This window comes from Diadema setosum, chromosome 4, assembly GCF_964275005.1.
Source record: "Diadema setosum chromosome 4, eeDiaSeto1, whole genome shotgun sequence".
In the NCBI taxonomy this organism is placed as follows: domain Eukaryota; kingdom Metazoa; phylum Echinodermata; class Echinoidea; order Diadematoida; family Diadematidae; genus Diadema; species Diadema setosum.
In genome coordinates this window covers 22,490,699-22,562,787 of record NC_092688.1, presented here as the reverse complement: position 1 = coordinate 22,562,787, position 72,089 = coordinate 22,490,699, and the positions used below count along the sequence as shown (strand labels likewise).

At 38.9% G+C, this 72,089-nt stretch overlaps 2 protein-coding genes across 2 annotated transcripts; one reads left to right on the top strand and one right to left on the bottom strand.

The window, feature by feature from the left end:
* The first annotated feature begins 24,564 nt into the window (after positions 1-24,564).
* LOC140227019 (acyl-coenzyme A thioesterase 1-like) lies at positions 24,565-38,935 on the top strand. The gene is made up of 9 exons (XM_072307452.1): positions 24,565-24,613; positions 27,212-27,677; positions 27,872-28,144; positions 28,423-28,610; positions 29,701-29,909; positions 31,909-32,011; positions 32,998-33,078; positions 34,992-35,127; positions 36,565-38,935. Exons 2-9 carry the CDS (start codon positions 27,296-27,298, stop codon positions 36,711-36,713), a joined length of 1,521 nt encoding a protein of 506 aa, XP_072163553.1. The 5' UTR covers positions 24,565-24,613; positions 27,212-27,295; the 3' UTR covers positions 36,714-38,935.
* Positions 38,936-50,815: 11,880 nt separating this feature from the next.
* On the bottom strand, positions 50,816-70,200 carry LOC140227018 (uncharacterized). Its single transcript, XM_072307451.1, has 4 exons — positions 69,982-70,200; positions 67,995-68,804; positions 62,915-63,181; positions 50,816-52,590 (listed from the first exon to the last, which is right to left on the bottom strand). Exons 2-4 carry the CDS (start codon positions 68,736-68,738, stop codon positions 52,255-52,257), a joined length of 1,347 nt encoding a protein of 448 aa, XP_072163552.1. The 5' UTR covers positions 68,739-68,804; positions 69,982-70,200; the 3' UTR covers positions 50,816-52,254.
* Positions 70,201-72,089: the final 1,889 nt, after the last annotated feature.

Genomic DNA, 72,089 nt, shown 5'->3' with positions numbered 1-72,089 from the left:
CAGGCCAGATAACATAATAACTGCAGTGTGCAGCAAGACCTAAACTGCACATGTGAATGTTCCAATGCAGTCTGTCGAACTGCATGACAGTTAATCATGTCACTTACAAAATACTTTACCAGCTCAATAAAACGATCGAAGTGAGATATAGTGAGATTGTGGTAGCAAATCTTGATAGATTTGGATTATGTGTAACTTTTAAAAGCAGTGTGTCTTTTATTTCATCCAGAGTTAATCCAGTCGTGTCCAGATAGCAATGAAAGAAAGGAAGAACACACGGACATCATGTTGTCCAGTGAATGCAAAGTCTAAAAGCAACCAAAACAAGGTTTTTACATGAAATTTCAATAGTTCACAAAAATATATAAATCATCAGCCAGTATCCCTAACCTTCAATTTCAAACTCAATTAAAGCTAATGCTCTTTAAGTTCATTGTACTTTTTTTTTTACACTCTGAGAAAAATATTATTTTTAGACCACCGAATTTCGACGGTAAGGTGTTTGAAGGAGAAGATGGCCTACGGTACTGGATAATCACTCACCAGCGTGTCTTTCCTTCAGGAGAATTCACGACTCCAGTAAGTGAGGAAGATTATGATTATGATGATGATGATGGTGATGGTGTTGATGGTGACAATGATGTTTGTGATACTGATACTGGTAATGAGGATGATATACAGTTGACTCCCGTTACAACGAAGTCCTCGGGACCAGCAGTTTTCATTTGTTATATCAAAATTTCGTTATAGCCGAACAAATAAACAATAAAAATACATAACGTGGATAACGTTGTTTGCGGCCTGAATTTTTACTTCGTTTTAACCGGAATTTTGTTTTAACCATGTCCGTTATAACAGGAGTGCACTGTTTAATGTACAGTGTTTGATAAAAATAACAAAAAACAAAAAACAAAAAACAAACAATCAAGCAAACAAACAAACTGGCATGACAAGAATATTTTTTTCCAGTATTTATCAGTATATATCTGCAATAGATTTGCAATTTAGTATATCATACACCTGTCTGGATGACAAGAGTGTTGGTAGGGCTTTGCAGCCAGTATATGAACCGTATGGGAATAGATCCTGTCTTTGTTCCAATTCAGATAAAAGCAAACAGCTGAAACTTTGTGATCATGATATGAACTGAAATCCTAACAAAAGACTGTGAACAGTTAGACTATATGTTCTGTTTTTCATGTATTCATACATTTTGCATGGATATAGATCAGAACTGATTATAATCAATTTCAGTCAGGGTGCATTATATGCTTACCTTTTGTTTGGGGGGAGGGGCAACAATCAGTGTTTTGAAACATAATGATTATAATTGCAAAACACTGATGTGTCCCAGCTCTCATTGATAGAAACACAGTTTCAAAATACCGATTCCAAATGAACAAAAATGTGCATTTATAATCAGCAATTCTCTCTAATCACATTTATACTGGGAAAGCATATAAATGCAAAATTACATACATAGTGTTTCAACAACGCACAGTGCATGTTTTCCAATTCTCTCCTTCTCGAGCTTATAAGAAAAAAAAATGAGCATAAACAGTACCCCCCCCCCCCAATGGCATTTTGGATCAGCGTTGTGGCTCAGTGTTTCAAAAATCGCTGACTCTGCCCTTGCAAACTGAGCATTAATCTTGTGTGTTATGGCAGTTGGAGTGTCGACCATTTTAAGTTCTCTTCCCTAGATTACACCTATCTTGTATGTTGGTTCGCATTAATGTCTGTACAGGTGGAAGATATCAACATTCCAATGCTGTTCCTCATCCCAGGAGATGACAGGTTTGTGTCATCACTGAAGCGCACTAACAGGGTGAGTAGTCTCACTTCAAGACACATTAAATCTGTGTCTGAGACTTTCTTTGCTTCCATTTAATCCAGTGACATCTAGAGATTTCATTCAATAATTCAAATTTTTTCTCACTAAAGAAAGCAACACATTTTACACTTTCACCAGATATTGAATTGAGGATTAGTACGATACAGGCGTATGGTGTTAATGTGGCAAGAAACACAAACCCACATCCCACTCAAACAGACACACACAGACATAGCTGTAAGTGTAGCCATAGGAAACACTTTCTAGTCTAGATACTATAAAATGCAAACATTTTTTTTAAACACTTAATAGTAGCCTTGTAACTTTATACTTTACTGTAAGCTGAAGTACTGTAACTAGGAAGAGCATTAATGTGGTAGACTTTCAGTTCTTGACAAAGAATGCCTTCACTGAAAAATGGCTCTATTCAGTGCAAAACTTATGCCGGAAATGAAACTACATGTATTTCGAAAATGAGGCGACAGCTGTTGTGGACTAATAATATAAATGATATGATATGATATTATATATACACTCAGAAAAAAAGTAAGTAAACGCTTTTTCAAGTTTAGATTTCTCATAGAATATTTGGCTGAAAGCTAATGTATTATATACAATATTGAAGGTAATTTAGTTGGCTATCAACCTGGCAGGTCAACAAAAAGGGAACCTTTACGCATGAGTGAACACCATTGTTTTTCTCTTCCAGAGCACAAAAGTTAAAAATTGCAGAACTGAACAAGTTGTCATTCATGCGTATGTTCTCTTCCATAGAACAATAAGAACAAGCAACAAATTTCACACAAAACGAAACATGAATTAAGTTGCAAAAATAAACCTTTGATCTCTATGATATCTTTAAAGCCCAAAAGATCAAGGAAGGCTAAGATTAATGAAGGAAAATAAAGCATGTTATGTCAAATCTAAATTCAAGTGAAGAAGTAAAAATTAACAATAATGGTAGAAATGTGAGCTTTTTTTTCATATTAGGAAATTGTAAATAATGTTTGGTTCTTGAAATTTTCACTGGACTCTCAAATCGCTAGATTAAAAGAAATAAATAAAGATATTCTGCTCATCAATTCTAATCATCTTTATGCTTATTATTCCCTATGTCATTTGAAGTTTAACTAGACAGAAAATTCTTATTTTCCCCTTTAGTTTCCTACTTTGTTTTTCTTAGATGTTATAAAGAGATAAAGAGAACAAAAACTTATTTTACCTATTTCATTCATGTCTCTCATTGTGTTAAATTTGGTCTTTTGTTGTCAAGGTTATCGTGAAGGGCATTTGCAAATGAAAGAGAACATGTCAATTTTTGCAATTTTTGATTTTGTGCCTTGGAGGACAAAAACGAATGTGCTCACTTATGCGTAAAGTTTTCTTATTATTTAACCTATTAGCTTAATAGTCAATTAAATTACCTCTAACATGGTATATAATACATTGATTTTCATAAAAATCTTCTATGAAAAATATGACCTCGAAAAAGTGTTTACTTTCTTCTTTTTTTTTTGCTGAGTGTATGTATAATGATGCTAATTATATGATTAGATAATAGCTTATCATGTGACAATGACATGTTGATTACACTATTTCCCTCATCATGCAATGCCTGAAGGCATTTTCTTGAAATTTAGTGCATACATGTACTACCAAATAAAGATTCTGCAAAAAGGGTTTCAGGTCATGAGGTCAAAGGTCAGGTGAATGTTAAAATTTGTCTTTTTTTCTATATCTCACAAATGGTTCAAGGTATCTTCCTGGAAATTAGTATACATGTATATGCATGTCATGTATTGACTGGCAGTGATTACTTTGGGAACTTAGGGGTTATGGGTCAAAGGTCAAGGTTAACTTGTCAAAATTGTCACTATTTCCTTCATATCTATGCAATGCCGGCAGGAGTTTTCTTTAAACTTAATTGTATGTATTACACAATAGAGATCCTCGTGGAAGTTTCTAGCCAATAGGTCAAAGGTCAAGTGAAAGCGCTAAATGTCACTTCTTCGTCCATATCTCGAAAGTGACTTGAGGTATCATCATGAAACGTAATGATTTATTTATGCCTGTTCTACCTGACAGTGATTCTCTTGGGAATTTAAGGTTCACAGGGTCAAAGGTCAAGGGTCAAAGGACAGATTAAAATGCTAATATTGTACTATTTAATACTGAAATTACACTTTTTCTCAAAGCCTTGAAAATTACTCAAACTTATAAAAGGGTCAAAAGTTAAGTAAAAATCCTCAAATACAGATATATATGTACCTGCACTATAGCCATTCATCCAATTAAAGCTAGTTTAAGGAAATTGAACAATTAACACATTTATGAAAAACCTGTCATTTTAATATTTTGCCAATTATGTGAAACTGTCATTACAACTTCTAAAGACATTAGACCTATTAGGAGAAACCATGCATTATGGTGGAAGCATACCAGTCGCCATAGCGGCATTTCTAGTTACTGTCTGTTACTCAAACTTCCACATGGGTTAAGTAATTTAGCTCTTTAGGGATATTTAAGATGAAAAGTGTGTTCAAACTCAGTGCAGCAATATGTTTGTCCTACATTTTTGAGCCCTAGATGGAAACAGTGCCTATGCAGCAATACCTCACTATAATTTTTGTGTTCGTGTACACTTCTTCTTCCAGCTTCAAGACTAGAGGTATTTGTTAAAGGTTTTCAGAAATCAATTATTTATATATGGATAGTGTCTTGGATATAGGACCCTAATATATTTTCTTTCTCTCTGTTGATAGATGCTCACACGACTCCAGAATGTCGGAAAACATCATTTGTTTGAAGCTGTCTTCTTGAGAGGCACTGGCCACTTTGTGGATGTTCCATACCTACCACTCTGCAGATTTACCAACGTCAGGCCTGGTGCGAAAAAAGGTACCAATATAACACAATAAAAGGAATGGAATTATATTGGTTGAGATGAAGATTCAGGTTTTCAATTCTTTTTTTTTTTGTGAGATAATTAGAAACTACTTATATGAAATATCAAAGAGCATAGAACTCTAAGAGGAATTAAGAGCTGATGAAAATTGGTTTTGAAATGGATGAGATGTATCAACAATCAAAGATGTCCGTATGAAAGGTTTGACCCAGCTTTCATTATTACCTCTTTGTTTCACTTTGTTTTGGGGATAACTCAGCCTTTTCAAACCCAGTTTTCATCAAATAATCTTTTAATTCCTCTTGAAATTGTGTGCTGTTTAATATTTCATAAGTGGTTTCTAATTATCTTGCAAAAACGTAAAATTTGAAACGAGAAAAAAAAATGATGAAGATGTATAAGTATGAAAGATGTTAGGAAATGAAGCCAGAGAGAAAAGAAATGATTGAGAATGTGGAATCAACAATTACACAATGATTCTCTTTTCATAGTAGAATGCAACAAGGTGTCGTTTTGCAAGATAAAAAATGTAGTGTTTTGTTTTGTTTTGTTTTGTTTTTCTGTGATGTGGTATTCATGCAGATTTAGATGTGTTTATCCACATGAAATTCTTTCCACTTGGATTTTATTGTGGTTTTTAAATGTCCATTTTGCCTCAGATCTCTTTGCGACCTGTGGAGGTGATCCAAAGCTTCATAGTCGTGGCCAAGAAACGGCTTGGAGGAAGACTATCAACTGGTTCCGCTACCAGCTAGGGGTGACTGAGGTCTATCGCACAGACTGGCTAGACTCTGAACAAGGCCAATGAAAAACTTTATATATCATTGACATCTTGCCCAGTGATGTGCCTCGGCGATAGCTTATGCAGACTGTTACCGGGTACTTATAACTTGCATCCACACAACAGCTATGTGATATTAACTTCTTATCCTACTTATATCCTACTTGTGGGAAACAGGAACATTATTATTTCAATCAACTTGGAGGTTGGTTCAGGGAAATAATCATAATGTTTTAGTGCGTTATTTGATTATCGCTCAGCTAAGAATACTGTGCAAACCATTTTTCTAGCGTACTCTCTATAGGCAGGACCAGCAGGTATGATTTCTGCACCAAACACATGCCCTGAAATATTACTCAGCAGTACTCAGACTTAAAGCTAGTATCTCACCAACGGAGGCGTCTCCGCGACGTCTCCAACTTATCAGTCGCAGCAGTCGTGGAGACGTCTCCAACATAAAAATGTCTTGCGGTCTCACCAAGGAGACGTCTCTGAGACGATTTATGGCAGGTGTCAAAAAATTTCAAATATGAGGAGGCCGTTGCAGGATCACCTGACTTGATCTAGGTAGGATGTCAGCACGCAGATGGGTCACGTGGTTTCTAAAGTAGGTCAAACAGCGTCAAGTAGAGTCGCAGAGACGACTCCGTGACCTCTCACCAGTTTTCTGGTCTCCAGCAGGTCTCGGCGACGTCTCTGAGACGTCTCTGAAACATTGCGGAGACATCGCGGAGACCTCTCAGCAGTCGCGGATATGATTAGTCTCCGCGACGTCTCCGCAACTGATGGAGACGTTGGAGACTTCGCGAAAAATCGAACATATTTAAATTTCTTGCGACTAATCAGAGACGTTGTAATTTTGAGGAGACGTCTCTGCAACGCAAAATCTGGAGTCGCGAACTAGTCTCGAACTAGTTTCAAGCCTGGTGAGATACCCCCTTAAGTAAATGTTGCTAGATATGAATGTGCATACAGGAAACACTTCCAAGAACTCGGGTTATGATGTGACATATGGGAATTTGTTTGTATGCAGGAGTGGATCTAGGAATTCCCTAAAGGGGAGGTGCCTTTGCAAAATTAAAGGGGGCGCACACACGCCCCACTTTTCTTTTTATCTCTTTTGTTTTAAGGAGAAATGAAAAGGGGGCGCATGCTCGGTGCGCCCCTCTCTGGATACACCACTGGTATGCATAAGTGTCACGCATGGTTTATTCATTTTTTAAAGCAATCTATTATACATTGTAATTGATTCATGTGAATTTGACATTTTGCTTCTTGTGCCAATCGCATCTCCAACAAACTGAAATTGTTATGAGTAATATGATACTGCAGTACGCAGTATCAACTCTTTGACATGTGCAATGTGGTATCTTGGGATGCGTGCCAGACAAGGCAGATAATGTATTCTGCATAATGTACTGAGTAAAGTATGCTATTAGAATTCAATGACGATAATCATGAGAAGAATTGCCACTAAGCCTTGGGAAAACACCTTGAGCTGAGAAGTTTTTGATCAAGATTTTTTGGGCTGAATTGCTAAATTTTAGAATGTTTTGTCAGTTGTGCTTATTAATGTGCAAAAGGTGATAGTTTATCATTAGGGAGTATAATTTCCATCAGCAGCAGAAAGGATCTATTCTTAGCCAGAGCACCTTAGACTGTTAGTAAAAAGACACTTTTATAGTGATGTATGTTTAACCCTATTCTAACTGGGGGGGGGGGGGGGTTTCAAATTGACCCCCCCCCCTCGACATTTCGCGCGGTGATTCCGCAACGCGCAAAGACTTTGCCGCATCGTCTCATGACTTTTTTCACTGAAGTCTCCCGCATATTTTGAGACCAAATTTGCGACGTCCGGATACGCCGTTCTGAAGTTACGTAATGTTTTGCATATGCATGTCAACCCGAAAACAGGTTGACAAAAAATTTATGCTATCGTGTGCAAATCCAATGCAGATTGTGTTTTTTAGTTAAATTAACCATTAAACCATTGAAATTAATCAATTTTGATGTAGATAAGCTTGAAAAAGTGCCTGCAACAAATTTTGGAAAAAAAAGAATGGAAAACAAAAGAAACTAATTTTGATTGTGCTATTTTTTTACAAGAAAATTGTTTGATGTTTCTTGAGGAACTCTGATACAAAAATTTAGCAATCCTTGAGTCTTTTTAATGGAGTTATAGGTGAAAATATGATTTCATGCGTACATTTGCATAATAAATTTTTTAAAAATAGAAAGGCAATATTTTTCTATTGTGTGACCATGTAATCTTGTAGTTGACATCCGGCTCTATCTTCAGGCAAAATTTTGCGGCGATCGCGTGATCGGCGGCCGAAATCTGAAGGGGGGGGGGGGTCAATAACCCTCCCCCCCCCCGTAAAAACTTGGTCTCAAATAGCCCAGTTAAAATAGGGTTAACTCTTATTCTTAATTAAAACGTTTTAAAAGGGAATTCCATTTCTGATGTTAATGTTGCCCTGTGTGAAAACAGAAAAATCAGAGAAATAGATCAGTGAAATTTTGGGAAATAACCAGACACCCCTCAAAAAAGTTATAAACTGATGAAGCGTATAGAGTAAAACAAATAGGCAACTCTGTGTGACGTAGGTGTTGAGCAATTTTCGATTTGTTTTGTACATAAAATGTTCACTTAATGTCATTTTATCAAATATTTTGTCACAGACAGAACATATCCGCTGAGGAGGACATGTATTACTCTTATCATATACCAAAAACACATTTGAAGAATATAAAATTCTTTCTAGTAAGAAAAATGGTAATTTGTGACTTTTGTTGAAAACAATGTGAGGTTGCGAGCGTGAATGTTGAAATGTTTCATACCACTTCAGCATGTGCCAGTGAAATAAATTCTCACTCAACCAATGCACTTACATTGTACACGTATTTGAATCTAAACTCCATGTACTGTACCGTCATTTTTCGCTGAGACGACGCTACACTGTGAGGGAACATTCAACTTTCATCAACATTGAAGAAGTTTATGAGGGACACTTTCGTGTGTGGAATTTCAAAGTTGTATAATTTGTTTTTATTTACAGTTTCAGATTTTGAAGAAAACAGAAAACATTGATTACAATTATTTACAAATAAACAATTCTAGTGGTAATGACTTCATTTCCTCACAGTTCATAAATTTATTATCGAATGGCAAATGTAATTTTTTATCGTATAGCAACATTCACTAACGTTGACCTGAATGTATATAGATTCAAAAAAAGTTGATGGATACTAGTACAAGATAATATTATACTCTTATATGAATTGTATGAGGGTTAAATTATCACAAATTATTAAAAAAAAATTTTTCATTCATAGGGATATGTTGGATGAAGCTCCAATCTACGACCACATTGATTTTGATTGAGAAAGTGAAATAAATACAAATGGCACATTAGCTTTTCAGTAAAACTGAACAAAAAGTGAACAGTTTTCAAACATTTTTTCACAATGAAAATTAATGAACTATGTGTTTTCAACTATGACACCAAGTATACCTCACAATATCTCTAATTAACCTGCGTGGTAAACACAAATCCTCAAGATAAATTGTGTGTGTTTGAAATCAAACAAATGAAAAATGTACATCCTTAGCATCACATTAATAAACGACTACATGCAGTATACATGGTATACATGTATATCAATCAGTCATTGTATGGATGACAGACTACTTAATATCTTAAAGGGGCATTCCGGACGATTTTCATAATTTCACATCATGTAGTACATAAATCGACAGCTCCATGTATAGATTTGTGGAATTTATTGTGGTCCTTGAGCAGAGAAACCAATAAATTGAAAATCTTAAATAAATTACACTGAACAGTATCGATGACATCAGAGCCTCATATATTTCAGAAATGTAGCAGTGTAATTCCATTACAATACCGCTTGCTCAACAATTTCACCTGTGAAAAATCTATGCATGCCTTCTTCTTTTGTTCTGCTTCCTTGAGCCCCAACTCCTGCATTCTTATGGTGAGGCTGCTATGTCATCATCCTTGTTCATTGCAATTTGTTATCGATTTTGAAAATATTCTCATTCCTCATCCCAATCACTAAAAATTCTGAAACTCTGTATTCAGTTTAAACTAATTTATAGTTGTTCAGATGTAAAAGTCTGAAAATCATCCGGAGGTTCCCTTTAACGTCACGGCAGAACAATGAGATATATTCCAAAATTATGAAGATAATTCAACAAAATTGTTAGTTTTTTAATGAAAAGTACACATTTCTGTGACTTGTTACTGATACATGTAGTATCATTTTCTTACTTTCAGAAAGAGGTAATGTCAGCTGCTCCCCCATTATTATAGAAAAATTGCATTTTGCAAAATTCTTTCATACATGTATTTTCTTTACACCGTTGTTCTGCAGTGACGTCACGAATTGTAGTTCTCTCATCCAGCGATGATGTAAATAAAACTTTATTAAAATTCTCAACTGATTATCTGTTTTTCCTTTTTACTGATGTGCTCTATTAGTACACATGCAGGCTTCATTTACCAAATCTTTGTGTATATTTGGGGGAAATTCCCCTTGAATATAGTGGTACAATATTTGTAATCTTCGGTCTATTGGAACTCTAAGGGATATGGGATACGATAATAGTGATGATGATGGTGATGATGATACTACTACTACTACTACTAATAATAATAATAATAACAATAATACAAATTAATAATAATAATGATAATAAGAAGAAGATAAAAGAAACAAAAATAGGCATCGGTGCCCCCTTAAGAACTACATGACATTGTACTCACTTCGGGGCTGCGCCCCTATAGGGAATAATTCTTTTGGAGTCACCTCTGCCCATAGTTTTAACCTGAAACTCTCAAGGCAAAGCATATATTGGCATGTTTGACACTACATGAAGTAAAATGACGTCACTCCTATGACGACATTAATTTGCAAATACAATCATGTAGTATACTATTTAGAGTAGAAATACCGTAAGGCCTATGATTGGCATTGTAGCTTCAGGGTGATGATACAGCCGTGTGTTGACCGAAAGATTGTGGTCGTCAGAGATACGTATGTTCCATGGAGACTGCTCTGCGTCACGGAATCCCCTCCTGTCTACGGAGGAGAGCTGATAAAGTTTAAAAAAATAATAATAATAAAAACAAATAAATAAATGATAAAAAAGACTCCTCCGAACAGGCGGATTTTTTTTTTTTCGCCGTATGTTGCTTGGTAGGGGCTGAGCAGTGCCCATGACATGGTGCATGGCCAAATGGGTACTGTGCATGTGCAGCTGTTTAGTGTAGTGGTCCTTTGAGTGCAGGACTCGCGATCCGGTGTGAGAATCAGATGGCGGAGAATTGTCCCTCTTCTCAGAGGCTTCGCTAACATCCCGAGGCGGACGGTAATCGGCGTTCAACTTTGTCTCGTCCATATTGTCAATATTGCTTGGGTTGTTAATGACACGGTACTTGTCCTCACTCTCGTAAGTTCGGAGGAGTAGCTGGTGAGAATCTCTAGGTTTGTTGATCTCGCACGGTTCCTCTCCAGCCAACTTGGCGATGCCAGCTGGAGGGCAGGCCATCGCCGCTTGAGTTGCCATAACCAGTGATTCGACAAGCGTCTTCCTTTCTGGGATGAGGGCCGCCTGCCAAGGACATCCGCCATGTCAGTAGCCATGAGAATCACCTAAATGAATGAAAAAAAGAAATGAACAGAAAAAATAATGAATCTCAAATACCATGAATGTTCTTCAATACTCAATACTGCATAATGAAATGAAAATCTGGGGTCTAGGAACACTACCCCCTGGAAAACCACCCCCGGATATTTACCCCCAGGGATAACTACCCCCCCCCCCGTAACTACCACCCAATAACTAACCTCCCCCCAACCCCAATAACTTCCCATGGAGGATTACCCCCGGATAACTACTACCTACTACCCCCCCCCCCATAACTATCACGAGGAAAATTACCCCCAGGACGATGCCCCCGGTAAATTACCCCCTGGATAACTACCACCCCGGGTGAATTGCCCCTCCACCTCCCCCCCCCCGTAACTCTTACTTTTAATAAAAAAAAATATCATTATTACAGAAAACGAAGTTCTTTGTATCATTTGTATCGTTTGTATTTAGGACGATTTATGAACAAGCTTAATTTCTCCCTTCTGTATTTGATTCTATGTACATCAAAAATAAAACTGTCCCTTCATATCCTACTCGGCAATCCAGTGAATGTCATTTGCCTTTAACCAAAACTATTTTCGCTAAATCTGTACTATTTTCTTTTTCTGTCCCGAAATTTGGATTTCTTTTGATAGTAGTATAAAAGAAATTTTTAAGTTTTTAATCAAAGAAATTTTAAAGAAATTTTACGTTTCAGAATGAGTTATACATTTTGTAAGCTTAAATCTCTAGTCCCATTTTTTTTAAACCACAATCTTCTATTGTTTAACACAACTCCACTTTACACTTCTTTATTTTATGCCTTTAATGTGTCTGTATGTGTGTACTTTGTCGAGAGCTGTCTTACTTTACTTTCTTTGCCTCGTTTTATCAATTTTGTAACAAATAGTTCTTTTTTTTTTATTAGGGGGTCTGCAGACTACAAGCTCTGCTTTTTAGCAGTCCCCTCATTTCCAACCAGTTTTTCTGTACTTGTCTTGAAATTATCAGGAAATTGTATTATGTATTATGGTTCATTGGTTGCCGTTGTTTTTTTTTTTTCCATTACCTCCGCCAAGGAGGTTAAATGATCATCTGCGTTGGTTTGTCTGTTTGCAAATAACTCAAAAAGACGAGTACAGATTAAAATAAAACTTGCATGAATAGTCGATATTGACACAAGGAACACCTCATTCAGTTCTGGTTGTGATCCGGGAATTTTTATGGATTTCTAAAGGATTTTTATCTTTTGGCATATAATGCCAACGAACTTGGGGTTCAAGCAGTGCATACTAAATGTTTACTATATAAATTAATGTTCTGCTCAGGCAAGGCGCTGTGCATTGACGTAGACAATGCTTTTATTTTGGGAAATTTTGCATGAACTGACATGAGTTGCTGGCTTGGCGGAGGTCTGTGCTCTCCGAGTGCTTTTCTAGTTGCATTGTTGTATCATTAGTATTATGCGTATTTAAATGTTGTACTCAATGTGTTGGAAATGAAATAAATGAAACTTAACTGAAACTGAACGAGGGCTATAATTCCCCCAGTGCAACTACCACGAGATAACAACCCTCTTAGCACTTACGGCAATTATCCTCAAGGCCAATTCCTCCTTGGACGATATTCCCCATAGGGCAATATTCCCCATTTATAGGGCAATCCCCCTCCCACAGACAACTACTCAGGTTAAGTTCTGCTAGGAAAAAAGTCACAGAGTAACCGTATTATCGCACATAATCATATCTACTTACATATTTTATAAATTATTGAATAGAAACTGTATCTATTTCGACAATGCCTATCACTGCCACCAGTTGTGTTTAGGCGTTTCTTCGATGCGATTTTACTGTTATACCGTAAATGCTCATTTCAGAATTGCCCTGCTGCATCATTGGGCATTAACAAATAGTATAATCAGAGATATGGGAAGAGATTCCCACCTCTTTGGTATAATTACCACAGAGCATTACCTCCCTTGAAAATTACCCCTTGTTAACTGTAGGAAAATTGTTATTTTTGAACATTGTTTGTTATTTGAATTGAAGAAAAAACTGGGGGGCAGTTTTCGGATGAAATGGATCGTATGGTTTTGGTTGAGACCTAACTTCAGGTTTCTAACATCTTTTTGGAGAGATAATTAAAAACCTCTTACGAAATATGAAAGAGCATGTAATTCCAAGAAGGATTCAACGTTTTTGTGATAAAAAATGGTCTTGAAATGGCCGAGATAAAACAGAGCAACCCTAATAAAAGGTGGGACCCATCTTTTATTAGCATCGCTTTGTCTTCTTTGTTTTTGGATATACACACTCGGCCATTCCAAAACCTCTTTTTATCATATAAACTTTGAATTCCTTTTAGAATGGTATGTTCTGTATGCATACGCTCTGGTTTCTTGGTATCTTGCAAAAAGCTAGAAGCCCAATCCTCATCTCCACCAATACTATACAATTCATTATCCCTTTGTGTATCAACAAAATTTAATTTGAAAACTAGCGCAATTATACTTGTATGGATAAAGCTGTAATTATACTCTTAGGACAGATCAGGGCACCGTCTGATAAAAGTTGCCAGCTATGACAACTTGTTGAGTCTCTGATAATTTCAATAAAATCCTTATTTCTGATTGGCCGAGAAGCTCTGGTCACCGACTTGTTACCATGGACTTACATGGATCGAACTACAACGATTGGTAATTTGTCTGGGACTGACAACTTTCATGAAACGGTGCCCGGATCCTATCAGAAATTATGGCTTTATAACGAGCGCCCCTTTCTTATAAGTGAATATGAATTGCAGTGAAATCAACTCTCATTTTCTTATGTTTATCTTCTTATGTGTTATAACGGAAATAAATGACACGCAAAAAGAGTGAATGATGACAGTGCAAGCAGGGAGATGCCTTCGAATGTACATGAGCTAAAAGGGATTGTACAGTACTGGTTGAGGGGGGATTCATGTTTTGAACATTCCTAAGTGAGATAATGAGAAACCTCTTATGCAATATGAAAGAGCATGTAATTTAAGAAGGATTTAACGTTTATTTGATGAAAATTGGTTTTCAAATGGCTGAGATATAAAAAAAAAGTGATAATAATAAAAGGCGACAGACCATGCCTTCTATTAGGATCTCTTTGTTTCACCTTGTTTTTGGATATCTCGACCATTTCAAAACCGATTTTCATCAAATAAATTTTTGATACCGCTTAGATTTATTGCATGCTCTTTGACATCCCATAGAGTGGATTCTGAATATTATCTCGCAAAACGTTAAAAGCTAAATCCTCACCTCAACCAGAACTAAACTTACAGCGGGTGGTAGTTTTCCGGGGGAGGGGGAAGGGGATTGCCCCGGAGATTAATTGTCCTGGGAGGGTAGTTGTCCAGTGGGTAGTTATCCGGAGGTTGTCGGGGTATAGTTATTGGAGGGGGGGGGGGAGATATCTGGGTGATAGTTGTCCATCACGCCCCCTCTTTATTTTTTTAAACAAAAGAAATAAAAAGAAAAAAATGGGGGAGGGGGTGCGTGCACCTCTTATTTAATTTTGTAATGCTGCCTCCCCTTCACGGAATTCCTGGATCCACCCCTGGTTATTGGAGGGGGGGGGGGTAGTTATCCGGCTGGTTTTTATCCGGGGGGGGGGGGGGGGGGTAGTTATCCGGAGGGTAGTTTCGGGGGGGGGGGGTAGTTATCCAGGAGGTAGTTATCGGGGGGGGGGGGAGGGGTAGCTGTCCTGGGGGAATTGCCTTCGGGTAGTTGCCCTGGGAGGGTAGATGTGGGGGGGGGGGGGGGGAGGTAGTTGTCCTAGGGGGTAATTGCCGTGGAGGGTGATTGCCCAAAGAGGGTACTTGTCTGGTGGGTAGTTGTCCTATAGGGGGTAATTATCCGGATGGGAGCAGTGGCGGATCCAGAGGGGGCGCAACCGGTTTGTTTTCGTTAAAAACAAAAGAAATAAAAGGAAAAAAATGAAATGAAACCCGGAAGTGGCACCAGAAATAATTAGTCACGCCCCTCCCCCCCCCCCCCCTTTACAGAATTCCTGGATCCGCCCCTGGGGAGTTATCCGGAGGGTAGTTACTCAGGGAATAAGTGCCCGGATACGGAAAATCTGATTAGTCTCTTTTTACTCTTCCATGAAAAAGAGTCATGAGGATATACAGTAGTTACATGAGTTGCAATAACACGAAACATATTTACCTGGGTTTTTGTAAGGCCGTAGCCGTGAGATGACAGTTCCATTAGATGATCAACCAGGGCCTTTTCCACCTCTTGGGGTAAGATGGTCCCCCTTCCCAGATCGTCACTCGACTTTGTACGCCCCCTCAACCTGTCTAGCAGCGTCGTTTTTGGCACCCCACACCTTAGTGCTGCTCTTCTGCACGAGACTCCTTCACGAACAAGCTCAAGGGCCCTCTGAAATCTTTCTTTTGAGTAGCTTCTACGCCCTGAGCGGCGCGGATTAGGCTATAATGACAAAATTATACAGAAGAAACAGATTTTAAACAGTGATTTGTCATTAATTCTCAGTCGTAAGGATTCATTTTCCTTCTACTACCGTAATTTTGAAACAAGGCTTTCAATTCATATTCATCCCATCTAATGTTTCCATCTATTTTTTTCCACCCGATGGTTAGGAGGTGTTTCATGAAGAATTCTAGTCGAACTAAATAAAAATTTAAGATTGACTGAAAATTATGGTATGCTGTGTGTGTCTTCGAATTCAATGTTGCCAAACTTTATAATGAAAATGAAGATTTTGGAGATCTTTTTTTTTTCATATTATAGCCATTGATAATACAGATAAGGTAAAGAGTAGTGGAATTATTATGCAAACATTCATGATAAATTGAAGTGAATGGTGATTAGGCTAATGAAATTGAACAGGGAAACAGTGGCATTCCATAATTTTAAGTCAATCTTAAAATGAGTTCGACTTCGTTAAACACCCCTAGCTAGCAACCCTATCTATACTTTCGACACATTCCTCCCTCTTTCGTCTCACTCTGAGATGTCCTTTTCACCCCTCCCTCGTTATCCTCTCGTCCTCTTTTTCTCTTTCGTCACCTTCTCACTCTATAGTTTGTATCAATTTGTATATTTTTAAGCTTATTATACGTCAACTAAGATTGTCGGAGCTCGATCATGAATTTCACAAGTTTTTAAATCTAAAGATAATTAGAATCTAACATGATTCAGTAATATTCTGATCTTTATCCCTATCTTTGGCCTTTTCAATCGAAAATGAATTTTGTTATAAGTTTTTTGTATGAAACCCGAAATTGGTTCGGCCGTAGCAAGCGACAAAGTAATGTTTACGTAATATTGATGAACACAATGTATTATGTACATGTGTGTGTGTGTGTGCGTGTGTGCGTGTGTGTGTGTGTGTGTGTGTGTGTGTACGTATGTGTGTGTGCACGAAGCATATGGAGAGGTCTGTGGAGCCGGGATTTGTAAAAACGCTGGGAAATGTAAAAATCTCGAAAATTGCATCAATTGGAAATGTAAAGAGGTATCGCCGGGAAATGTAAAAATGTTCAGTTTTGCCTAGAAATGTAAAATGCTGCCGGGAAATCATGTATTTCAATGGTATTACGTACCGATGGTATATAGATACACTCGATATCTAACGAAATTGCTCATGAATCATTACCGTTTTCATTTTCTTGCAGGGGTGGCTTAAATGGGGGGGGGGGGGGGGTGAGGGGGAAGAGGATAGGAGTTTTCATGGACCTGAGCAAGGCCTTTGATACAATAGACCATGGAATTTTATTAAAAAGCTACATAATTATGGCATAAGAGGAATAGTTCTTTCCTGGTTCCGAGATTATTTATCCCAACGTCAGCAATACGTAGCATTTCATTCAAGTACCTCGCTTAAGTCATATATTACTTGCGGTGTACCACAGGGATCCATTTTAGGACCTCTACTTTTTCTTATATATATCAATGATATCATAAATTCCTCAACCCTTCTCACCTATGTATTATTCGCGGACGATACCAGTGTCTTCTACTCTCACAACTGTTTAAACACATTAGTTGATATACTTAATTCTGAGCTTGCAAAAATTTCTACATGGTTTAAATGCAATAAATTATCACTAATATAGATAAAACGTGTTTTATAAACTTCAATACTTCACATTTGCAACCGATAATGCCTAATAACATTATTATTGATGGTATGCCCATTATTGGAAAAAAATCAACAAAGTTCTTAGGGGTAACCCTTGACTCCAACTTAAATTGGAATAACCACATTGACAATATAACCACATTAATATCCAAAGCCATTGGAATACTTCGGAGATTAAAATATTTTGTAACGGAAAAAGTACTCATTATGTTATACAATGCATTAATCTTACCGTACATTAATTATTGTAATGTTGTCTGGGGAAACTGTAATAAAACCAAAGTAAATGTTATTTTTCTTTTACAGAAAAAGGCAATAAGAATATGTACCAACTCACATTATCTAGAACATACTGATCCATTATTCCTTAGATACTGATCATTATTCCTTAGACTAAAAGTTCTTATGATATACATAAATTTCAAACAGCAATATTTATGTTCAAATACACGCAAATCTACTCCCACTCTTCCACAACGCATTTTCCCTTACAGGGATGTCCATGCTTACCCCACGCGCCATCGTAATGATTTCCATTGAATAACCCTAAACTCCTATTAGCTCAAAAATCAATTCGGCATAACGGGCCTGATATTTGGAATTCACTCCCTCTCCACATAAAACAGTGCACATCTCTCTATTCCTTTAAGGCAAATACAAAGAAATATTTCTTGGCACAATATCATACGGTACAGTAATCATTAAACATGTACCTCTTATACTCAACAACAAGGCAATATTTGGTCCACCCCTTTTCCTTTTCTTTTACTTTGCTGCTTGACCCTTCGCCCATATTATAACATATCCAATCATTTTCTTAGAAGTGCTGACCATCAACACTTTCGCGCTTCATCACCTGCACACGCACTCACAGGCACCACTCCTGTTTACCAAGTAATTGTATAAAACTGGATTTACACGCACTTAACATGGCCCATCTGTATTAGTGTTCAAGTACTACAATAAAAAATGGTAATTTAACTCTGGCTGTCCGTCTGTTCAAGCACGGCTTATAACGGCGGCCCTCTGCATCATATGTATATATTATATATATTATATATTGTACTGTGAATTAAGTCATTATTGGCCATATAAACATTTTGTATGTTATTTAACGTTTCATTTGTCTTTACATACAAAATATGACTTACTATGTAATATGTCAATAATTTTCAGAATTGTATTTGTGTAATTGAACCTGCCTTTGTTATTTTTGTTATTCTGAAAGAAAATATGAAATGCAGAAATAAAATCTTTTCGAACAAAGAGGGGATTTTCCACGTTTACTGCATCTCCTTGAAGACCGATTTTCACCAAATTTGGCAGATATCATCTTTATGGTGATATGATCTTTAATGAAAATGATCCGGCCCCATCCCCCAAACGCCGGGGGGTGGGCGGGAGGGGGAGTTAAAGCCTAAATAATATAGTCCCTTATAACTTCTGGGCCCCATTTCATGAAAAGTTGATATGATAGCAACTCTTGCTGGAATGGCAGTTGTCATAGCAACGAGAAGAATCCATCTGAGTGGCTGTTGCTATGGGAAGTTGCCATTCCAGCAAGAGATGCTATCCTAACATCTTTTATGAAATGGGGCCCTGGAATTTGCATGTTTGATTATTGCGGATTGGGGGGGGGGGGAGGGTAAGGGGATCATAGCTGGGAGGGGGATTTTCCAAATTTTCAGTATCATCTTGGAAAATCTACGCCGGATTTCCACCAAACTTAATTGGCAGATAGTATCTTTACGGTGATATGATCTTTATTTGTCAGAATGAGCCCATCCCCCACCGCCGAAGGGGGGGGGGGGGGGGGGGTTAAAGCCTCACAGTCCCTAACTCTGGATATTTTTTTTTTAAATCTTCTTCTGTCGACCCGAAAAAAATATAGCCAAGTTAGTGCTTTGAAGACATTATAGTGACTGAACCTTAATTTTTGATTATGGCGGATCCAGGGGTGCCCTGATTTTTTTTTTTTTTTTTTTTTTTTTGGGGGGGGGGGGGGGGGTGACGGGGAGGAGCCGGGGGATTTTCCACAGTATTACTGCGTCTTCATGATAAATCTCATGACGAATTTTCACCAAACTTGGCTGACAGCATCTTTACGATGATAATTATGATCTTTATTGTTAAAATGAGCCCCCCCCCCCTCCCCACCACTACCAACGAAAGGGGGGGGGGGGGTAGTTGATGCTTCAGATCTCTAACTCCGGAAGTCTTAATATTCTTCTGTCGAACCGAAAAAGATAGAGCTAAATTAGTGCTACGAAGACACTGAAATCTCATGTTTAAAGGTGCATAGTCCCGGTTAGTGTAGAGGGCGCTGTTGATGATACTGCCGATCACCGTTAGCATTGATACGAAGATAGCCGAAGTTGAGCTGTCATCAAGAGTAAAGCGCGTAGGTGTTGCTATTTAAAGTATCGTCGCCTTCGTTGTCTTCTCTGCGCAACACGCAGTCTGTAGTAATGCCAGAGTGCGTGCATAATCTATGTGCTTCTTATTATGACATCACAAAAGAAGTTTGCTGAAGCTGTCATCCCCCTCAGCCGAATCATGAACCGAACTGTGATCGGACACTGACTACAGTGAATCGGACTTCTTCGGACTCGGGGAAGTGGGCCAAAGCGAAAGCTATAACAGGTTTAGCGTAAAGAGGAGTCGATAGCGTAGGTCTCTACAGAAAACTTGCGCCGTGCGCCCGCGTACGCATTTTGACTAAAACACCTTTAATTATGGCGGGTCTATGTTAGGGGTGCCCTGCATGATCAGAGGTTGGTGGGGATGAGAGGGACGATGGGGATTTTCCAAATTTTCTCCATCTTCTTGAAAAAATGTATGACGAATTTTGACCAAACTCGGCAGATAGCATTTTTATGGTGATACGATTTAATTTGTTAAAAAAGACACCCCCCCCCCCCCCCGCCGAGATTGATGCGGGGGGGGGGGGGAGTTGAAGTCTCCCTCCCAGTCGCTACACTCTGGATATTTTTATCTTCTTCTGTCGAACCGGAAAAATAAAATAGAGCTATGAAGACTTTTGACAGAAATCTAATGTCTGATTATGGCGGATCCATGCAGGGTGTCCTGATAGGGGCGGGGGAGGGGAAGAGGAGGAGGGGGAGGTGGGAATTTTGCACTTTCAGCATCTTAAAAATCTATGCTATAGATTTTCACCAAACGTGGAAGGTATACAGCATCCCAGGGTAATAGAATCCCACTAAGGGGCAACAACTCCGGGAGTGGACGGGAGGGGGGGGGGGGGGGGGGGGACGAGCGTGGTGGATGGGGTGAGACGAAGGCTCAAATGTATTGATTAGAAAATTCTCTTTAACCAGAAGTGATAGATATATACCTTGCTTTATTAGCAAGTACATTTTATGCATAATGTAGGTTCAAGTTGGCTATATGGCAGATGAGGGGATGCCCAAGGAGGGGGGGGGGGGGGTAGGAACAAGGCATAATTTTCACATTGTCATCTTCTTCTTGAAAACTCACTAAGCATCCCTAGGGTAATAGACTCCCATTTCAGCTTTAAAAAATAGATAAATGAAAAATGTTCTGTACAAAAGTGATGGAGCTAATAGTGTGCTGTATAGTTTTAAATTATGAATGTAGCTTAAAGGACACGTTCACCTTCATAAACATAAAAATTGAGAGAATGCAGCAATATTAGTAGAACACATCAATGAAAGTTTGAAGAAAATTGGACAATCGATGCAAAAGTTATGAATTTTTAAAATTTTTGTGTTGGAACCGCTGGATGAGGAGACTATTAACTAAGGCTCATGATGTCATATGAGTACAACGGTGACGACATACACTGGAGTAGTCTTCTCAGCCAGCGGTGACTGCACAAACACTTCAAAATTCATAACTTTTGAACGGATTGTCCGATTTTCCTCAAACTTTCAATGATGTGTTCTACACATTGCTACATTCTCTCAATCCTTATGTTAATGAAGGTGAAATAGACGGGGGAGGTGGAATTTTCAATTTGTTATACAGTTTCTTCTTGAAACTTTTACAGTAGATATTCGCCAAACTTGGCACGTGGCGTATTTATCGGGTGATATGACCTCAATTTTTAAGAACACCACGCAACCCCTACAGTATGGGAGGAGGTGGAGTTCCCATCCTCTATCCTAGCCCCTTGAAAGAGGCCGAGACGAGGGGTGGGGTCGTTCGGGTGGAATTAAGCATTTCAGGTATATCTTGAAGAACCTAGTCATGACGAAAGGAACCTTTATAGGAATTTTCTGTTCAACCACCAGTGATAGAACACAATAATTTTATCACATGTTCAGAAGGTAGGCCTACTTTGATCAAATTCGGCTGCTTACAAAGGGGGGGGGATGCCCTCTTTTTAGCCCCCGCTTTGGGGAAAGGGAACAAATTGGATTTGTTGCCCTTCCGAACAAAGTGGGATTCTAACCCTATAAAGGATGCTACCTCCCATGTTTGATGAAAATCCGTCAAAGATTTCTCAAGAAGATGCAATTTAAATGCGGAAAATCCCCCTAATCCCCCATAAGGACACCTCTCGATCCGTCATAATCAAACATGACATTTCAGTCATTAATGTCTTCATAGCACACTAACTTAGTTCTATCTTTTTCGGTTCGACAGAAGAATATAAAAAATTCAAAAGTTTAGGAACTCCGAGGCTTCAACTCCCCTCCCCTTCGGCGGTGTGCATGTGTGTGCATGTGTGTGTGTGTGTGTGTGGGGGGGGGGGAGACATTTTAACAAATTGAGATCAAATCACCATAAAGATGTAATCTGCCAAGTTTGATGAAAACCCGTCATAGATTTTACAAGAAGATGCTGAAAACGTGCATCCCCCTCCTTCCGCTTCATACCCGATCAGGGCATCCCTGGATCCGTCATAATCAAACATGAAATTTCAGTCATTAATGTCGTCATAGCACTAACTTAGCCCTCTCCTTTTCAGTTTCACAGAAGAAGATAAAAAAAAAATCAAGAGTTTAGCCCCCCCCCCCCCCCCCAATCCAAATTAAACAAATTAAGATCATAATTACCATAAAGATGCTATCTGCCAAATTTGGTGAAATTCCGTTGTCGGCCGGGTTTACGAGAAAATAAAAAGGGTAAAAGTTTAACGAGAAGTTTTGTTAGACATCAAGTTCATGTAGTCTCAGTCTTCCGTTGAAATACATAATTTTTACATTTCCCGGCGTTATTACAAATCCCGGGGTTACACACTCGCGGGCCGGTGGAGCGTTTTCAAAAGTGGGGATGGGGGGGGGGGGCACTTCCGGGTTTCATGAGCTAACAAGCAAAGAAAGAAAGAAAGAAAGAAAAAAAAAAAAACACCTTACTGCGCACACGCTTCACGGTCTCTATCTATCAAAGAGGTTCTAACCTCTTTGCTATCTATTCCCTTTCTAGTGCCACTGTCGCACTTCCGGGGTAAAAAAAGTGTGTGTGGGGGGGGGGGGGGGGGAAGTGGTGACACCTAATATGTATTCCTATGTAAGGTGCAAAAAAAAAAGGGGGGGCGGCCCGGCGCCCTGGCACCCCCCGGTTCCGTCGGCCGTGTTCATAATTGTTAATTCTTATCTCGGCGTTGACTAGATAAAAGTTATGGTAATGTACCTAGGCCTAATCGTCAGAACTGATGGAGACCTATGCTGTGTGTGTCTTCAATGTTCATGATTGTTGCTCAGAGTTTTGGAGACTTTTTTTTTGCTTGTAACCATTGATAGAATATTAAGCCCTTCATGATAGAACTGAAATACCACTCTGTAAACATTAACGATAATTAGAAGTGGGTGGTGATTTATAGGCGAATGAACGGGGACGATTTCGTGAAGTATATAACCATACCCCCTGCCTGCGCGGGCGGCGCCGCCTATCACACCTACCGCTACCGGCGCGGCCGCGGCTGGCGGGACCGGCTAGGCTACCGGCTCCATAATTATGATCGACAAAAGGTCAGGTCCGTTTTCATAAAACTTGTCATCAGTGTGCACGTACGAAGCGGAGGTTGGAGGTGCAGCGCTGCTTATACGGAAGGATATTCTACGAGTCAGCAAAGGTAATTATACACGGCAATCATGCACTTGCCATTAAACACGAGAGAGGTAATTCGATTTTGCTGAATTCAGGTAATTTAGAGCAAATACTTACTTGTTTTCGCCTCATTTCACTCGGTAGCGTAGCCCAGTGAAGAATCGAATACTACCGGTGCATTGCGCGTAGTCCCATGCGCGCATTCTCGTTCTATACGCGAATGCATAATTTATGCTAGAGGGGTAGACTATGTTGTTGTTCTTGTTTTGGTTTTAATGGCGGGTACCGTTTCAATGTAGTCTACTATACTCATCGACCACCTACTTTTAGATCGACCACTGGGACCCTCGCGCCGCCATGGCTTTCTCGCATATAAAATAAAAAATAGGGCGTAGAGTCGGGGCACCACTCAGTTTGCTGCAGCGCAGGGGTCCAGTTTGCAGCACCCCTCGGCCCTAGCTACACGCAGCCGCTGTAGCAGCGCGTCGCTTCGCGACAGCGGCTGCGTGTAGTTACCCTCGGCCCTAGGAATTAATATCTAACCATATCTTCAAAAGTAACGTTTAGAAGGGTATTGACCGTTTTTTCTAACGTTAAAATTATTTTATTTGAAGAGCAACTGAAGAGCTTTCTTTTGATACCAGAATCATGAAATAACTTGGATGGTGGCCTTCATAATTCTAATTTAAACCGTCTGTGTCACACTGTTTTTAAAAAAGTAGGCCCCTTAGCCTGACCAGACCGCTGTGCACAGCACAGCAGTCTGACATGTACTACAACTAGTGTTTAAACGTACGTAAACGACTGTCGCTTTTGACGGCAAGACCACAAAAATGTCTTTTATTTTGTTTGATTTTAACAGTAATACCACCCACCTATATCGTATATTGCTGATGGTTGAGTTGAATTTGGTGTTTTGTTGGTATCCAAACCTTATTGTTGAATTTTTCGGAGTACTGTAGATTGTGCGATGATTCACAAAATAAACGAACAGCCACGAACGCTCAACCCTAGTATATAGGTACGGTGTTAGCATTTTACGTATGCCCGTGCGTTTCGTGTGTTACGTATATAAAGCTTGTCGTCTTCTACCATGTATTTCCGCGCGTGCTGCTCTCATGATATGACGTCACTCCGACTACCTCCGACTACCTACGTTGTAGCATAGGAGAGTGATTGCCATTCAATAACACGCAGAAGATGAGGAGTGAAGCAATACGGACGCTCACAGACCTGATTTTAAGGACTTATTTCGGTAGGTTTTTGACGTAATTAAAAAAAAATACGCATACCGATTATTGGATGATTATCATAGATTACGGGGATTCCTTATATTTTAGTTTTCCACGATTAAAAAAGATATTCATGAAGGAGTCGCACAACCACCACTGAAAAATGACAACGTCTGCGAAGGAGTAGCCGTGCAGCCCTGTCGCTTCGCGACAGCGGCTGCGTGTAGCTAGTAGGCCCCTATGACTTTCTTAACAAATGTTAAGAATATAGACTTTGTTCTGTTGATAGGCAACCACCATCATCCCTTGTTTGTATCTTTATACAAAATCTTACCATGAAAAGAGGCCTGGCATGGTAGGGATTCCTTGTGTAACTGTGTTAAATATTCTAAAATTCATTTCCTTTTTCAGTTTTGAGGATTGCAACAGTGACCAAAATGTCGGGGATGGGTCCGGTTTGCGGCAGGATTTACACACATAGACATGTCAAAACGGGTGGAAATTGATGAAATACATGCGATCTTGAAAAACTATGAAATCGTGAAGGATCGAGATAATGAATCCAAATAAAGTGTTCTAACAAGCTGAAAACTAGTTGGACCATCAGAAAATATTTGGTTTTTGCAAAATTTTAATGTTTGCAGAAACCAGGGGACATTTTTGTGTGGGGTGCTGCAAACTGGACCACCTGCCGCAAACCAGGTCCTCTTCGTGGTTGCAAATTTTCTACATAAAATTGATTATTATGACTTGGGTAATTGTCCACCATACAAATTTGTGATGCATTGTCAAAGGCCTTTGGTACTTCTTCCAATAAAAGAAAAAATTATTTAATTTCTGTTGCCTGTTTTACCGGAATACTACTAAATACCCTTGAAAAGGCCATAACCTGCCGCAAACTAGGTCCGCTACTCTATACGATATAGAAACCTATGCGTGGGACGGGGCGCAATACGGTGGAACATTCAAACATGAATACAAATCAAGAAAAATTAGGGGGATAGGCCCTACAGGTAAATAACCTGAGGCTGAGGAAACAGGAGGAAAAAGAACTGAACGAAAGAAAATCCTCATTAGTAATATGGTAACCCTAACGTTACAGTATACAAATAATGACTGCTATGAGGGGCACAGTTATGGTTTTCACATCACCGAGGGCCTACATAATTTTAACTGTGCCCTGAATATCAAGCTGTCATTATTTGTTTTAATCACTTTTATATACCGAAAATAGAGATTCCGATATATAACGTTATATAACGCCCTTATTGAAACTGACCGCGTAGTATAGTATTGGCGCACAGAACGCTTAGTACGCACTTCACTGCGTGCAGAGCACATAAAAATGGATTGGCTTTGACTGTTGATGAGGATACTAGTGTGGGAAAATGCGAAAATTAACTTTTCATTAACGGTGTGAATCAAGGACAAAATTTCGAATGAATATTTTAACCGAATCGTGATATGTAATGTCTATGGAAGTTTCTAAAAAGCTTCGTACAACAAGATGTTCAATACAACTTAGTTTGTGTGCATTGTCAATGCAAAAACAGCGGTCGATCTAAATAAGGAGCGGCACCGCGGGGAGCTGAAAAGAGGCCACGCAAGTTCGACAGCGATATTTTTACACTGAAACTTCGAATTGAAAAGGGAAAAATGGCATTTGATAGTGCTGGATTATCTCAATCACGTACATATAGGTCAAGGTTTTACGTGAATTTCAGTGTTGAATATTCTTATCAAGCAAATAAACATTAGGTGGTCGATGAGTAGTAGGTCATAATAGTAATACACGCAATTATTGCTAACATATATAATTGCCCATTCACTGGAATTATGTGCTTTTCAATGGGAAAACAGGTGGTCGGTTTAAAAAATGAGCTACCACGGGCGCACGAAAAAACCTCCCGTGTGTTTATCATCGAGATTTACGTGCGTAGGATACGGAGCAACAATCTGAGCATGTGGTAAGGAACTGCGGTATTTTCTCCCAAGGTGAGATGAAATTGAGGTAAGTCTGTTGAATATTTTCGGTGAAATAGTGGTTACAAATAAAGGCGGTCGACGAGTGGTAGTTCCAACCATATAACGTTAGACCCTAGTGCAGGTGTGATCGATGTTTTAGACACCTACTCAGTATCATTAATGCAAGACACTACGCGCAGTGGTTTTGCATTCTTTACTGGGGATTTGAAGATGTTGAAATGTGACTGAAAAGCATGAGAACAAACAAGATCTACAGTTATACAGCAAACATTGACACTGTAAATGGTCTGTAAAGATGACTGCACATTGGAAAAGCATTTAATTTACCGTACACTCTACATGCTTTTTTTCACACGCAGTCCATTGGCAATACCAATTCTGATTATAGAGGGTATGATAGTAGGGGTGGTGATTTCAAACATTGTACTACGCATCAACCACTTTTTGACCTTGTAGATTTATTGGAAAATATCCAACAGTTTCACCTTAATTTCACTTTACTCAAGGCAGAAAATACTGCATATTGTTGTCTCGTGTAGTACCGTACATGTGGAATTCTCGGCGTCAAATGCAAGTGACATTGACCCTTGCTTGCATTGATCATAATGCCTGATATGTGATTCCCACTGCCCTAGGTACACTGTGCCTAACTGCGACCAGCCCCAACGCGAAGCGTGAAATAACTGTTTACAAGGAGCACCCCCGGGTTACATCGTGCCATGAACACAGAAGGCAGAGTTCGAGACAGACTGGGATGCCTTCTCAACCACCTGTACAGTGGGCCTAGAGGAGATGGAGTGAGTAGTAGGTGTGATGGTGCAGTCCTGAGGCAATGTTCATCAAGAAGCCAAATTAATAACGATATAACAGTAACTGCAAGTGATCAAGGCACAGCTCTGTCCGTTCTTGACCGGAGTCAAGAGACACATCTTCATGTCCACGCTCAGTCTGGCCTCAGTGATGAACTACTGGATATCAGGGTCAGCGGCCTGGAGCCAGGTCAGGAGGTGACCCTGAGAGCATATGTGATGTCAGAGTGTGGACGGTATCGCTTTGAATCAAGCGCTCAGTATGTGGCTGACAGGTCAGGTCGAGTAGCAGGTGAGCAGGGGGAAATGTCTTTGTAACATCTTTGCTGAAATTCATGGGCATGACTTGATAGAAACAAGTTCTATGTTTAAAAAAAAAAAAGAAATGATCACATGAAATGACTTCAGCAGTATCCATCATGTGTTCTTTTGCTGTGGGATGTATCACATTTCAAAATTGTTTTTCATCATCTTTCTTTTTGGTAGTCCAGAATGATCCTTCCATTGGTGGCAGCTACACAGGAGTAGAACCACATGGGCTTCTGTGGAGTATGGTTGCCACGGATACATCCAAGTGGCCTCGGCTCATCAAGAAGAACATCCAGAAGCCCTTTGTCTATCACTTCCGAGTGGTGGATGTTGCTGGCCGACTGCTGGGAGAGGCATCTGCTGAGAGGTGGTCCCTGGCAGACTATGTGGATAGGATTCCCCTCACTCATGGCAAAGCCAAAGGATGTCTCTATCTCCCTCAGCAGAAGGGTAATCTGGCTTAAATCTACTTGAAGATGTTGACCAATTTAAGCTCCAGCTCTTTACACTACAAAGATAACCAGTAGAAATGATTTCAAACTGCAGCATTGAGTAGAAGGTGAAACATGTGCATTGATCACAGTTCTGATTTAATGAATGCTGTGATTCAGAAAAAACCTGTTTTTATTAAAGTAGGTCGTATGATCCAGATTCAGCATAAAGACAAATTGTAGATGGGTATTTCAAGAAGATGATCTCTCCACTCTGTTGTCTATCACTTTGGTAAGGTAATACCACTCTGATGCCTGTCCTGATCGACATAAGGGGCGGGGTGCCGTACCTGATAGAAGATCGCCCCTCCCTCCTGGCCTCCCACGGGTTCGCCACCATCAGTGTAGACTATTTCAGGAAGATGAGGGGCGGGGCAGATTTGACGAGTAGTGTCATCACCTACTTTGACATGCAAATCTTCCTTGTGAGTATCATCATCTGCTGTCAGGATGTTCTGGATCTGTGTGAGGTGACTGAGATCTGTCAATCAAAAGGAGCAGCAACGACTGTCTCATTTCAGTGGTTCCCTATCCTCAATATGAAATATATTTTCTTAGTTGATCTATTTTTTTCTTACTTGCTGGTGCAGTTTTGTGTATTGTATTGCTGTGTTGTTGTTGTGTGTTTTTTTTTTTCAGGAAGCTTTGCCAGGTATGCATTTGGAAAGAAGTTAGCAGAAAGTATCATACAGAGTGTGTATGTTTCAAATTTCTTGTTCAATTTTCAAGTGTGACTGTGGTGTATTGAGTGGAGTGTCTAGATGAAACTAATCATTTTAGCACAGGTACAATGATCATATCTTTCTTAGAGTATTTCAATAAGAAAGTCTTGTGTTGTTGCCTTGATTGCTTCAAATGAACCATGTTCTTGTTGCTTTACAATCCTTACCCCACAAGCAAAAGCATATAGTTTAATTGTGTGCTATAGTACTCTGCCCAAGCTATTTAAAAGCCTGATCACTTAACCCATCAACCCTGTATAATATAGATTCAGCTGATAAGATACCAGTTGGTCAATCATCAAATGGATATAACTCACAGAGATTCAATTGGTCATATGCTTAAGATCACATGCTTTTGAATCCTCGGCGGAAACAAACATATTCCATGTTATACTTTGGACTCTGGAATAACTATTGAAAGAATTACAGGATAAATCTTTAAGTAGCTACTGTAGCATCACTCTATATGAAATAGTTTGGATTGGTATTCACTGTGAAACCATAACTCTTCAACAGATCATCAAATCTTTGAGTTTATTTTGTCACACTTGCTCTGTAAGTGAGGAGTGCTCTGCAGTTATCAGTGAATAGGAGCAATATTAGTAGCTTGACATAACTTTGGTATTGATAAATATTATCAATATGAATATATTTTATGTTATACATTATATTATTGCAGAGTTTTATGATAAAGGATTTGGGTGATTAAACAATTTTTTTTTTTTCCTTCAAACATTTACATGTATGCTAGAAGTTTCTGTGTATATATTGCATTGGATTTTGTCTTTGTCAGGACATCATCGATTTCATCAGGGAGCATCCTCGTCTGGACATCAACAGAGTTGGAATAGTGTCTGCTTGTCTTGGCGGCTATCTGGCCATGAATGCTGTAGCCAGAATAGCGGGACTTCCCATCAAGTGTTTGTCAGTTACAGGAAGCGGCGACGTTCCTCCAACTGGTGTAGGTCTTGTCCTACCTGACGGAACTCGGATCATACCCCCGTGAGTACCAGAAACTCATGATGACCTCAAAGATAGAATTATTATGGGGCAGATTCAGGAATTCCATAAAGTGGGGGGGGGGGGGGGGAGGGGCGCAAAGCAGTTCATATTTCCGGTGCCACTTCAGGGTTTAATCAGCTGAGAAGCAAAAAAAACAAACAAACAAACAAAACAAAACCAACAACAACAACAACAGCAACAATAACAACAAAAAACCCCACATATTTTTTTGTACTACTTCTGGGGTTAATCATGCGATTTCCTGCGTACTTTTCTTTCAAAAATTTAAGGGGGACATACACCCAGTGCTCCCCCTTTAATTTTTTCCTTTTATTTTAAAAAAGAAAACAAAATTCTTCCACTGTGTTATTATTATTATTTTTTTTTTGTAATAACGGTATGTAGATGATGGCTGATGTGAACATTCAGATTGTCTTCTGAAGAGATTGAAATTCTATCGAGGGATTTTGTGACTTCCGGTCGGCAAAATATGTGAATTCACAGTCGGCAAAAACTGTTTTATTTTGCAAAACCCAAACTATAATCCAATTATTCTTTTATTTATTAAATGGAAATTAGAAATAAAGGCAGGCTTACCTGAAATCCTGTCTCTCGAGTACTTTATAACATGCTTGTACCTACATTGCGCAGAATCCTCGTGTGTGCACGTGCGCAATAGCGTTGTAACAAGCGGCGAGTTCAAAACATTTTCATGTGATGTTAAATTCGTGGTTCAACCTCAAAGCGCGAAAAGCGCAAAAAAAAAAAAAAAAAACACCGCGAAAGAAACCACTTTTACAGTATCATAATTTGTATATTCCTGACATCCCCAACTATCATTATCTGAGTTATCGTGGTTGGTCAAAGTACACTGAGAATGTGCAACATCAACTTTTCACAAGACTCTGCTGAGCCTGGTGTAGAGACTGTCATCAGACACTCCAAAGATTTGAGGAGATCAAATCCAAATAGAAGAGTGGACTTTAGAGCCAACAGACTGCAGAAAGTTCTCACACTTATCAACACTGCTCACAAAGTACACATTAAGATGTGTCAAGAGTGTCTAAAGACTAGAGTTCCTATCATCCCGCATTTGATATCTTTGCACTTTGTAGACACCGTATATGTTCTCCTATGGGTTAACAATTAGAAAATCTTTTACCCTCAGTTATTTGTTAGTATTTCTTCATTGTGCAATCACAGACTGATTATTATAAGGTAACCCATGTAGTACAGTTTACTCTATGTCAATACGGTTGTACAAATTTAAAAAGTATTAAAAAGGATAAATCATTCTTACATGTGTATTCAACATCTTTATGCTCCTAGACTTTATTTGGCTGTCACATTCCTGTGACGCTCAAAGAAAGAAAAGCCTGTGGTAGTGTGCACATTTTCTGCATGTTGGGTATCAGTTCTAGGCAATTGAAATATGAGTGAGAATTTGATGTCACAGGTGCTCAATTTTTCATGAAACAGTGTTGCATTGTGTGCATATCAACCACATGACAGATTAACTGTAGGGTCTAAAACAGGCCAAGTAATATCTGCAGTGTGCAGCAAATAAACTGCTCATGTGAATGCTTCAATGCAGTCTGTGGAAGCGCATGACAGTTGGTCATGTCACATACAAATACTTTACCACCTCAATGACATGATCGAAGTGAGATATAGTGAGATCATGGTAGCAAATCTTGATAGATTTGGATCATGTGTAACTTTTAAAGGCAGATGTCTTCTATTTCACCCAAAGTTAATCCAGTCGTATCCAGATAGCACTGAAGGAAAGGAAGAACACAGACATCATATTGTCCAGTGAATGCAAAGTCCAAAAGCAACCAAAATAAGTTTTTTACATGAAATTTCTGTAGTTCACGAGAATATATAAATCATCAGCCAGTATCCCTTACCGTCAGTTTCAAACTCAATTAAAGCTAATGCTCTGGAAGTTTGTTGTACTGTTTTTGTGACACTTTTGAGAATTTCTTTTTTTTTTCAGACAGCCGAGTTTCGATGGTCAGGTGTTCGAAGGAGAAGATGGCCTACTGTACTGGACAATCACTGAGGAGCGTGTCATTCCTTCGGGAGAATTTGTGACTCCAGTAAGTGATGAAGATTGTGATTATGATGATGATGATGATGTGGATGGTGATAACGATTATAATGGTGATAAGGATGATTGTGATACTGGTACCGGTTGTTACGAGGATGATCCAATGCACAGTGTCTTATAAAAATAACATTCTGCAAAAACAAACAATTTAAACAAGCAAGCAAATTAACTGGCATGACAGGAATATTGTTTTCAGTTTCCATCAGACAGTGCCATTAGTATTCATCTGTAATAGATTGCCAATTTGGTGTAGCATACACCTGTCTAACATAGTCTTGGTGGGGCTATGCAGCCAATATGTGAACAGTGTGGGAATTAGTAACAAATGCGGTCATAGTTCAATGTCAAATACAAGTAAACAACTGAAACTTTGTGATCATGATATGAACTGAAGTTTTAACAAAAGACTGAGCAGTCAGACATGTTCTGTTTTTCATATATTCATAAATTTTGCATGGATATAAATCAGAACAAATCATGATCAATTTCAGTCAGGGTGCATCGTATGCTTACCCTTTTTTTTGGGGGGGGGGGTGGTTGGGGCAACAATCAGTGTTTTGAAACATGACAATTAGTGCAAAACATTGTTGTGTCCCAGCTCTCATTGATAGAAACACAATTTCAAAATGATGATTCCAAATGCACAGAAATGTGCATTTATAATCAGCGATTCTCTCTAATCACGTTTACTGGGGAAGCATGAACGCAAAATCACGTACATAGTGTTTCTACAATGTACAGTGCATGTTTGTCAATCCTCTCTTTCTTGAGCTTTAAAGAATAAAATGAGCATAAACAGTACCCTCCTGAATGGCATTTTGGATCAGCGTTGTGGCTCAGTGTTTCAAAAACGCTGACTCTGCCTTTGCAAACTGAGCATTAATCTTGTGTGTTATGGCAGTTGGCGTGTCATTTCAAGTTCTCTTCCCTGGATTGCACTATCTTGTATGTTGGTTTGCATTAATGTGTGTACAGGTGGAAGATATCAATATTCCAATGCTGTTCCTCATCCCAGGAGATGACAGGTTTGTATCATCACTGAAGCGCACTAACAGGGTGAGTAGTCTCACTTCAAGACACACTAAATTTCCCATGTGTCTCTAAGACTTTTCTTGCTTTCATTTAACCCAGTGACATCTGGAGATTTCATTCAATAATTCAACTTTTTCTCACTGAAGGAAGCAGCACATTTTACACTTTCACCAGATACCCGGTATTGAATGAGGAGTAGCATGATACAGGGATGGTATTAATGCAGCAAGAAACATAAACTCACATCCCACTCACACAGACACACACAGACACACACACAGACACAGCTGTAAGTGCAGCCTTTGGAAATGGTTTCTAGTGTAGATACTAAATGTAAACATTTTTTTTTGTTTTTTAACCACGTAGTAGTCTTGTAAAGTTATACTTTACTATAACCTGAAGTACGGTATCTAGGAGGAGCATTAATGTGGTAGACTTGACTAGTTCTTGACAAAAGAATGCCTTCACTGAAAGATGGCTGTACAATGTATTCAGTGCAAATCTTATTCTGCAATCAAATGAGATTATTTTTAAAAAAGAGATGGCAGCTGTTGTGGACTATTATAATGATGCTGATTGTATGATTAGATATCATGTGACAATGACATGCAGATGTTAATGTGTGCATAGCCCCCCCCCCCCCCCACCCCCAGTTAAAGGTAGGGGATACCTTTTACAGAACTCCCAAAATGCAGCAAAACATTAAATATGAACCTCAGGGGACTTGTTTAGGCCACTGCTGAGAAATTTGGAAGTCAACAGTTATCTACAATTTGAATAATGCACAAAACTCAACTACTCAGTAGTTCTGTGTGTCAGCCACAGTTAAGCCTTTTTGTTGCAGTCTTCTGTATTTTTTATCTATAAACACACATCTAAAAGTATAAGAGCTGATGTAATAGCATATAGAGTATGTGGCAAGAATGTATATAGAAATGTTTGTAAGTTTTGATGAACTTTCTTCACAAAATATACATGATGGACACACATGCAGTGCATGGGTCTGCAAAGGTAGCCTAGCAATGTACTGGAATTTACGGTGAGCCCCGAAAAAAATTCAATTCAAAATCTAACGGTCAATAAAAATGTACTAAATGTTACCTTCCACTTTCAATACTTTATGGGAGTTTCTAAAATGATACTCTCTTCCACATACCACTGTATTTATACAACTCTTCATTTAAGGCATGCAAATGGGATTCCCTACCTTTAAAGGTAGATCAATAAAGTCAATTTTCTCATGTAAACTGCATCTTTTCCTGGTGGCCCACAAGCATTTTGGGCATACTTGAGGTTGATCATTATGTGCACATTGAAATAGGGAGCATTTTGCTTAGGCCCTTTGTATGCATCTATAATTGAGATGAAAAAACAACAACAATAGCACTAAACATGTCATTGCCCTTATTCCATTTTTACTTTCACATAATTTTTTTAAATTTTAATAATTCATTAAGAGTAACATTGTAAAGATCGTAATGAAATATGTAAATACCATACAGTTTATTCCAGGCCCCGTTTCATAAAACTTATCAGTGACAGATTGGCGTAATTGTTATAAGCTACTGAAATCCTTGCATCTGATTGACTAAGAGCAAATTTGTCACAGAAATGTGGCAGTTGTCACTGATACCAAGTTTTGTGAAACGGGACCCAGCTTATGTTCCGTCTACTAGTCAAATTTCCACTTGGGAAGTCATTTAGCTATTTAGGGAAATTTAAGATAAGAAGTGTGTTTAAACTCAGTTACATGTATATGTTTGTTCTATATTTTTGTGCCCTAAATGGAAACAGTGCATATGCAGCAATACTATGCTGTATTTTTTGAATACCTTTGTACCAGCTGCATGCCTAGAGATATTTGCCACTGCAGGTTTTCAGAAATCAATGATATGGAGATAGTGCCTTCGTTATATTCTCTTTCTCTCTGTTGATAGATGCTCACTCGACTCCAGAATGTTGGAAAACATCATTTATTTGAAGCTGTCTTCTTGAGAGGCACCGGCCACATTGTGGATGTGCCATACCTACCACTCTGCAGATTTTCCAACATCAGTCCTGGTGCCAAAATAGGTACCAATATGACACAATTAAAGGCACATAGACCCGGTGGTGTAGTTGAATGCGTACATGGGCGCATGCCGCAAGGATCCTACAGAGACCTATGCTATCAACTCCTCTTTGGCGCTTACGCTTTGACTCATTTCCAGGAGTCCAAAGAAGTCTGATCACAGTTCGGTTCTTGATTCGGCTGATGATGACAGCTTTAGCAAACTTCTTCTGTGACGTCTTACTAAGAAGCATGCACCCTGGTGTCATTACAGATTGCGTGATGCACAGAGAAGACAACGAAGGCAATGAACGCTCAACCTCGGCAATCTTCGTATCAATACGAACTGTGATCGGCACTCTTGTCCAACAGCGCCCCTGCAACTACCGGGTCTATATGCCTTTCAAGGGATGGGATTGTATTGGTTGAGATGGGGATTCACATTTTAACTTTTTGCGAGATAAATTAGAAACCATGTACACCGTATATGGAATGTAACATAGAACTCTAAAAAGGAATTAAAATCTTATTTGATGAAAATCGGTTTTGAACTGGCTGAGATATCCAAAAGCCCAAGAGGTTCTTATAAAAGATGGGACCCAGCTTTTGTTATTACCTCTTTGTTTTAATTTATTTTTAGATATCTCATTTCAAAACCGATTTCCATCAAATAGGCTTTTAATTCCTCTTAGAATTGTACTAGTATGCTCTATTTCATAACTGGTTTCTAATTATCTCGCAAAAAGTAAAAAAAAATCTGAATCTCCGTCTCGGCCAAAACTAAACCATTCCTTTAACAAGATTCACTTTATTTGAAAGTTTTCATGGTGATGTAGTAGATGATTGAGCAAGGTTTGTGGTAACACCATGTTTGTGAAGTCCTCAAAAGAACTTCTTCTTTTTTTTTTTAATGAAAGAAGAAAGAGGAGAGTGAAGGAGAGAAGAGGTGTAGAGAGAGCGTGAGGAAGGCAAATTAGTGGCAGTCAAACGGCAGAAGTGAGCTGGAAGTGGAGGTTGTTCTAATGGAGACTGGAGAATAAGTGGCAGGTGCAGGTGTAAAGAAGAACAGAGTGAGAATTGGGCAAAGGGTTTGGAAGTCGGTGGGAGGAGAAAGATGAACCAGAAAGGAGGTGGGAGACGGGGAAGGAGAAGGTTGGAAAATTGTGGGGATATGGGAGAGAAGTGATGAAGATGTGAATGTTTGAAAGATGGAACAGGAAATAAAGCCAGAGAGAAAAGAAGTGATTGAGAATGTGGAATCAACAATAACACAGTAATTCTCTTTGCATAGTAGAAGGCAACAAGGTGTGCTTTTGCAAGATAAGAAAATGTAATGTTCTGTGTTTTTTTTTTTCTGTGATGTGGTATTTATGCAGATCTAGATGTATTTATCCACATGAAATTCTCTCCACTTGGATTTTATTGTGGTTTCTAAAATCTTAATGTCCATTTTGCCTCAGATCTCTTTGGGACCTGTGGAGGTGATCCAAAGCTTCACAGTCGTGGCCAAGAAGTGGCTTGGAGAAAGACTATCAACTGGTTCCGCCACCAGCTAGGGGTGACTGAGGTCTATCGCACAGACTGGCTAGACTCTGAACAAGGCCAATGAAAAACAATATGTATCGTTGACATCTTCCCTTGCCCAGTGATGTGCCTCGGCGATAGCTTATGCAGACTGTTAGCGGGTACTTAAAACTTGCATCCACACAACAGCTACATGTATGTGATCTTAACTTCTTATCCTACTTATATCCTACATGTGGGAAACAGGAACATTGTTCTTTCAATCAATTTGGAGGTTGGTTAAGGAAAATAATCATATGTTGTAGTGCATTGATCATTGCTCAGTTAAGAATACTGTACAGATATTTGCTAGCATATTCTCTATAGGCAGGATGGGCAGGTTTGATGTCTGCACCATACACATGCGCTGAAATATCACTCAGCAGTACCCGGACTTAAGTAAATGTTACTAGATATGAATGTGCATACAGGAAACACTTCCAAGAACTTGGGTTATGATGTGACATATGGGACTTTGTTTGTATGCAGGAGTGGATCCAGGAATTTCCTAAAGGAGAGGTGCCTTTGCAAAATTAAAGGGGGGCGCACACACGCCCCCTCATTTTTTTTTCTTTTTATCTCTTTTGTTTTAAGAAGAAATGAAAAGGGGGCGCATGCTCGGTGCGTCCCTCTCTGGATCCACCACTGGTATGCATAAGTGTCAGGCATATTTTATCCATTTTTTAAAGCAATCTGTTATACATTGTAATTGAATCATGTGAATTTGACATTTTGCTTCTTGTGCCAATAGCAGCTCCAACAAACTGAAATACTTATGAGTAGTATGTGACCCTGCACCTCAAAACAAACAAAAAGTCGCCAGACATGAATTTTTAGGTAAGACCATATTCTGAAAGAACAGACTAAATTAAGCTTTAAAATGATGTATAACTCAAATCAAATGGACTCTCATAACCTATCTAATTATTTGAAAGAAAGCACAAACTCGGGTAAAGTGTGAACTGAGAAAAGAGGCTCTGAAGTACAGTGTCTATTCAAGCGCTTAATCTTTACCAAACCATGCTGGCTGTGCGATGAATGGGACAAAAAACAGAAAGTAAACCACCAGAGTAATAACAATGAAGGGATTATCAGATTAAAATTAAGCATGCCTCATTAACAAATTCTGTCCATAATTTATGCCAACTTTCAAAGCAGTAGCACCATTCTTTCAAAAGTTATTAGAGGTGAAAGTGAAGAGTGTGGACAAGGTTTTTCAGAAATGAAAAAGGGATTCTAAAGACACACTTTAATAATCACACTATTCTACCAAAAATGTTCGAGATAAACTGCTAAATAAACACACTTTCCTGCCCGTTTTATGATACCAAATTTTAGCATAATGTAAAAGAAGAGACCCGCTCTTTCAGAAAATATGAAAAAGTCAAGTTCGGCTAGGTTGACCCATTTCACTTATTTTCAGTCCTCACGCAAAATCAGTGTGTGCGACTTTATGTTCGTTTTGAAGTGCACGGTCACATATGATACTTCAGTACGCAGTATCGACTCTTTGACATGTGCAATGCGGTATCTTAGGATGCTTGCAAGACAAGGCAGATAATGTATTCTGTAAAGTATTGTGTAAATTATGCTGTTAGAATTCAATGGCCATATCATGGGAAGAATTGCCATTAATCTTGGGGAAAACACCTTGAGCTGAGAAGTTTTTGACCAAGATTTTTTGGATGAATTGCTAAATTTCAGAGTGTTTTGTTAATTGTGCTTATTAATGTGCAAAAGGTGATAGTGTATCGTTTGGGAGTATAATCTTCATCAGCAGCAGAAAGGATCTATTCTTAGCCAGAGTACCTTAGACTGTTAGTAACAAGACACTTGTATAGTGATGTATGTTTAACTCTTATTCTTAATTAAAACTTTTTAAAGGGAAATTCCATTTCTTACGTTAATGTCGCCTTGTGTGAAAACAGAAAAGTCAGAGAAACTATAAACTGATGAAGCATACAGAGTAAAACAAATTGGCAACTCTGTGTGACGTAGGTGTTGAGCAATTTTTGATTTGTTTTGTACATGAACATAAAATTTCACTTAATGTCATTTTCTCAAATATTTTGTCAAGGACTCCTCTGCTGAGGAGAATATGCATTACTCTTATCATATACCAAAAACACATCTGAAGAATAGAGAATTCTTTCTAGTAAGAAAAGATAATTTGTGACTTTTGTTGAAAACATTGTGAGGTGAGTTTGAATGTTGAAATGTTTCATGCCACTTCAGTATGTGCCAGTGAAATAAATTCTCACTCAACCAATGCACTTACATTATGTTTGACTCTAAACTCCATGCACTGTACCATTATCTTTAGCTCAGAAGACAATGCTACATTGTGCAGGAACATTCAACTTTCATCAACATTGAAGAAGGTTATGAGGGACATGTAGTGTGTTGAATTTCAAAGTTGTATAAGTTTTTATTTACAGTTGTAGATTTTGAAGAAAACAGAAAACATTGATCACAATTATTTACAAATATACAGTGCACTCCCGTTATAACGAAATGCTCGGGACCGGGAGTTTTCTTTCGTTAAAACGAAATTTCGTTATAACCGAACAAATACAATATATAACGACAACAAGGAAACCACGTATATATATCATATTCTGTTTGCCGAATACCAGTACTCATCATACACTGGAGAGCTATGTGAAATGTGATGGGATAACTGTATCACAATAATAAACGCAAGTTCCCCTCAGAATCTGTGCGTGACATAAGGAGCGAAAACACAATGGCGTGAAGCGTTCACCCATGCAGAGATGCTGTAAATGCTTGTTCTGCTATACGTATTTTCGAAAGCAATTCGCATTTCGTTATAACGGAGCACATTTCTTTGTTTTTCTTTGTCTGTGGCGCTCGGAAAAGACTTCGTTGTAGCGGAAATTTTGCTATAACCGTGTTCGTTATAAGCGAATTTTGTACCATAGACTTTAATGGTGATAATTTTGGGACCAGAAGATTTACTTTGTTATAACGAAATTTCGTTATAACCGTGTTCGTTGTAACGGGAGTGCACTGTACAATTCTAGTGGTAATGACTTCATTTCCTCACAGTTCATACAATATGTAAATCTATTATTGAATGGTAAATGTTAATTTTTATCGTATAGCAACATTCACTAATGTTGACCTGAACATAGATTCACAAAAAGTCAATGGATACTAGTACAAGACATTATATACTCTTATATGAATTGTATGAGGGTTGAATTACCACCTTTTTTATAATTCATTTGCAAATTAAAAAAAAAAAGAAGAAAAAGATTTCTTTTTTTTTTATTATTCAAAGGGATATGTTGGATGAAGCTCCAATCCACGACCACATTGGTTTTGATTGAGAAAGTGAAATCAACCAACGCCACATTGGCCTTTCAGTAAAATTGAACAAAAGTGAACAGTTTTCAAATATTGTAAACTTTTCACAATGAAAATTAATGAACTATGTGTTCTCAACTATGACACCAAGTATACCAGATGGAAAGATGATTGCCAACACCTCACAATATCTCTATTTACCCTGCATGGTAAACACAAATCTTCGAGATGAATTTTGTGTGTTTGAAATCAAACAGAAGAAAAATATCAATTCTTAGCATCAAATTAATAAATGCTTACAAGCAGTTTACATCATAGTCATGGTATATCAATCAGTCATTATGGATGTCAGACTACTTCATATCTTGATGTCACGGCAGACCAATGAAATATACATGTACATGTATTATGAAATTTTGAAGATAATTCAACAAAATTATTAGTTTTTTAATGAAAAGTACACATTCCTGTGACTTGTTACTGATGATATCACTTTCCTACTTTCAGAAAGAGGTAATGTCAGTTTCTTCTCCATTATGATAGAAGAATTGCATTTTGTCAAATTCTTGTTATATTTTCTTTACACCGTTGTTCTGCAGTGATGTCACGAATTGTTGTAGTCCATTCATGCAGCGATGTAAAGCGGTGTAAATGAAACTTTATTTTAATTCTTAACTTTTAAACTGATTATCTGTTTTTCCTCAAACTTTACTGTTGTGCTATACTAGCAAACATACGTGCTTCATTTACCCAATCCTCGTGCATATTTGGGGGAAATTCCCCTTTCTAGTGGTACAACATTTGTAATCTTCGGGCTACTGGAACTCTTTTATAATTAAAATATTCTTCGCATTATAACACTTTCTCTATTATACTACATTGTACATTCTTTATATATATGTATATATCGCATTGAGGAATTATACATACAAACTTTGGGCAAAATAACACCAAAAAACATGCTCGTTCTCTCAATCCTTTTGAATACACTCCCCTCTCAGGACTGCCACAATTTCTGAGCCTCCCCCTTTTTTTGTTGACAAGCTTTTCTTGCTTTGGAGATCCCTTTAAGGCCGGAACATTGCTCAGATGTTCAAGGAGGTTTAAGAGATGGAACTCCAACTGGCTGTAATTATTCAAACAGCTGCCATTTTTCTATTGATGCATAAAAGAATTCCACAGGTGCACTTGTGCCTTTGATGATCAGGGTTCATGCCGCCGTCTTTTTGAGCAATCTGAAGATTCATTTTAAACTCTAACATATCGTCTATATTCTGCTTGTTTATTTGTCAAATAGAATGAATGTTCTCTTACTGATAAAGCATATGAAACAAAAGTAAATACCATCCAAGATTATGTGCAAAAATGTAAACCTGAGCTGTATGTCATGAAAATATTTGAAACTGTACTCTCACTACAAAGCCGATTTTGTCATCTTTCTGATCGCTTCCGACAAATGAAACTGATAATGGTATAATTTTCGAGTATAGTTCTTTATTCAGTTAGATGTTAGACTAGTGTAAAGTTATGTAAAAACAAGTAATTTTGATTTTCATTTCATCAATGTTTGTACATTTTTTGTTTGCACATTCCCATGCCTGTACTATTAATGTACTTGTTTTCTAAGAAGGGATGGTGAAAAGCAATTACAATCATAATGACATATCTTCCTTTGAGAGTGAGGGGTGATGATACAATGCCACATGAATCAATTGTCTTCCCATCTGTGAGACAGCTCCAGTTTAGCACATACTTCAAATATTTCTGAGTGACGGCATGAAACTTGGGATCAAAGGGAATGAGACTGGTGTTACTCCATTTCCCAAACCTCCTTGGTTGGTTTCAGTTCATTATTCCGACTTTTATTAAATTTTTTTTTTTTAATTATTTTTTTTAAAAGTCCTGAAATGAAGTAAGGTTCGCGAGTGTGAAAGTAAAGAAAGGCGCATGGGTCCTAGTTCAACCTCAGCGCCAGCATGTTTGTTTGTTGTTAATGTTATTATCATTGGTGTTTATAATGTTAACGCCCTCCGGTGGGCAATCGTGTTAAGCGTCTTGGCTGCGGTAATAAATCTACACCACAACCGTACCTGGAATCGTCCGGTGTTTTCTTCTCGTAATGGCGTGGTGGCAGCGGTGGGATCCGAATCTTAGGCCCGATTTAACGTCCACAGGAATCCGAACGGGGAGAGATCTCGCTCGACATAAAAGGGGCCGGACGTTCAGCAAAAGCGCTGTGATAGTTCCAGGTACTGATTTCACCTTTGTGTGTGTAGTCCCATACATACACATTGAAAATGTGTGATGCATCAACGCAGCGATGCGCCGCAGCGGCCAAGTCCAAGGCACCCGCACCCGCACCGACACATCGGTGCCCCGTGACTACTGTCGGAACCACGGCAGCTGACACATCGTGCACAACCCCCTACTTCCCCGGAACTGTTGGTCTCTACCCTCCCGTGGAGGTCGACGTCCACTTGAGAAGTGGTACACCACTGAACATCATCAGAGTGTCAATGGCAGAGAAGTTGGAGTTGGATATTGTGGTTGATTCATATGGATATGATGATCACTTAATTCATGATTACTGGTCTATTGGAGATAGTCTCAAGCTGCCTGATAGTCTCATGCTGACAAAGATAGTAGGCCTGACCTGCTTCTCTATTTATTGTAATGGCTTACAGATGTTGTTTGATGCCATCGTCGTGAGTGATGACAACACAGATAAGGACATAATTGGCGGCGCCCCCTTCATGGAAACAAACGACATCTCAGTGCGCCCCTCAAAGCATGAAGTCACATTCAGCGATGACTCTGTGTTCACATACAATTGGCATTGTGATTATCCTCCTTCCTGTCAGCCTATTCATGCAAGTGACTATGATAACCAGCATCAACCTGTTTGCAAAGCAGCTGACAGCACGCCTGATTCCAGTCACCTTCAGCTTTTAGCTCAGTGTGAGTCTAGCTCTTGCACCAAGCGTTTGCCTGCCGCCCATGCTGGACTTCTACATACAGAGCAGGAACACCACCTTGAGTATGGACTTAGCTCTGATGACTGTCACCATCCTGTCAATTGTGATCCTCATTGCCCTACTACTACATCCCCGTCCGGCTCCCAGCTGGAAGGCGTGAATGACCCTCCACCCTTGGCTGCTACGTGCCCAGCCTTGCCAACGCACACCTCATCAATCCCATGCTCTGGCACCCCATCGCCATCTGCTGTCATGATAGACATCGCACAGACTCCCCAAGACAGAGAAGGCCCTGCCCATGCACATGGTCCACCCCCTGAGGCTGAAGCCATGGACGTTGGTCTCCCAACAGCGATGCAATACCCCGGTAGTGCCCGCATGGGTGCACCTGACCCCAAGCTAAGGGTGCCCTTCAATGTTGTCCCTAGCACTTCCTGTCACAATGGTGATGTCTGCTCCCTGACCACTGTACGGGATACCTCTGATGCCCATCTTGGTCCTGTATTGCTATATCCTTTGTGTACCAGCACCAGCAGTTTCCCTCCTGACAGCTCGACTGATGTGCACCACATGTCACCCATGGGGTGGGATACGCCTCCCCAGCCGTGGCCTGATGATGTTCTCGAGCATTGTCCTCTCGTCACTAGCCAAGTTTTGGTACAGCCAGTCCCTGCCCTTTCTGCTCCTGCCCCCTACCTTGCGTATGATGACAACCATCCCCCTGATGGTTCCAGCCGGCCACCGTCCACCATCCCCTTACGGGCAGTACAAGCTCCTTCCCTCTGGATGAGTTTGTTGCTCCTTTCCTGTTCCCATTCGCGCCCCCCTGATGCCAGCAGCCCACTGATGTCCTACATGCTCCATGCGGCTTCTTTGGCCCACACCCTGATGACTCCCTACCCCAAGTCATGCCCCTCTTCTATCTGTGCTGCCTATGCACCTGGATAGTGTGGCCCATTTTGCTTTGTGTATATTGAGTATAGACAATAGACTTTGATGGACATGTTAATCATGCAGTAACTCATTCTTTTGTGTTTTTATGTACAGATGAATAAGATGTTTAACATGCCTTTTTATCGGGTATACATGTACGATTGTATTTCATTCTTTCTAAACATTTACGGTTGTTGGTTTGTTTGTTTTTTCATCAGAAAGTAAATGTAATGTTTCAGTTGTCAGTATTTGTACCAGGTGTACCCCCTTTTTATAGATACACGTCTTCCTGATTATTTTTGTGTTTTCATAAAAAAAAAACCAAACAAACAAAGACAAGAGAGAGAATAGATACAATTGTACTGTACTGCTGTTTATCAGTAATGTCCTCAGCTTATTATTTGCTTTTCACCAATGTAGTTGGTGTACTCGTGTGTTATGATCGCTTTCATTTGCTGCAATGCAAGTTTGTCCCTGTCATACTCAAGCCTTTGGACTCTGTCCTCTTTGTACATAATATGTAAGTGTGTTGTGTTCTTAGAGGGTTCTCTATCTTTTATACGATGTGTGGTTTTACATCATTGGGTAAAGCCAATTTCATTTCTCTGTTTTGGATGGGAAACCAAATCTGTTTTTATACTTCTTACACTTTACCCTCATTCGGGTATTTGTACTTTCTGTTCAAATTTGAGATCTGAGTGATTCCTCATATGGGATTTTTTTACATAGGTTTTATGCAGATCTTTATAATTATTTTGATCTGCAAGATCTGTATAATACTTGTTTTAGTTTCAGATTATACAGGTTTTATACCTCTTGTCGATAAAGTATTGTGTATATTATGATTTATTATTGCCTCTTCTGTTGCTGTAACTTGATTATTACCCAACAGATTTCATTCAGACTTGCTAGGGAGAAGTATGGGTGATCATTCCACATGAAGGACACAACAGTTTGTGGTAATGGCGCCCTCAGTGTTCCAACTTTGGATGCCAATGCTTATTTCTTGTGTGTGCTCTATCAGCCACATTTTTTATAAGTTTTTTTTTTCAAATTTGGTAAAAAGGTGCTTTATAGTGAAATGAAGATGCTCATTTTTTTTTGGTGGTGGCACCTTCGTTTGTTCTGTTTTTATACATGAAAAGGTAAATTCTACAGGGTCCGCTTGTGTGTGCGACCCTACCTTGTTTTTTGACTGATCTTTAAAAAAAATTTTTATGTACATGTATTTTAGTCAAATTTATACACCTACATCTATTTGGATTTTATTGTATCCTGCAATAGTTGCCATGTACAAAATTGTGGCCTACAAAGTAATCCAGATGGAGTATGGGAGATGGGTTCGGGGGATACATGTGCTCGATTGCGAGTGCTTCTAGTTTACAATTTGCAGTGAACAGAAAGAAGTGATCTGGGCAGCACTTGTTACATAAATATGCTCTGTGTTTGATATTACATGTAATTGTATTCCAAATGTTATATGCCTAATTTTGAAGATAATATCTATGCAACAGTCAAGTAAGTCACTGTTTGAGTGTAGATTTTTAGGTTTGGTTTTTAAAACAATCCTTATGTTACAGTTTGCTAAAGTCACCCATTATTTGGTTTGATATGAGTATAGTTATAGACCCTGTGTTTATGCTTGTCCAGCATTCCCACGTGTGACTCTGTGTTTTTATTAACAGTATACCATGCTGTAATAGAAGTATAAAGTAGTTATTGCAAATTTTTTATATGCATAAGTATTGTATCATTTATGCAGGGAGCTGTCTGTGTATAATTGCTTAATGAAGTGATTTTGATGTGTATTATGGGTAATATGAAGTGCATGCATATGTCATAGCTTCGTGTATTCTTTCCATGCATACGTGTATCATGTTTATTTTTGTAAACTACAAGATGGTGGATTTTAAGTATACTGTGTTTGATTTCACTAGTGTACATGTGTGTCAATGGAGATTTTAGTCTCTACGTACTATGATTTAAAGCGTTAGATAGATATTTTTATAGGGATGGAAGAACACATCTTCTGGCGGTAGTTATGTTTTTTTTTTGTCTCGATTATCTCACACTCTCATAAAGGAATTGAAGAGAGAAGGTGGTGAAGATGGTATGTACTTGTATGTTAAATGATGGTGTGATACAGTTGTTTAATTTTGATACAAAAGTTTAATAGAGTTTGAAGTGATTGTTACAAATTTATTATGATTTATCTTAGTGCTCATGTGTTATGTAAAAGGGCATAAAAGTATTGTAATGTTTGCATATTTGCAGGATAAGTAGATATGTAAGTTATTTGTTGTTTGACCTTTCGTAATACCTGTTTGGGAATGTTATGACTTATGTATGTATATAGGTTCCTTTTTTTCGTTGTTACAAGCTGGTTTTTGACTTGCTTAGCAGTTTGACAGACTTTGATAGTTGATGTGTAACATAAAGCTGACAGTGCCAAAAGAGATGATGCGTTATAAGTGTTACTCAATTGTGATGATATTTTATTAGGTTAAGGGTCAGTTGATGTTATAAATAAAGCTTCCTCTCTTTGTGTTTGAGTAGGATATTTTGCTCCATTTTATTGGAGGTATAAACTGATGTTGTTTATACAGTGTAGTAGACATGTTGCCAAGAATTACTTAGAATCTTGTTTGACATGCCGAATTGGATTTTCAGAGAGAAGTATTGTATTGAGCTTTGTAAGCAAAGGAGAAAAGAAGTAGTCACGCCAGCATGTTTGTTTGTTGTTAATGTTATTATCATTGGTGTTTATAATGTTAACGCCCTCCGGTGGGCAATCGTGTTAAGCGTCTTGGCTGCGGTAATAAATCTACACCACAACCGTACCTGGAATCGTCCGGTGTTTTCTTCTCGTAATGGCGCAGAGTAACGAACCTTTGGCATATCAAACCTGAACAACGGAAGCTCACTTCATTTTCAGATTAACAAACCTTGAGATAACCTTTTAGATAGAGTTAGAATGAGTTATCACCTAGAAGGGTGCATTTGAGCGGGCGCCTGGGAGAGGGTGATAATCATTACTCCAAAGATATGTACTGTAAATCCATAGGCCTCATAATAGGGTCTACATAAGGTGATCGTCAGCCCAAAAATGGAACAGTTTTCGTTCATCCGAACATTTTGTCCCGTTATTCCAAAGGTTTGTTATTTAGACGGTTCTTAAATCCGAAAACGAAACAAGGTCCATTTTTCGGAGGATTCGATAGTCTGAAAATGAAATGGGTCCGCCCAAGTATTCAAAATTGGACCCCATTAAAGACCAACTATGTAATGCAGCTATAGATTAGCCATCTAGCCATCTTGTCAGATGAAAAATATTGACATGTGTACAAACAAGCAAACATAGGTTCGTCAGTCCGAAAACGGAAAAGAAAAACCAAGGAAAACGACAATCTTAAAAACGATGTAGGGTTCATTGTTCAGAAGGTTCGAATGCCTAAAAATGTGGTATAATAAAATGGGGTGATGTTTCTAATTCAAAAGGTTCATTAATTCAGGGGTCAATCGGATCCGAAAGTGAACAGAGGGTGGGTACATTACACCGAACCTTCGGTATTACAAACCTCACTTCCTTTTCAGGTCAGATATCGAACCCTAGGAATATAATGAACCCTCTGAATAACGAATCTTATTCGGGACTTCATGTCATTTAACCCTATTCTAACTGAGCTATTTGAGACCAAGTTTTTACTGAGGGGGGTCAATTTGACCCCCCCTTCAGATCTCGGCCGATGATCACGCGATCGCCGCGAAATTTTGCCTGAAGATAGAGCTGGATGTTAACTACAAGATTACATCGTCATAAAATAAAAAAATATTGCCTTTCTATTTTTAATAAATTATGCAAATTTGTGCATGAAATCATATTTTCACCTATAACTCCATTAAAGGGAATGTAAACCCCACGAACAATGAGGATTGAGTAAAAGCAGTAACATTAGTAGAGCACATCAGTGAAAGTTTGAGGAAAATCGGGCAATCGATGCAAAAGTTATGAATTTTTAAAGTTTTGGAGTTGGAACTGCTGGGTAAGGAGACTACTAGAGGTTATGACGTATGAGTGGACTACAATGTAAAGAAAATATAAAGGGAAATCAGTAAAAATTCATTTTTCATGAAAATTACACATTCCATCAACTTGATACTGACATATGTGAGGGGTAGCATTTATTCCCCCTGCTTTCTGAAAGTGATTAATAGTCAAGAGCTCTTTCATTTTGGTAGAAAAAGGAATTTTTGTGAAATTCCTTTTATATTTTCTTTATTGTTGTCCACTAATATGTCATAACCTCTAGTAGTCTCCTCATCCAGTGGTCCCAACACCAAAACATAAAAAAATTCATAACTTTTGCATCGATAGTCTGATTTTTCTCAAATTTTCACTGATGTGTTCTACTAATGCTAATGCTTTTACTCAATCCATATTGCTCTTTGGGTTTGCCTTCCCTTTAAAAATACTGGAGGATTGCTAAATTTTTGTTTCAGAATTCCTCAAGACACATCAAACAATTTTTGTGTACAAAAATAGCTCAATTGAAATTAATTTCTTTTGTGTTTCACTGTTTTGTTAATTTCTTATGTATTTCATTGTTTTTTCAACCTTTTGTTTTCTATTTTTTTGCCAAAACTTGTTGCAGGCACTTTTTCGGGCTTATCTACACTAGAATTGATTAATTTCAATGGTTAGAAGTTGAAATTATCTAATTCATATCAATTTAACCAAACAACACTACATGTATTTGCATTGGATTTGCACACGATATCATGAATTTGAGCTGTTTTTTGGTTGACATGCATATATGCAAAACATTCCGTAACTTCAAAACGGTGTACCCGGACGTCGCAAATTTGGTTTCAAAATATGCGGGAGACTTCAATGAAAAAAGTCGTGAAACGACGCGGCAAAAGCTTTGCGCGTTGTGAAATCGTGGCGCGAAACGTCGAGGGGGGGGGGGTCAATTTGACCCCCCCCCCCCAGTTAGAATAGGGTTAAGGTTCAACGAATCTCCAGAATGACGAGTCTTCAGAATAAAGAACCTTTACTTCATTTCGCATTAACGAACCTTTTGAATAACAAATATTCGCCATAATGAACTGTCTATACCACCTCAAGACAGCTAAGCTGTCATTACAATACACATAGGAGAGACGTTTTGTGTGTGTGTGTGTGTGTGTGTGTGTGTCTCGCAGGAAATGAAAAATGGAAACACTGTGACATGACTGTTTTTATTGGTATGAGTCCTACCTCATGTTAATAACACAATTTCAGCGGTTACCAGCACAACACACGTAGGATCAAAGACTGATGATGCTATTACCTAAATTTACATGTGATTGATACCACAGTCACATTTTTCAAACTGGACAAAATGAAAAGAAAAAGGGTACCGTAATAATAATGATAATAGTGATGATGACAATAACAGTAATATAAATGATAATAATGATAGTAATAATAATAACAATAACAATAATAAAAAATAATAATAATAATGAGAAGAAAAAAAAAAATAGCCATTGGTGCCTCCTTAAGAACTAAATGTATTCACTTCGGGGCTGCGCCCCTCAGTAGTGAATAATTCTTTTGGAGTCACCTCTGCCAATAGTTTTCACCTGAAACTCTCAAGGAAAAGCATATATTGGCATGTTTGATACTACATGAAGTAAAATGACATCACTCCTATGACGACATTAATTTGCAAAAAGTATATCATTTGCAAAATGATGTCACAAAGCAATTAAGTCTAAAATTGTGCGCAACTTTGTATGAAATGTAACAACTTTTAACCAAAACAAATAGAAAATTATGACATCACAAGGCAATTCTTTAACAACCTTTGTAAATGTCTGGGATATTGTAAATGTTTGTTCTGTCGTTTTATTTTGTATGCAGACGATTCTACAGTTCTTGCATCTCATAAAGACACTAATATGTTAATTTGTAATTTGAATAGAAGTTTAGTTCATAGGTTTAAGACAAATGAATTATTTTTGAATAAACAAAACAATTGTGACGCCACAAAGCAATTTTGACATTGCGCACTGCTTCTACCGTCACTATGTGAAACAGTTTCTGTACAATTGTGACGTCACAAAGTAGTTCTGACATCGTGCACTGGGTCCCTTCTTAATATTGCATTCATCACAAGACTTCTTGCATCCTATTTTCCCTCCATTTTCCCCTTCTTTTGTTTACACTTTTGATCCAAAATGTGAAATAAATATACACTGTGTACTTTGCCTAATTTCGAGTACCGGCAGAGTAGAAATCCCGTAAGGCCTATGATTGATATACCGTAGTAGCTTCAGGGTGTGAAAATCTGTTTCAGAATTCCTCAAGACACATCAAACAATTTTTGTGTACAAAAATAGCTCAATTGAAATTAATTTCTTTTGTGTTTCACTGTTTTGTTAATTTCTTATGTATTTCATTGTTTTTTCAACCTTTTGTTTTCTATTTTTTTGCCAAAACTTGTTGCAGGCACTTTTTCGGGCTTATCTACACTAGAATTGATTAATTTCAATGGTTAGAAGTTGAAATTATCTAATTCATATCAATTTAACCAAACAACACTACATGTATTTGCATTGGATTTGCACACGATATCATGAATTTGAGCTGTTTTTTGGTTGACATGCATATATGCAAAACATTCCGTAACTTCAAAACGGTGTACCCGGACGTCGCAAATTTGGTTTCAAAATATGCGGGAGACTTCAATGAAAAAAGTCGTGAAACGACGCGGCAAAAGCTTTGCGCGTTGTGAAATCGTGGCGCGAAACGTCGAGGGGGGGGGGTCAATTTGACCCCCCCCCCCAGTTAGAATAGGGTTAAGGTTCAACGAATCTCCAGAATGACGAGTCTTCAGAATAAAGAACCTTTACTTCATTTCGCATTAACGAACCTTTTGAATAACAAATATTCGCCATAATGAACTGTCTATACCACCTCAAGACAGCTAAGCTGTCATTACAATACACATAGGAGAGACGTTTTGTGTGTGTGTGTGTGTGTGTGTGTGTGTCTCGCAGGAAATGAAAAATGGAAACACTGTGACATGACTGTTTTTATTGGTATGAGTCCTACCTCATGTTAATAACACAATTTCAGCGGTTACCAGCACAACACACGTAGGATCAAAGACTGATGATGCTATTACCTAAATTTACATGTGATTGATACCACAGTCACATTTTTCAAACTGGACAAAATGAAAAGAAAAAGGGTACCGTAATAATAATGATAATAGTGATGATGACAATAACAGTAATATAAATGATAATAATGATAGTAATAATAATAACAATAACAATAATAAAAAATAATAATAATAATGAGAAGAAAAAAAAAATAGCCATTGGTGCCTCCTTAAGAACTAAATGTATTCACTTCGGGGCTGCGCCCCTCAGTAGTGAATAATTCTTTTGGAGTCACCTCTGCCAATAGTTTTCACCTGAAACTCTCAAGGAAAAGCATATATTGGCATGTTTGATACTACATGAAGTAAAATGACATCACTCCTATGACGACATTAATTTGCAAAAAGTATATCATTTGCAAAATGATGTCACAAAGCAATTAAGTCTAAAATTGTGCGCAACTTTGTATGAAATGTAACAACTTTTAACCAAAACAAATAGAAAATTATGACATCACAAGGCAATTCTTTAACAACCTTTGTAAATGTCTGGGATATTGTAAATGTTTGTTCTGACTGTCGTTTTATTTTGTATGCAGACGATTCTACAGTTCTTGCATCTCATAAAGACACTAATATGTTAATTTGTAATTTGAATAGAAGTTTAGTTCATAGGTTTAAGACAAATGAATTATTTTTGAATAAACAAAACAATTGTGACGCCACAAAGCAATTTTGACATTGCGCACTGCTTCTACCGTCACTATGTGAAACAGTTTCTGTACAATTGTGACGTCACAAAGTAGTTCTGACATCGTGCACTGGGTCCCTTCTTAATATTGCATTCATCACAAGACTTCTTGCATCCTATTTTCCCTCCATTTTCCCCTTCTTTTGTTTACACTTTTGATCCAAAATGTGAAATAAATATACACTGTGTACTTTGCCTAATTTCGAGTACCGGCAGAGTAGAAATCCCGTAAGGCCTATGATTGATATACCGTAGTAGCTTCAGGGTGTGAAAATCAGGTGGCGGAGTTTGTCCTCTTCTCAGAGGTTTCACCAACATCCCAAGGCGGATGGAGATCGGCGTTTGACGCTGTCTCCTCCATGTTGTCAATATTGCTCGGGTTGTTAGTGAGACGGTACCTGTCCATCACTCTTTTAAGTTCGGAGGAGTAGCTGGTGAGAAACACTAGGTTTGTTGATCTCGCACAGAGGCTTGACCAACATCCCAAGGCGGATGGAGATCTGCATTTGACGCTGTCTCCTCCATGTTGTCAATATTGCTCGGGTTGTTAGTGCGACGGTACTTGTCCATCACTCTTTTAAGTTCGGAGGAGTAGCTGGTGAGAAACACTAGGTTTGTTGATCTCGCACGGTTCCTCTCCTGCCTACTTGGCCATGTCAGCTGGAGGGCAGGCCATCGCCGCTTGAGTTCCATTAACCAACGACTTGACAAAAGTCTACCTTTCTGGGATGAGGGCCGCCTGCCAAGGACATCCGCTATGTCAGCAGCCATGAGAAGCACCTAAATGAATGAAAAAAGAAATGAGAAAAAACAAAGAATCTCAAATATGACAGTTACTTCAATTCTCAATACTGCATAATGAAATGAAAATCTGGGGTCTAGGAACACTTCCCCCTGGAAAACCACACTCCGGATATTTACCCTCCGGATAACTACTTCCCACCCCCCCCCCCCCCCCCCAATAACTTCCACTGGATGATTACCCGGATAAGTACAACCCTCCATAACTATCACAAGGAAAATTACCCACAGGACAATGCCCCCTGGTCAATTACTCCCTGGATAACTACCACCCGGGTGATTGCCCCTACACCACCCCTGCCCCCTAAAACTCTTACTTTTAATAGAAAAAAATATTACTACAAAAAATGAAATTCTTTTGTATTATTTTGAACGTTTGTATTTAGGACGATTTATGAACAAGCTTAATTTCTCCCTTCTGTTTTAAAGAAATTTTGAATTTCAGAATGAGTTACACTTTTAGTAAGCTTAAAGTTCTAGCAGAGCTACCAAGTCTCACGCATTCTGCGTGAGACTCAAGCATTTAGGGGCCGTCTCACGATCTCACGCATGGTACCCATTTTTCTCACTCATCGGGCGAAGTCTGCAACTTGGGCCTACAATAATGAGCATAGCTCAAAAGATTAAAATGATAGTTGCAATTAAAGGTATATTTAGGTGATACGCTATCAGCGTATCACCTATTGTGATTGTCAAAATCTCTCTTTATTTCTTTTTATTCTTCTTTCTTTCTGGACAATTTTGTGTCATCAATATCTCAAGAGTGACATTACAGAATGACATGACATTTTCAGGGAACATGTCCCATGACAATATCTAGCCACAATAAGGTTTTCATGACAGTAACATGTCTATGACGTCATCTAGGCGCCATTTTGTGATTTTCGGACCATGTTACATGATCGATCATATCTTCATAACTAAAGGTCATTTCTGTATCATTTTCGGTGGACATTAAGTTCAGGTCACGCTCTATCTTACATTTTAATGCTAATTACCTAGGACATTATTACGCGCGCGTACGCGCGCGTCAAACTTTTAAAAGGCTCAAAACAACTTACCAATGGGAAATCTCGAAGTTTCAGACAATTTTAAGCGTTTCGCGCGTTCGAGTCCGTCCGCACATTTTCGCGCGTAGTGCGCGTAAGCAACATGAAAATGCACATTTTTTGACAGATTTGGATTCCTGATACATTAAGCAACAATATCCATTGATTTCCGATCAATTTTGACCTATAACAAAGGAATGCGTTGGCGGCAAAGTTGAAATTTCGTGTGCGCGTCTATGTGCAAATATAGCGAAAAACATGTCTTTGTTTATTTCGCCATAGCTCTTTAAAACGTCTGGTTACCCTATGTTTTTATTGCATATTACAAAAACATATGAATTGGAAATAACGTTTCAAGCATCAATATCTCCATGAATACATTATGACGTCATCATATCATCATCTGAAATAAAAAAAGTGGAATTAAATTTTTTAAGGTACTGTTTCTGACATTCATTTGCTCGTATCTCTGTTGTTTAAGCTCAATATTATCCCAAATTCAGATATGTTGTACTTTGAACATTTGCCTTTCAAGTCCATGTCATAGTTTTGAAATTTGATGACGTCATCATGCTTTAAATTGTGTTTAAAGGTAAAGACGCAAAATCGGACAAGTTTACGTGTTATGTCTATGGGAGGTGATTTTTTTAGAAACCATGCATTGACTTGACAACGTTTAAGCACCTTTATCTCAGCTGATTTTGCTTCATTTCCTCTGAAACTTAAGTATGTTGTAGCTGTGACAATAATCTGCAGTAATCATGCATTTTATTCTTTGAAATCTCCTCATGAGGTTGACAATTTTGCAATTTAAAACTGAAAATGAGAATGGAATGCGGACGAAACGATTCCTGATTCATCTTTCACGTACATAAGTTTACGTTCCTCTAATTTTCTCGTCGAGACGAATGGCCGAGCGGTTAGAGGCGTCGTCTCAGAAACGTGAGGTTGCACACGTACGGGTTCGATCCTCACAAGAGCACGAAAGAAAATAATTATTCTTTTGTTACTTTTTTTTTCTTCAATGGAGTACTACACCTTCGTCCATGTAGAAAACACGTTTGCATGTAAACACACCTATACGCACACACTCACACAGTATACCTTTGTTTTGCGTTGGAGACTGCATTACTTCGACTGCTGCAAAATTTTGCAGGCTGGGCTTTTCAAACTGATATAGTATATTGTAACAAAATGAAATTTGTTCATATCAATTCAGTAACACAATGTAGTCGTGGTTACTTTGTGCTGATTTACACATGTAACAAGCTATACATTGTAAAAAAGGTATTTGCATTGTTCCTTTAAGTCAGTCTTCTGTATTGATGATTATTTGTCAATTAGTGGTTTTTGTGGAGTTTCAGATAGTGATAAAAAGTATGAATGATAAGTGCAGCGATAATTCCTACAGTTAGTTCAAAGTTGTGTTACAGATGTTTGATACATACATTTAGCATTGTGTGTGTGTGTATACGTGTGTATACAGGTTGGTCATATGACACATTCTAGACAATTAATCTTAATTAATTAGCAAACGTGATCAGCTATGGAACTGAATATGGTACTAATGTATGATATTAATGATTCTAATTAAACTGTGACGAGTTTAAAGGGATAGCATAACTGTGTGTAAAAATAAGGCAATTATAAGGAAATTTTAGGGGAATTTGATAACCATGCCTATAATAATTTCATACAGGTACTAATACCTGCCTCATATTCATGTGATAGATCGTCATGTCAATAGCAAACTGACAACGTACGATGAATGTGTTATGTATTGAACAACTGTCTTTCAAGTCCATAATGTTCCCCATATTTTCTTGTCGAGACGTATGGCCGAGTGGTTAAAGGCGACGTCTCAGAGACGTGAGGTTGCGGGTTCGAACCCCACAAGATCACGAAACAAAATACTTAGCTATTTACTGTTTTTTTTCCTCAACTTTGTATTACATATTCGTCCATGTAGAAATCACGTTCGTATATAAACGCACCTATACACACACACAGACACACACACACGCCATATCCCTCTTTTTTGTGTGTTGGAGACCACATTGCTTCGACTGCAGCAAACTTTTGCAGGTTGACTTTGTCAAACCGATCATAGTATGTAATGACGACGACTGAGGTGTTGTACTTTGAACAATTGTCTTTCAAGACGATGTCATTGTTTATTAATTTGATGACGTCATTACACTGAAAATTATGATTAAAGGCAAGGTATCAAAACCAGCCGATTATAGGTTTTATGTCTGCGGGACGTATTTTTTCCAAGTTGCCAGAAATGGCATAGCGACCTCAGTCGTTACAAGGCCGCTTTTCCGTCTAGCAATGCAATAGATGTTCACACGGCCACGTTAGTTGAGTGGGCATTGACTTTCCCCCTGTTATATCTATACATTGTTTTTTTTTTTTTTGTCTTACCATTTCCGTGGATGACCCGTGGCCGAGTGGTTACAAAAACGGTTTCGCAAGCACGCTCAATATAACTTTAAGGTGCCTATATCACATTCTTTTCTTTGTCGATCACAGATGACTGTCATCTGATGACCACAAGCGTATCACCTAACTCGTCCTCAATGTGACGAGTTTTCATGTCTCGTTTCTTTTTGTCTTTCAAAATAAGTATAAAAAAAAAATAGTCACTTAAGTATGCACCTGATCGCATCATTAAGAGCTAAAAATTGAAAAAGCTCCTACCGTGGGAGGCCACAGGGGGGAAAAACCCCTCCCACACCCTCGCTCGCGCGCACATTCGCTCGCCGAGATCGATGCCGAGTCATGAAAATCTCACTCATAAAAATTTTTTGAACTTGGCATCCCTGTTCTAGCCCCATTTTTTTTTTTAAACCACAATCTTCTATCGTTTACCACAACTCCACTTTACACTTCTTTATTTTGAGGAGCTTATATCTCATGCCTCACGTGCCCTGGTTTCGACCCATCATCTTCCTCTTCCCCCCTTTTTCTCTGTCTACCGTGAATGTAGTCTCTTCCCGTCATTCATCCCACCCACTCTTACTTACCTTTCCTCTTTCCCTCATTACAAGGGGGCTGTCTTGTGTGTGCTAATTTGTGTACTTCGTCTCTGTCTTACTTTACTTTCTTTGCCTTGTTTTATCAAGTTTGTAACTAAATTTTTTTTCTTATTAGGGGTCTGCAGACTAGAAGCTCTGCTTTTTAACAGTCCCCTCCATTTCCAACCAGTTTTTCTGTACTTGTCTTGAAATTGCAACTGATTGACAAATTGCCCTACATCGATGTAAATAAGCACAGAATTGATCAGTGTTTTAGTAGTAGCCATTATAAAGAAAATCATGGGCGTACATACTCGAGCAGGATTCGAACCTACAACCTCCTGAGTACCGGACAGGCGTCATCTCCACTAGACCACCGAGCTTTTGCCCGACAGCAAGTGTTGGTTCTAATCCTTATAGCATGCAGCGGGTATTATCATGGCTACTACTAAAACACTGATCAATTCAGTGCTTATTTACGTCGACGTAGGGCAATTTGTCAATCAGTTGTAATGAAAACATCTCGACCGAAGAATTTCATGAATTTGAATTGTCTTGAAATTATTAGGAAATTATATTATGCATCATGGTGCATTGGTTGTTGTTGTTGTTTTTTTTTCATTACCTCTGCGAAGGAGTTTAAGTGATCATCGGCATTGGTTTGTCTGTTTGCAAAATAACTTTAAAAAGACCCATACGGATTAAAATAAAACTTGCATGAATAGTCGATATTGACACAAAGAACACCTCATTCAATTCTGGTAGTGATCCGGGAATTGTTACTCGTATGGATTTTTGAAGGATTTTTCATCTTTTGGCATATAAGGTCAACGAACTTGGGGTTCAAGCTGTGCATGCTAGATGTTTACAAACGCGCACTAAAGCACCCACTCTGCTCGGGCAAGGCGCCGTGCAACGACGTAGACAATGCTTTTATTTGGGGAAATTTCGCATGAACTGACATGAGTTGCTGGCTTGGCGGAGGTCTGTGCTCTCAGAGTGCTTTTCTGGTTGCATTGTTGCATCATTAGTATTATGTGTATTCAAATGTTGTAATTGTATGTGTTGGAAATGAAATAAATGAAACTTAACTAAAACTGAACTAGGGCTATAATCCCCCTAGTGCAACTACCCCGAGATAACAACCCTCTTAGCACTTACGGCAATTATCCTCAAGGCCAATTCCTCCTAGGACAATATTCTCCATAGCCATCCCCCTCCCTCAGACAACTACCCATGTTGAGTTCTGCTAGGAAAAAAGTCACAGAGTAACGGTATTATCGCACATAATTATACAGTATCTACATGTAAATATATATTTTATAAATTATTGAAAAGAAACTGTATCTATTTCGGCAATGCCTATCACTGCTACCAGTTGTGTTTAGGTGTATCTTCGATGCGATTTTACTGTTATACCGTAAACGCTCATTTCAGAATTGCTCTGCTGCATCATTGGGCATTATAAAATGGGTTCAAGAATGTAGCCAATAGGAAGCGCTGAAATGAGTCACGTGTGCTTTGGTTATTCTAGTCTCATCGCACTGCATGTTAAATCCTATTGCTGATCGCCTGTGCGCGCGGCGGCTCCTTTGAATTGCATGCAAAGATAGTAGAAGTGAGGTTCACACCTAGGTCCCTTTACCTTAAGGTTTTCTAAACCTCGAGGTTTTGTAAACTACGAGGCACTAAACTCCAAGTTAGCGTAGATGTAGACGCATGTAGTTTAGAAAACCACGACAAAACCTTAAGGCGAAGACACCACGACAACACCACAAGATTTCTTAGGGTGTTGTCGTGGTTTAAGCGCGTAGTTTAAGCGCGCTGTGGCAGCGCGCTTAAACTATGACAGATGTGAACGGAGTTTTGTTAACCACGACGCTCAGTTTTTTTCCACAATAGTGTGCAACCCTATGTGCAAACTAGGCGCCCTTTATTTTCTATCGTAGTTACCTTTACCTCGAGGTTTTGCTAACTGCATGTAGGTGTGAACGGCATCGAAGTTTTGTCGTGGTTAGGGGAACGCATTTTTGCGCTCGTAGTTAGTATAACTACAAGTTTTTGGATAGGTGTAGACATGGCTACTGATAAGTTAAGCGTCTTTGATTGCATGCATACGCGCTGTCAATCCTGTAAACTTCTAGTTCGGGCTGCCGGCCAGCCTTTCTTCCCTTGTGCACAACATGTGTGGCGTACGTATACTCTTATACGTACAGTACAGTAGACCAAGCGTTGTGGGACCGGACGCGTACATGGAGTCACTTTGAAGGGGAAGTCCAACGATTTAGCAGGTTAATTCTCACGCCGTTTTCAGAGTATGTTGTCTATTAGGCCTATATGAGGAGTCTATATCAAGTTTTAAAGGTAAAGGGTGCATATTCTATGTAAAATAAGTAAGTTTTCATGCGGGAACTTAAGTGTTCGGAAACCCAACCCCCCATCATACTTATATGTGCAAGATTTCCGAGTGCGACGTGCGTAAATGTTTGGGACGAACATCTTCGGACGTCTTGACCCACAAAGGTACGTGAAAAACGCTGAAAAATGCTGTTAGTTTTCGAATTTTCGACCCATTTTATAAAATAAATGATGCACAGGATTATTTCGTGGCGTAAGTGGAGATGCAGCTCACTCTCGGGTATTTACAATGTAGTGCAACATGTACTCGGCTTCGCCTCGTGCATGTTACACAATTGTAAATACCCTCGAGTGCACTATACGCCTCCACTAACGCACTCTATCCTGTGCATCATTTGTATAGTAACAACCTATTCTAACTGGGCTATTTGAGACCAAGTTTTACTGGGGGGGGGGGGTCAATTTGACCCCCCCTTCAGATCTCGGCCGCCGATCGCGCGATCGCCGCAAAATTTTGCCTGAACATAGAGCCGGATGTCAACTACAAGATTACATGGTCATATAATAGAAAAATTTTGATTTCATATTTTTTAATAAATTAATTATGCAAACTAACACATGAAATCATATTTTCACCTATAACTCCATCTAAAAGACTGAAGGATTATTAGATTTTTGTGTCAGAGTTCCTCAAGACACATCAAACAATTTTCTCGTAAAAAAATAGCACAATCAAAATCATTTTCTTTTGTTTTTTATTGTTTTGTTAATTTCTTATGTATTTTATTGTTTTTTCGATCTTTTGTTTTCTATTGTTTTTTGCCAAAATTTGTTGGAGGCACTTTTTCAAGCTTATCTACATTAGAATTGCTTTATTTCAATGGTTAAAAGTTGAAATAATCTAATTTATATCAATTAAACAAAAAAACACACTTTGCATTGGATTTGCACACGAAATCATGAATTTGAGCGTTTTTCGGGTTGACATGCATACGCAAAACATTGCATAAGTTCAGAACGGTGTACCCGGACGTCGCAAATTTGGTCTCAAAATATGCGGGAGACTCAAATGAAAAAAGTCATGAAACAACGCGGCAAAATCTTTGCACGTTGAGGAATCGTGGCGCGAAACGTCGAGGGGGGGGTCAATTTGACCCCCCCCCCCCCAGTTAGAATAGGGTTAAATGGGAAGAGATTCCCACCTCTTTGGTATAATTACCACAGAGATGGGAAGAGATTCCCACCTCTTTGGTATAATTACCACAGAGCATTACCTCCCTTGATAATTACCCCTTGTTAACTTTAGGTCCCAAACAATCACCCTGGCCCAGGAAAATTGTTATTTTATTTTTATCGATGGCTTTGGTTGAGACCTAACTTCAGGTTTCTAACATCTTTTTGGAGAGATAATTAGAAACCTCTTACGAAATATGAAAGAGCATGTACAATGTAATTCCAAGAGGGATTCAACGTTTTTGTGATAAAAAATGGTCTTGAAATGGCTGAGATAAAACAGAGCTACCCTAATAAAAGGTGGGACCCATCTTTTATTAGCATCGCTTTGTCTTCTTTGTTTTTGGATATCTCAGCCATTCCAAAACCTTTTTTCATCATATAAACTATGAATTCCTTTTAGAATGGTATGTTCTGTATGCATACGCTCTGGTTTCTTGGTGTCTAGTAAAAAGTTAAAAGCCCAATCCTCACCTCCACCAATACTTTACATTATCCCTTGAAGTATCAATAACATTTAATTTGAAAATTAGCGCAATTATACTTGTATAAAAAATAAGCTGTAATTACACTCTTTAGGACAGATCAGGGCACCGTTTGATAAAAGTTGCCAGCTGTGACAACTTGTTAGCCTCTGATAATTTCAATAAAATCCTGGGTTCTGATTGGCTGAGAAGCTCTGGTCACTGATGGACCTACATGGATCGACCTACAATGATTGGTAATTTGTCTGGGACTGACAGCTTGTCAGGACTGACAACTTTCATGAAACAGTGCCCAGATCCTATCAGAAATTATTGCTTTACACCGAGGGCCCCTCTCTTATGTTAAGTGAATATGAATTGCAGTGAAATCAACTCTCATTTTCTCATGTTTATCGTCTTATGTGTTATAACGGTAATAAATGACATGCAAAAAGAGTGAATGATGTTAGTGCAAGAGAAAAGTGCCTTCAAATGTACATGAGCTTTACAATGGTGTTATAAACTGGATAGAACAAGGCAAGTGCCAAATTGTGTCTCGCCCATTCGCATACAAGAAATTAATATTTTTCTAACTCCCAGAAATTCATTGACCCGCCTATGACCTTTGACCTTGTGATGACCTTCAACTCCACAAGGGACATTTACCATCCACGTTTGGTCTCAAACGGACATAGGGATCAAAAGTTATAAGCCACAATCGAAACGCGCCCTAAAAGCTTAACATTGGGCCCTTAACTTTTGTCGACCCCTGCCTGTGACCTTTGACCTTGTGATAATTTCTTCTCCCCGCGGGACATCTACCATCCAAGTTTGGTCACAAACGGACAAAGGGATCAAAAGTTATGAGCCATAATCAAAACGCACCATACAAATTTAACATTGGGAACTAAAATTTCATTGACCCCTGTCTGTGACCTTTGACCTTGCGATGACCTTTAATTCCCCACGGGACACCTACCGTCCAAGTTTGGTCACAAACGGACATAGGGATCAATACTTATGAGCCACAATCGAAATGTGCAATAAAAACTTAAACATTGGGCCCTAAAAGTTTGTTGACCCCTGTCTGTGACCTTTGACCTTCTGATGACCTTCAATTCCCCAAGGGACATCTACCATCCAAGTTTGGTCACAAACGGACATAGGAATTTACATTGGTAAAATGTGTAACTTTGCATAACCACTCTTCCCTCCAAGTTTGATTGAAATTGAAATCCTCAGTAGAGAGTTATTCAAGTTTTGTAGCATTATGGACAGACGACGGACAGACGGACGGACGGACGACGGACGGACAGACGCCGCAGGCGATCCCTTAGTCTCCCCACACCTCCTGTGGGCTCGACAAAAATTACAATGGGTGGTAGTTTTCCAGGAGGGGGGTGGGGAAAGGGGATTGTCCCGGAGAGTAATTGTCCTGGGAGGGTAGTTGTGCAGTGGGTAGTTATTCTGAGATTGTCAGGGTAGTTATGGGGGGGGGGATTTATCTGGGTGATAGTTATCCAGCACGCCCCTCTTTATTTTTTGTTAAAACAAATGATAGGGGGTTATCCGGGTGGTATTGTAGGTATCCGGGGGATAGTTATCCACAGGGTAGCTATCCGGGGGGGGGGGGGGGGGGGGGGGGGGGGGGGGGTAGTTTAATTATCCGGGGGGTAGTTATTTGGGCATACTTGTGAAATAGGCCCCACCACTGTGTGTCCGTACAAATACAACCCTACCTACCCCTATACCCTAACCCTAAACCTAACCTTGCTTGCGAACGCACGGGGCACGCGCACTGCAGTGGGGCCTTATTTCACGATTTTGCTGTTATCTGAAGGGCAGTTCCCAGGGATAGTTATCAAGGGGTAGTTACCCAGGCAGTAGTTTTCCGGGGGGGGGGGGGGGGGAGCTCTCCTGGGGGAATTGCCCTTCGGGATAGTTGCCCTAGGGGTAGTTGCCCAAGGAGGGTAGATGTTTGGGGTGGGGGGTAGTTGTCCTGGGGGTAATTGCCCTGAAGGGTAATTATCCGGATGAGAGTTATCCGGAGAGTAGTTACTCAGGGGATAAGTGCCTTGACACGGAAAATCCAAGTAAAGTCTCTTTTTACACTTCCATGAACAAGAGTCATGAGGATAATGACAGTTACACGAGTTGCAATAACACGAAACATATTTACCTGGGTTTTTGTAAGGCTGTGGCCGTGAGATGACAGTTCCATTAGATGATCAACCAGGGCCTTTTCCACCTCTTGTGGCAAGATAGTCCCCCTTCCCGGATTTTCGCTTGACTTTGAACGCCCCCTCAACCTGTCTAGCAGTGTCGTTTTTGGCACCCCACACCTTAGTGCTGCTTTTCTGCATGAGACTCCTTCACGAACAAGCTCAAGGGCCCTCTCAAATCTTTCCTTTGAGTAGTTTCTACGCCCAGAGCGGCGTGGATTAAGCTATAATGATAAAATTATACAGAAAGAACAGATTTCAAACAGTGATTTATCAGTAAGTCTCAGTTACAGTAAGGATTTATTTTCCTTCTACTTCCGCAATTTTGAAACAAGGCTTTCAATTCATATTCATATTCATCCTGTATCATTGATGCAATATGCATATTGATGGAATATGCATTATGCATATTGAATACCATACAAGATATGAATGAGAAAGCTAAATATATAATTTCCTGTACAGTTTTAATTTCAAAAGAAAATTACAAAATGTATCACGATGCTATGCGTTTGGTGGACACCGCGTAGCATAGTGACACATTGTGTAATTTTCTTGTAAAAGTAAAACTGTGGAAAGGAGAGTTAAGATATTTAGAGCTACAGGGTATCTGACTAATCTAGTAATTATGATATATATACCAAATTTTGGTCAAGCTAATTGCATTAATTTGTCTTTTAGGATCAGATTTTAACTATCAAGATGCTACATGGACACGTCACGATGCTACAGGACACCGTTACATATCATTTTGATAACTTCATCAAAACTGAGTCTGGTTGGCACAAAATTTCCAGGAAAATGTATGGTCTCAATACAAATGTAAAGCCTATATAAACAATATATGTATAGCATAATTATTGTAGTATTGAGTTATGCTAAGATATCACACTTTGTGCCCCAACTTCACGGAATTACCCATGTGCCAAATTTCAAGCCAAATGCTCAAAGACTGAGGGAGTTAACTGAATCCATTCTAGTATTTTTGTATACATAATTTTCAATCAAAATATGCTGTTACCATGGCAACACATTGTTCAACAATGACAGAAAAATAAATTTGAACATATTCATGTACTATTATTTAGTATAGTGGTCACATGTGCCAAATTTCAATCCAAATGCTCAAAAACTCAGGGACTTAGCTACATCCTCAGTATTTTTGTAAGAGTTTTCATTCAAAATATGCTGTTACCATGGCAACGTACTGTTCAACAATGACGAAAGATTAAGTTTGCACATCTATGTACTAGAGTGGTCGCATGTGCCAAAACTGAAGCTACAACTGTAAATGCTCAAAGACTGAGGAAGTTGAATCCACATTATTTTTGTATGTTCACCTTCATAGACATGTGGATTGAGTGAATGCAGCAATATTAGTAGAACACATCAGTGAGAGTTTGAGGAAAATCGGACAATCTGTTGAAAAGTTATGAATCTTTGAAGTTTCTGCTCAGTCGTGGCTTGATGAGAAGACTACTACAGCTGATATGTCACATGCGTACAACGATGTAACGAAAATATTTATAAAGAAAATTCGACATACACATTTGTATTTTCACTTTTCTCGCATACAGCTGGAAGAGAATGCTTGACTTCCCCCTTTCAGAAGGAGGGGGAATAATATTACCCTTAAAGGGGCATAGTCCCGGTGGTGTAGAGGGCGCTGTTGATGATACTGCCGATCACCGTTAGCATTGATACGAAGATTACCGAAGTTGAGCAGTCATCAAGAGTAAAGTGCGTAGTTGTTGCTGTAACGTTGCCTGCATTGTCTTCTCTGCGCATCGCGCAGTCTGTAGTAATGCCATGGTGCGTGCATTATGTGCTTGTTATTATGACATCACAAAAGAACTTTGCTAAAGCTGTCTTCCCCCTCACCCGAATCATGAGCCGAACTGTGATCCGACCACTGACTACAGTGAATCGGACTTCTTCGGACTCGGGGAAGTGGGCCAAAGCGTAAGCGCTAGAGAGGAGTCGATAGCGTAGGTCTCTATAGGAAACTTGCGCCATGCGCCCGCGTATGCATTTGACTAAAACACGGGGACCATGCACCTTTAAGATACATCAGTGACAAGTCGAGGAAATGTGCACTTTTTTCAAAAAGTATCATTTTGTGAAATCTTCTTTATACTTTCCTTATACTGTTGTACGCATGTGACATCATCAGCTGTACATGTAGTAGTCTTCTCATCCAGCAGTGACAGAGCAGAAACTTCAAAAATTCATTTATAAGTTTTCAACAGATTGTCCGATTTTCCTCAAACTCTCACTGATGTGTTCAAATATTGCTGCATTCACTCGATTCACATGTATGAAGGTGGACTTGTTGCTACAAATATTAGGTACAGTATACAATTTGTGTACCATAGCCATTACATGTGCCAAATTTCAAGCCACATGCTCAAAGACTGAGGGAGTTAGCTGAATCAACAATATTTTTGTATTCTTTTTGGTGAAAAAAAAATGCTGTTACCATGGCAATGCATTGTTCAACATCCACAGAAGATGTTTCGCACATCTACTCTATACTGTAGTGGTCTCATGAGCCAAAATTCAAGTCAAATACTAAAAAAACTCAGGGAGCTAGGTCAATCCAAGTATTTTTGTATGATTGGTATAAAAACCTGCTGGAAACTGCTGTTGCCATGGCAACAGACTTATTCACACACACAAAAAGGTGTCTTGCACAACTACACATTACATTGAATCTTATCGTTATATATCTCAAATTTCAACTGAATTGCTATAAAACTGAGAGTAGTTTGATTCACATTTGGTAGGATTTTTTTTTAATTTACCATTACCATGGCAACGCATCATGCAATACTAGCAAAACAGATATCTTGCACATCTTACTTTGATAGCGGTCACACATACCAAATTTGGGATTCATCGTTCAAAAAATGAGTACTTGGATCTACAAGTTTTTATGAAAATTTGCCGCTGCCATGGCAATGCATTATCTGATACTGACAAAAAGGTGTCTTGCACATCTAACTTTGATAGTCACACACTATGCCAAATTTTGGGTCGATTGCTCAAAAAAAAAAAATGAGAGTAGTTTGATCTACAACATTTAGTAGGATTTTTTTTTATTTGCTGTTGCCATGGCAATGCATTATGACATACTAACAAAAGAGGCATCTCACACATTTTCCTTTGATAGTGGTCACAAATGTTATTGGGGTTGTCTGTAATTGCTCAAAAAATAACAGAGTACAGATGAACCTCTCTTATCCGGCCTCCCTTTATCCAGATCTCTCTATTATACGGACGCAATCTCGCCGTGATTTTCTTTTTAATAATTACGGGAGGAAAGGGGGATTCCCAACTCCTTGAGAACTCCTACACAAACACACATGAATTACATGTGTACCTGTGATAATCTTGAGTGTTGTGACTTTCATCACAGTGAGTTACAAGTTGCAGAATGATATACTTTCAGAGAGTTTTGAGGTTGCAAAAAATGTTCAAAAAAACAAAATTTTTCTGGTCCCATACGTAACGGCACATATTTTCTCTTCTAGAATATAATTGTCAAGGTCATTTTTCTCAATTTTTTACATGATTATATTTCTTCTAGATATCAATCACCATGATGAAGTTCAATACGATCAAAGGCCATTAACACCATTTTTCAGGTCATAAAAGTCTCTGAATGTCCAATACGTAACGTGCGCGTTATCTTGGACTTGCCCGGAATTAGAAATGTACAATGTTTATATTATGTTCTATATATGTATATTGACTATTTTTTATTGGTTTTCTGAGGGTTTTGTGGGGAAAATGGGTTTAATCTAGAAATTGGGATCGGCTAGGGATTGTGGTATGCCACTGGCTTCCTTGTACAGTTTTGTTGGCCTGGTTACCACCCGCTTCGAATTGTCATTAATGTTTGCAGAATGTTTGTGTGTGTGTGTGTGTGTGTGGTTAATGGTTGTACGAAGGGGGGGGGGGGGGTTGATAGGAATCTTCATTTTGGGAGTGTGTGAGGGGAGGGTTTGGAGAGCAAAGGGATCTGTTTTGTAACTATGTCACTGTGATTATGAGTTTGTAAATTGTGATTTGATATTGTGAAATATACAGTGATTTTTACATAGTTTGTATTTTCATGCAAGAAATATTAAAAAGTACAGTTATGAATATTTTATCATGATATAATTAGTGGCACATAAATCTGTAATGTTGAATGCGTCTGGAAGGGATATAGGTTAGGGCGGTCCGCGGACTAGTTATTTAGTTAACTTGCCCAATGCCTGGCAGCCCTGTCAGGTGCATTCAGTGTTTGGGTATTTTTGTGTTATTGTATTGATTAATTGTTTTGAGTTTTGTAATTGATTATGTATTGCATGTTTTCTGCCAAATAAAATAATAATAATACAGTGCACTCCCGTTATAACGAACACGGTTATAACGAAATTCCGGTTACAATGAAATAAAATTTAGGGCCGCAACATTATCAATTCTATGTATTTTTATTGTTTATTCATTCGGTTATAACGAAATTTCGTTATAACGAAAGAAAACTGCCGGTCCCGAGGACTTCGTTATAACGGGAGTCCACTGTATATTAATAACAATAATTTGTACCACCTTCTTGAATTCGGGCCATTAGGGGTAAACTTAAAGTTTGGACCTCAAATCTTGATTTTGCCTACAAGTTGTAAAATGCTTTTTTTCAATGCATTACATAGATTTTGGAGGACTTTTTGGCAATTAATCTTCAGTAATTAACAGCAAATAAGAGGAAATTATCAATTGTATTACTACATGTGATTATTAATGTCGAAGCATGCTGCACAGAATTTTGAAGTCAGTTGGTGTATTCTTTTAGAAGTTATAATAGTTCAGTTAGAGCGAGAAAACCATGATTGCATACCCCGATTGTGCTTATCACCGATTATGAATGGAAGAAAGCAAAAGGGTATGTCATTTTCAAAATGCATTATGGGAAAGCAAACCGACCAACGAGGGAAAACCTTTCTTAGTTGAAAGCGATAGCAAACCGATCATCAACCGATACTAGCTTACCATCTCTGTCACGGTCTTCAGCTCCTGCTCTGATTTACTGTCTTCACTGTGTCTCCCACGGCGTGTGCATTTCTTTCCATACACTGGACACTTTTCCTTCTGCATCGTGTGCTGTCTCCCACCGTACTGACACAACTTTGCTCTAGGATTCTTCCCTCTCTTTAGCTTTGCATCTTTTCCTTTTAACTTCAGTGCATGCACCTCTGTCGATTGATCACCATCCAAAAGCACAGCGTCTTTCTTGGACAGTTCAGCTGCTCGGCAGGCCTTAATACATTTGTCCAGAGTTAGTGCTGATCTACGCAGTAGCCTCTTTCTCGTGGCATTTTCTCGTAGACCACAAATGATCCTGTCTCTGATCAAAGAATCTCTCAAATCTTTGAAGTTGCACTGCTCTGCAAGTAGCTGGAGTTCAGTCAGAAAAGAATCAAAGGATTCTCCAACTTCCTGCTTCCGGGTGAAAAACCTATAACGGTTGAGCGTTTCATTCTTTGGTGGATCACAATGCTTTCCAAGGGCATCTAATGCACTCTGAAGAGTCTCTTTAGCAGGCTTGACCTTCTGGTATACCTCACGCCCTCTGGGACCAATCAGGTATTTTAGCATCTGGACTTTCATTTGCTCGGTTTTCCCATCCATTGCTAGAGAAACATACAAGAAGAATTCCTCTTTCCACTGTTTCCATTCTCTTGAAAGATTAGTAGCTTCAAAATCAAGCTGTTTGGGGGGATGTAGCTGCTCCATCGTGAACAATCAACCAAAGTCAAAGAAGAAATCCCATCGACAAAAACCACATCACGCGTCACGATCCTGTACGTTATAATTTAGATCTGCCTCTTAGGCCCGAATTCACGAAGGTGGTACAAACAAAACCATGGTTTAAACCATGGACAAAAACCATGGATCGCCAAGTGTCGCACGGAATATTTCGTAACGAAATTGGTCATTTCGTCGATAAAATGACAGGTTTCGTTAACGAAATTATCATTCCGTGGACGAAATGTTCATTTAGTTACAAAATGTTGTCATTTTGTTACAAAATAATAATTTCATCGACGAAATGACTGATTTCGTGACGAAATATTCCATGCGACACTTGGCACTCCATGGTTTTTGTCCATGGTTTAAACCATGGTTTTGTTTGTACCACCTTCGTGAATTCGGGCCTTAAGGTCTAAGATCTATAAACCGCATCAGCAACCCCAACGTAGCCGTTCTGGTTACAGCGCCCTAAAAAATATTTGCAGCCGGGCTGGGGTTACTAACGAGTCGGAGTTAGATCTATATGTTAAATTATATGAACCGTAGACATAAAAGGCTGCGTTCACATAGAACAGAAGTAGATTCGGGTATTCGGGGCTCGTTTTCGAGGGCATGCGAATAGCTTGAATCGAGCGATAGGATTTCCTCACACCAGTTCACATAAGAGGGCACTATTCGAAAGTACCGAATTGCGGCCGAATAGCTGCGAATAGTTAGTAGTACATGTAACGTTAGGCCTATAGCAAAGTGGGAATCGAGCTTGTTCGATTTTCTTGCAGCGTATACCGCGTACCATGCGTACCGTCTCTTGTTTATGAAATAATGACAATTTTGGTCTGGATTTGCCCTTAAGCAAAAATAAGCATGTAACGTTAGACTGACATTCTGATGCAGTTTAGCGTTTATAGAAATTAATTGTTTAAGATTTGCTGGGATGAAGCGATGAACAGATGCAGGAGGAAGAAATCCTCACTGCATCTGTAAAATTTATGGCGAGTTGACGGTGCGAGTGATCAGTGATGGTGTACTCGGTGCCCGAATAGCGAATAGCGATCAAATACCGACCGAATAAAATTACTTCTAATTCTATGTGAACGCAGCCTATTAGGAATAGTAGAATGCCATATCACGACATCATATCTGGTCCATCGCGCCATGGCCAGGCCGGCGATATCCACCAGTGCGCAATACACTCAGTTCCACTCATAGCAATTCACGTCAATACGTCTCATGGTCAAGGAGCTCATCACGTCAGCATTCGGCACAATTTCCGATCGCAAAAACATCTAACGTTACAGGTTCCACTCCAGACACCATGTAACATTTCTTGGTCCGTTTAGAGCCATACAATGTGTCGGGTTCATAATCACTCTACTAAGGACATCCAGTGGGTAATCATACTGATTTATCAATCTTCTAACCTAAAAAGTGTAAGCCTACGCTGTTTGCTTCTGACATGTGACACTGCACATCAACATACACACTGGACACTATGTAAAACTTACACAATCAATCGACATGCTCGACGCGACGCGACAGGCACCACGCACAAGCACTGCATGCTAGCTTCATCTTCTTCTGCCAAGAGGTGGCGCTACACCTCTTACACAATCATCCCATCAGTATTCTTTATTTAGACTGGTTACTGAATCATGTCAAATGTGTACAATTTTTATGTATGTTTTATCTATATTCTGCACACAACCTTTTGTTGTTCGTTAAACAGTGTATCATAGTTATTTTTTGTGTCATTACAATGTAACAATTTCATTTGATTGGTCTGAATAAAGGCTATAAAAAGCGTCACAAAAAAAGTATTCTACTGATTTTTTTTTCCCCACATCTCATTCCGATCAGTGGATTGTTTCACGAAGAAGTCGAACTTGATAAAATGTAAGATTGACTAAAAATATTGTCTCCGCCGAACGAGTTCGAGCAGGGGACTACTGTATGAAACTGGCTCCGTGCGTGTGTGTGTGTGTGTGTGTGTCCGTGTGTATGTGTGTGCGTCCATGTGTGATCAAAATGTTCAATTTGCTACTTCTCTGTCATTTATGAGCCAATTTTGATTCTGTTTGCTTTATATGATAGCACTACGGGAGCTTTAAAACTTCTACACAGAATTACATTTGTGACCTGTGACCTTGACATTTGACCTATATTGTACATTTTGCCACAAAATGCTACTCCTTCGCCATTTCTAACCCGATTTCGATTCCGTTTGCTTTATGTGATGGCACTAGGCGAAGGCTTCAAAAGTTATACACAGAATTTTGACCTTTGACTTCTTTGATCTTTGACCTTGATTTTTGACCTATATTGTACATTGGCTACAAAATGCTAGCCTTCGCCATTTCTAAACCGATTTCGATTCTGTTTGCTTCATGTGATGGCACTAGGTTGAAGGGATTTCGTAGTAAGATATAGTAGGGCGTAGAAAATATCCTGCTACTCACCATTCGTTGTTTTTATACACACAATAATCTCCCGCGTTGCCGAGCTGCGCCTGGCGTCGATGCTGTTGCAGGAAATGGTCCTCCAATTGAGAGTTCAGTTATTGCACTTTCCCGTTTGGTATATACACAAGAACATAACGCGACACAAAGTATAATTCCAGTAAATAAGGCGAAGTAGCACAATGTAGAATGCTCCACGAGACGGCGAAGTTAGAGATGGAAAATAGAGATAGATTGAGAGAGAGAGAGAAGTTCGCGAGTCCGATGTTTGATGATGAAGTTTGGCGAGTTGACAACTTGGCGTTTTCGTGCTTTCACGTCGAAAGCTGGTCAAGAAGTGTCGTGTGCGTGAAAAGTTGAATTTTGTGAATGAAGAGTTGTAGCATGCGTGCGAAACTTCTTCGAGACGTGGAGCGAAGAAAGAAGGAGATTGGTTGGAAAGGATGTCCATCTCGCGTTGTCATGGTGACCGTAGGAGTGACCGGAGGTGAAGTTAGGTTGTTCGCGAGGAATGTTCGGACAGATGATATATGAGTGCTCGCGATACAGAGGGCCAGAGCAGTCGTAAAAATGTGCTTGTATTACGCCGTAGAGTGACCACTAGCGGATATGGTCAGCGAGTGGACGAACACAATTCTCGGTAATGTTAGAAAATGAAAGTGTGACTCATTGTGCTGCCACAAGTAGCTCCCCCCTAGATTGCTGCAAAATGAGATGTAGGAGCAATCGATGAGTGTAAAAAAATAGAGTAGAATGTTCGCAGGTGAGCGAGAGTAACAAAATAATATGCACAATGAACTAGAAAACAACAAGCTGGATCCGTAAGAAACAAAATTGTCTCTTCAACCGTTGTCACAGTAGTCGACATATTTTGTGG

Coding starts and splice junctions, on each gene's coding strand:
- LOC140227019 (XM_072307452.1), top strand. CDS start 27,296: ATGAACACAGAAGGCAGAGTTCGAGACAGACTGGGATGCCTTCTCAAC. Junction 32,012..32,997: donor CGGGAGAATTTGTGACTCCA/GTAAGTGATGAA, acceptor ATGTGTGTACAG/GTGGAAGATATCAATATTCC. Junction 33,079..34,991: donor CACTGAAGCGCACTAACAGG/GTGAGTAGTCTC, acceptor CTCTGTTGATAG/ATGCTCACTCGACTCCAGAA.
- LOC140227018 (XM_072307451.1), bottom strand. CDS start 68,738: ATGGAGCAGCTACATCCCCCCAAACAGCTTGATTTTGAAGCTACTAAT. Junction 63,182..67,994: donor TGAAGACCGTGACAGAGATG/GTAAGCTAGTAT, acceptor TTATCATTATAG/CTTAATCCACGCCGCTCTGG. Junction 52,591..62,914: donor ACAGCCTTACAAAAACCCAG/GTAAATATGTTT, acceptor TCATTCATTTAG/GTGCTTCTCATGGCTGCTGA.